Source organism: Carassius carassius, chromosome 26 (assembly GCF_963082965.1).
Source record: "Carassius carassius chromosome 26, fCarCar2.1, whole genome shotgun sequence".
NCBI lineage: Eukaryota > Metazoa > Chordata > Actinopteri > Cypriniformes > Cyprinidae > Carassius > Carassius carassius.
In genome coordinates, this window is record NC_081780.1 from 23,087,809 (window position 1) to 23,159,897 (window position 72,089).

At 37.1% G+C, this 72,089-nt stretch overlaps 2 protein-coding genes and 2 long non-coding RNA genes across 5 annotated transcripts; 3 read left to right on the top strand and 1 right to left on the bottom strand.

The window, feature by feature from the left end:
- The first annotated feature begins 2,639 nt into the window (after positions 1-2,639).
- LOC132106191 (uncharacterized) lies at positions 2,640-8,349 on the top strand. Its single transcript, XR_009424062.1, has 3 exons — positions 2,640-2,777; positions 4,783-4,917; positions 8,238-8,349. It is a non-coding gene; the product is annotated as an uncharacterized LOC132106191 (long non-coding RNA).
- Positions 8,345-10,003, top strand: LOC132106175 (uncharacterized). The gene is made up of 2 exons (XR_009424044.1): positions 8,345-8,918; positions 9,943-10,003. It is a non-coding gene; the product is annotated as an uncharacterized LOC132106175 (long non-coding RNA).
- A 7,657-nt stretch (positions 10,004-17,660) lies between these two features.
- On the top strand, positions 17,661-21,311 carry LOC132106124 (gastrula zinc finger protein XlCGF7.1-like). The gene is made up of 3 exons (XM_059511768.1): positions 17,661-17,702; positions 18,299-18,510; positions 20,367-21,311. Exons 2-3 carry the CDS (start codon positions 18,339-18,341, stop codon positions 21,071-21,073), a joined length of 879 nt encoding a protein of 292 aa, XP_059367751.1. The 5' UTR covers positions 17,661-17,702; positions 18,299-18,338; the 3' UTR covers positions 21,074-21,311.
- An 18,945-nt stretch (positions 21,312-40,256) lies between these two features.
- LOC132106107 (gastrula zinc finger protein XlCGF8.2DB-like) lies at positions 40,257-47,194 on the bottom strand. Of its 2 annotated transcripts, XM_059511743.1 has the most exons (3): positions 47,127-47,194; positions 46,317-46,559; positions 40,257-41,068 (listed from the first exon to the last, which is right to left on the bottom strand). In XM_059511743.1, exons 2-3 carry the CDS (start codon positions 46,486-46,488, stop codon positions 40,278-40,280), a joined length of 963 nt encoding a protein of 320 aa, XP_059367726.1. In that variant the 5' UTR covers positions 46,489-46,559; positions 47,127-47,194; the 3' UTR covers positions 40,257-40,277. The 2 variants fall into 2 exon arrangements, with proteins under 2 accessions (XP_059367726.1, XP_059367727.1); XM_059511744.1 differs by lacking the exon at positions 47,127-47,194 and having other exon boundaries at positions 46,317-46,722.
- Between the last annotated feature and the right edge of the window lie 24,895 nt (positions 47,195-72,089).

A 72,089-nucleotide genomic window follows, 5' to 3' on the forward strand; every position in this document is an offset into this window, starting at 1 on the left:
AAACCTGCTGGTAGAGCCATAGTTTATTGCAGCTGCAATCCTTGTCCCGAAATGTAAAATACCCTAGATATTGGATGAACACATTGTCAAAGTAGGTAAGATTATTTTAGTCTATGTTTTTGGAAACTGTCATCAGTTAAAGATTCAAAGAAACTGAGCCAAATCATTTTTCAAACATATTCAACTCAAATTTTATTTCGACATTGTCAGTTTGTTAGTGTTAATTTCGTCAGACGAGACGAGATGAAATATGTTCGTCAACAACCTTTTTTTTCATGACTAAGACGAGACGATGACAAGACTGCACCACTGTCCAAAAACGCTGACTAAGACTAAATTAACATGCATTATTGTTGACGAAAAAAGACGAGACGAAAATGTTTTGCATAAAATAAAAACCAAGATAAAATTTCTCTTCATTTTCGTCTACAATCGTCTCTGCTTTTTCATCAACTGTTACGCCTTTAAAAATTCAGAACGAGTTTGCGGCTTCGTGCTGTTGCTCAAGTTACAGGTCTCATACTCCTGTTGCTGCCAGCCTGTGGCTGCAACACAAAACTGCTGAACACACAACACCTGAAGCGAACAAGAGTGACGAGCGCCGACGACATGCTATGTCGAAGGAAGAGGCTCGATATTTGTGTGTTATAGTTAGCAGCGGTCTGTTATCAAGAAATAAAATAGTGTGTGCGTAAAAAGAATTTGTCCACACGCCGCTCAAAAAATACAAAATAAAAAAAAATTCCTGAGCGCAAGTCTAGGCAGGCTTTTTGTGTTAAATTATATTTCCTGTTGCTGCGCAGGCTCTTTTATTGTATATGACAGCTTATGTCCCGATGACCGGTCTTTGCATTACGATTAAAAGCAGTATCAATAAAGTAAAAAATTGTGATCAGGTTAATCATTTGTGAATGTGTCTCCTAAATCAGAATTTGAAAACCAGACACATTTAACATTTGCATCCAACAAAAATTATTCAACAAGTGTATTTTGTCAGGTAATTATGACATTCAACCAATGTTTGAGATATGTGAAACACTTTTTTTTACTGAAATGTTTATCAGTAATAATGTGTTATTTAAAAAAAAACACTAAAATTTTTTGACTAAAACTAGACTAAAATTAAAAGACTTTTAGTCGACTAAGATACCTTGAGTTTTCTTTTGACTAAAACTTGACTAAAATGACGAGACTTTTAGTTGACTAAAACTTGACTGACAAAAAAAGATATGTGAATGACTAAATATGACTAAAACTAACAAGGACATTTGGCACAAGACTAAGACTAAATTAAAAATAGGTGACGAAATTAACACTACAGTTTGTTTAGGTTAGTTTTTAGTTTTTGCACCTTGGAAATATGTGGGGCGATGCTGTTCTTTTGATATTTTAATCTGGAGAAATGTGTATGATTAAAGTGATGTTTTGATTCTTAGCTTCTGTAGAAATCTCCATTTCAGGACTGGACTACATCAAGGACCATCTGGAGAAAGAGACTTCAGATCAGTCACCAGTTGATGGTTCCAGTGCTTACTCATGGTCAGGAAGCTTTCAAACAGTTAGTTGGCTACCTTGCCTGCAAAGCTGATGACAAAAAAGTTCTCAAGTCCTTTCCAGCAGACTGTAAGTTGTCTTTGAAGGTCAATACTGCTTTACCTGCTTCTGCAGCTTGTGAACATCTTTTCAGCACAGCAGAGCTTATTTTCGGTCCCAGGAGGGCAAGAATGCACTAAGAAAACCTAGAAAATCACCTCCTCCTCAACCTGAACAAAATAAAAATTGCCACTTTAGTTAGATTATTAGGGCCATACTCTACTAGCACACTCACCAGAAGCAGAATTAATGTGTATATATAATATATGTATATGTATATATATATATATATATATATATATATATATATATATGAATTTACTTAGTATAACCAGATATTCTGTGAAGCAGTATATGAATTAATGCACAAACAATGACAATCACACATTCAAGCATTACTAAACTGATATAACATTATTTCTGACTTTGTGGAGAAATGCATGACTGAAAAAATGTTGTACACATATGCAGCTGTGACTGGCAAGTGTGTTTCTTCTGATACAAAAACAATTTCCTGTTACAGTAAATCGAAAGTGGCAAGTTTATATTTATGCACAGACACATTCAGATACAAGAATAAAATAAAAAAGTAAAAGAAAACTGATGTGAGCCTGTGTTTAATTATTGAACTTAAACTGCTCTGAAATCCTGTTATTTAATTTGATTCTAAAGGAATTTTTTTAGCTTCAAGGTTTTGAGCTCAGGATATTAAGACATTAAGTGTCCGACTAATTAATATAATTCTATTAATAGATTAGTGTGCTATGAATAACATTAGAGTCTTTTCACATAATGATTAAGCAAGAGTCTTGTGACAAAAATGAGAACAGGATATTATAGCCATAATAAATCATAGTATATGGATATTTAAGTACATTTGAATGCAAATACTTTTGTACTTTTACTCAAGTGAAAGTGTAAAGGGAGTACTTTTACTGGAGTAATATTTTACCTAGTGTAACTCGAGTACTTGGTTTGTGTACTTTGTCCATCGCTGATTATTACGGAGAAAGTTAAGCTCGGGGAAATAAACTTGAGTAACGTTGCACAAAAATAATCCAGAAGGTGGAGCAACACTTTTTTGATGCAAGCCGTGGTTAAACCTCGAAGAAGAAGCGTCTGGCGACATGACGTCAAAAGACCGCGCCGCGTTCCTGCATCTGTGGTGATTCGACTGAAGAAAGGTTTGGTGTTTTATGCATTGAAATAGCCTTATTAAAATCCAGGCAGACAGTTCAGTTTTCACAAGAACTGTTAAACGAATGAATCGGTTGAGTATAACACGATAACGCTTTATCCAACGTTAATGAACGTTATTTTGGAAATAAAGCGCATTCACACGCGACTAACAGAAAATATGCGTCTCATTATAATCGCTAATCAGTTTAACATCCACAAGAATTCAGTCATTTGCAAGTAGTGACGAGAAAAAAACGAAATTGTAGAGTTCGAATAAAAACACGAACACACACGGGTGTGATCAGGTTTAAGCCTTCTTTTTAAGAAATCAAAAAACATAGCGCGATGAATAAAGTCTGATGTTGTAGTGAATCACAAACTCGTGTGAAGACGGAGCAGGTTTTATTCTGGGTTAAGAGATCACAAACCCAAACTGTCCCATCAGCTGTGAGCAAAGTGATATATGTGTGTGTATAATTAATATATATATATATATATATATACACACACACACACACAGGTGCTGGTCATTTGATTAGAATATCTTCAAAAAGTTGATTTATTTCACTAATTCCATTCAAATACTGAAACTTGTATATTATATTTATTCATTACACACAGACTGATAGATTTCAAATGTTTATTTCGTTTAATTTTGAAGATTATAACTGACACCTAAGGAAAATCCCAAGTTCACTATCAAACCAGAGGGGGAAAATTATACAAGGTTAAACATCAAAAGCAATTTTTGACTTTTGAATGACTTTTGTTTTTTTTATGCCCATCAAAGAATAAAAATGTAAGAATTATAGTCAACCAGAAAAATGTACTACTGGGTTCTTACCCAAAGATGTACACTTCTGAATAAAAAAAAAATTGCCAAGTAGAATAAAAAGATGAACAATATATTGAACACAAAAGTTAGAGTTATAATAAATCAAAAGTACTGATAGATATTCTAATATTTGTATTATCTGAGAGATAAATATCTCAGAAAGGATTTAACACATTCACAAAAATTATGTACAATGGTCTCCTCTACAACACAGAAAGTATTTTTTTTTCAATATTTTGCATATACTTAAGTACACTATTACAAGGGTAGCATCTGTGTAATATTTGAAATGTGACTTATTTTGTTTGTTTATAAATATTTGTGTGGAAGAGACCAAGCGGCACTTCAGTTAACATTGTACAATGCCGTCCGTTTAAAAGAAGATGCTGGAATAGATTTTCTGTTGATATGATTTCGAACAAAGCGGTTATTGAATTTGTCCTCAACAATCAAAATACTTTCTACTGTGATATAATTTTTTAGGGCTATAAATAGAAACAGGAATATTATATTAATTGCTGATGCTCTCCTCATGCTCCCTGTGATTGGCTGTTTGCTGCATGTGTCACACTTTCAGGTGCGTTCGCTCTGGAGTTCATCTCAAATTCTGGTTCAAACGCTGAGTTGACGGAGGGCGTTTATATCGCGCTTTGTGAGCCCAGTGAACCTGATCTAAATCAGGTTGGCTTTACCTGTTTTTGTCAACTCAAAACTTACTCTGCACCTCATCCAGGTGGATGCTGCACACTGGAAAGTGCTTTGAGTGCCCAGAAAAGCGTTATATAAATGTAAGAAATTCATTATTATTATTATAACATTGAGTTCGTTCACCTTGCTTCGTGCTACAGGCCACAGAATCACAGTTACAGTGTAAACTGATTGGTCATAGCAGGACATGTGGATTAAAAAGATTAATTCCTGTTTGATATAATATTTCTGTTATACATTCATTGTTGGACATTTATTGTTGAATCATTCCTGCATTTGGAAAAATGCACTTTTTGTAAAAAACATTTGTTGTTGTTGTGTGTGTGTGTTTTAAGTGTTTGTATAATTTGTGTTCTTTTGTTCTTTTTTTGCAGTAGGTTTGAGTGTTTATTTATTTTTATTTGGTTAATTAGGTCATTAACTCTCACTCTGACTGGAGAGATTTACTTTGGATTTATTTTTTCCAGACACAGAAATATTCCCAGTGAAGTGACTAAGGAGCACTTGACGCTCTATTATAAAGATGGCGTCAATTAAAGAGGAGAGTGAAGACCTGCAGATCGAAGAAGCATTCAGTGTCAAACAAGAAGAGGAACAGACAGGTTGGTTTTCATTCTCAAAGCTGAACTCAGTCAATTGATCCTTATTAAAATGTCCAGCTCTACTGAACATTTTTATTAGGGCTGTTCGATTCCACAGTTTTTGGAATTGATTCCAATTCCTGATCCTGAATCGATTCCTCACTGTTGCGTTAGATTCTTTCCAAATCATATATATACATTTTTTTTTGGATTAAAGGAACCTAATCTCACCACGATGATTGCAGGAAAGGTCGTATAATGTATCCTTCCTATAATATGAAGCTGAAATGTAAAAAAAAAAAATTCAGATACGAATTTTTTTTCCAGCTTTGCCCGTGAAATTTTGCATATTAACAAACTGTACACTGAAACAAAATGGGCAATACATTAATGACTGATAGAGCTCATGGTTTTTCCGTCAATCAGATGAACTCTCGGCCACTGATCTATGCCCGTGACGTATTATTTGTAATTATCATTGGCTGATAGAAATGTTTTAATAAAAATAGTATTTTAGATGGTAATAAGATCAAGACCTTCAGTGACGTCATGATCTATTCTGTCATTCAGCGCTCAAAATTGTGGACAAGCCAGTTCCACCATAAAATAATCTCTGAATGGTATATATAAAAAATATATATATATATATATGTGTAAATATATAAAAAATTGAAAATCTTGTCTCAGAAGAGCTACACCCGAAAATTCAAATGATCAGTACCGACTTGTTTCTTTGTTTATATTCGTGAATTTAAATGTGTGCAGCCTTTGTCGGATGTAGCCTTCTGTTTGAGAGACTCCCATAGATAAGCTTTCTTGAACTGAAAAAGCCTCTAAATGAGAAGTTGATTCCCCTTGATGGAATCGACTCTCGATTCCCAACGCCTTGGAATCGAGGAATCTATTCATTTTGGAATCGATTCCCAGCCCTGATTTTTATTATGAGTTTCCAAAACAAAGAGCAGGTCATAAGGTATTTTAAAGTGTCCTAATATTGTGTTGAAGTTCCCTACAGCAGGTTTAAATGCATATTTCTGTGGTATCCTTGAACACTGCATCTTCTCAACATGATGTAAACACACTAATAGCGGAAGTGTTTGTGGGCAGGTCATACTCTGTTCATATTTCGCAGGGATTATGCAAATATATTACCCAGTGACAGATAACAGGCAAAAGATTCGAAAATACGATGACTCGTTAAGGCGATTCAGAATCGAATTTTTTTTTTTTATTAACAACATTGCAGATTGTTTTCATTTAAAGATAGCTACATTATAAACTGCAAAAGATATATTTTTCAAAATCCCATATGACCTGCTCTTTAAAGCAAATTTATTTGAAATGGAGTGGGTCATCTCATGTGGACATGTGGATCGGCAATTAGGGCGCAAAACTCACATTGTGATATTTATTTTTTATGCAATATATATTGTGAAATATAAAAAAAACTCACCAAATGACACCAAAGGCTCTTTTTGGGAAAAAAAAAACTAATCAATGATTGGGTTTACTTTGTAGGTGAGTAAATCAGCACAGAAAATAAACAAATTCAAAGCATAGGTGAATATTTATACATATATACAAATGAAATGAACAGTGCTTTATATGTTTCGGGCAAGTCACTTGTTTACCTTCACTTAAGCCATAAGCAGCCGTGTTCACAAGGATGCTTGCTGAGCCATACATTTGGACAATTTTGTTCATGCGTATCATTTCAGGCACAAATAGACGTTAAATGAATGGAGTTCAGTGTGTATCTGCGTGGCTATCACTGTGTCTACACCAGACGCGAGCGGTGCAACAAAACACTATAAGAACCTGTTATAATCAGTGATGCTGTCAACTGATGCCTCGTTCTTTTTATGAATTGAAATGGTTGCGTTCAGTGTAGACAGCCTATGACATGACTACTTGTGCAAATGGGACCATAAAGAGGCACCTGTAGAACATTGGAGCTTTCGCCACCAGGGTAGTTCTCCAAGAACTAATTTTCCTGGTTGCATTCACACCTGCAGTAGGAACTCTGAAGCAGCCAATGGCAGATTCATTTAAGCACAGCAATTACAAACATTTGAATCTGACATTTAAACTAAGTATGGTTGACTTGAAGGGGTTAAATGCCTGGTTTTGCGATATACTATAGTAATTGGTTCTCCCAAGCTTGACTTTTCTCTTGATTTACACTGTGTATCAAATAATTACACTGTGTATCAAATAATTATTCAAGTGACATCAATAGGATTTTGGTACAATAATGAGTCAGATTTTTGTTTGTGGTTTTTCACATAATTTCAGGTAGCTGGTATTAATCTCAGACTAGTTTGGTCAATAGTTTGCCAGGTCTTCTTAGGTAAATGGAAACCCTACTTAAAGAGATTGTTTCCACATTATTAAGCAAGTCCCAGTTCTCATGAAATATGGTGAGGAAGAAAGATCATTCTAAAGATGAAAAGTATAAAACAATGCAATATCTTGCAAAAGGCATCAAAACAAACAATATTTTGCTAAAAAGCAAATCGAGATTTTCACTGTCAAAAAATTTGTGAGTGATTAATAATGTGGAACAATCTCTTTAAGTAGGGTTTTCATTTACCTAAGAAGACCTGGCAAACTATTGACCTAACCAGTCTGAGATTGATACAGTTACCTAAAATAATGTGTAAAACAACACAAAAAATACTCGTTATTGTACCGAAATCCTATTGCTATGTCACTTGCATATGGAACACAGTGGTTGAGAATTGAGAGCCTAGATTTGGGTTCCACAACACAATAGCAGTAATAAAGGCATCTTGAAGTGAATCAATCAATTTTTGTACGAAAAATATACATATTAAGAACTTTATAAACCTTAATCGCTAGCTTCTATTAACTGTTGTATGCGTATACATGGGAGTGGCATTCCAACAGATGATTTAGGCATAGAATACATGAATAGAAATGAACAGAACATGAGTGGCTGTGATGACCGTTTTTTAGTTTGAACAAAATGTAGCTTGTTGCTTTTTTTTCATTACTATTCTTAAAGGGATAGTTCACCCAAAAACCATTTGAACAATGACATTCGATTATCCTCGAAACACAAATTAAGATTTTCTTTAAAAATTTTCTGATCCTCCATAGACAGCAATGTAACTGAAATGTTTTCAGGTCCAAAAAAATAGTAAGGAAATTGTTAAAATGTGACATCAGTGGTTCAATCGTAATTTTACTAGTTATGCAGCAATTAGTTTTGTAGCATGATATTAGTTTTGATATTTTATCTTAGTTTTGATGTCTGTTGCATTAAGCCATTAAACTGCCATTTAACTCGTTTTTGTGTTTTTTTTCCCCCACTTTAGACCTGATGACACTGAAAGTAGAGAATGAAGAACTGAAAGAAATAGAAGAGAAAGGTCAATATGAGAGACATGTTTTCGCGGCTGTAGAAAAATCCACATCGACTGAATCTAACAGTTGTCATCAATGTGGAAAGAGTTTCAAATTTAAAGCAAACCTTAATGAGCACTTGAAAATTCACACTGGAGAGAAGCCTTTCACATGTCAACAGTGTGGAAAGAGTTTCACTAAAAAAGGAAACCTTAAAGAGCACACCAAGATTCACACTGGAGAGAAGCTTTTCACATGCCAGCAGTGTGGAAAGAGTTTTGTTAAAAAAGGAAATCTTAAAGATCACATGTACATTCACACTGTAGTAAAGCCATTTACATGTGACAAGTGTGGAATGGGTTTCAAATTTAAAGAAAGCCTTAATAACCACTTGCGAAAAATACATTCAAGAGAGAATTGTTTTATGTGTAATCAGTGTGGAGAGAGTTTCATTAGTAAAGTAAGCCTCTACAGTCATATAAAACTTCACACTAAAGAGAAGCGGTTTATCTGCCCACTGTGTGGGGATACTTTCTTACAAAATGGAAATCTAAAGTCACACTTGAGAGTTCACTCTCAAGAGAAGACTTTCCCATCAGTGTGGAAATCATTTCAGACGGAAAACAACCATTGAGTCGCACATGAAAAGACCGGTAAGAGTCCTTAAACCTCCAAACTTTGGGGGGATAAACAGAAATGTGTTATTCACTACTGTTAAGTGACTTGACTGGGGATTTTGTTTTCATTCATTGCCTGCAGACATGATTAGTAAACAATGAAATTAATTGGTGATTATTTTCATTATCTAAATTTTTTCCTAAAGGTTTTGTGGAAAAAGATTTTGTGGATTCGTTAGCATTACACAGAGCTCTAATAAGTCTAATAAGTCGCATCTGTCCAAAAATACGTCATGATGAGGAAAAAAACATATATATGGGTCGCACTGGACTATAAGTCGCATTTATTTAGAACCAAGAACCAAGAGAAAACATTACCATCTACAGCCGCAAGAGGGCACTCTATGTTTTCAGTGGTAGACTACAGGAACACTGAGCAGCATAGAGCGCCCTCTCACGGCTGTAGACGGTAATGTTTTCTCTTAGTTCATTTCTCAGTTCATGTCAAATTAATTTTGATAAGTCGCACCTGACTATAAGTTGCAGGACCAGCCAAACTATGAAAAAAAGTGCGACTTATAGTCCGGAAAATACGGTACTAAGAGAAAAGCAGAGGACCAAATACTGAGCCTTGTGGCACTCCATACTTGTCTTTGTTGCGACATTTATTTGTTACAGAATATATTAGTAGTTGGATGGATTTGACCTAATCCATGCTAATACTTATTGAGAATTATATTCAACATAATTCTTAAGTTAATCAAAACAATTTTGTAATCTTTGTTGTCAAATGATCTAATAGCCTTAGAAGATAAATGTACTCCTGATTGGATGCCAAAAGACAGTCGTGCATCAATTCAGTACATGCTCGTGCTTAAATCTTGACTGAAACGGTTGACAAGTTCCAGTGTATAGTGAAGAGGACTCTTTTTCTCATTTTAGACATGAGTGGCAGATTAGGACCGGTCTATAATAACACTGTTTTGTTGCATAGTGTTGGATTTGACGTTTTAACGCTTTTAACTGCTGTTAACATTGTATTTGTCTCTTTTCACTTTAGATCTGATGGTAATAAAAGAGAATAAATAGCTGGAAGAAACGGAAGAGAAAGATCAATATAAGAGACATGATTTCATAGCTGCAGAAAAGTCCATACAGATGAAACGAACAAGACCAAATCTAACAGATACTTCACCTGCCATCAGTGTGGACAGTTTCAATCAAAAACCGTTTAAATGTGATTAGTGTAAGAAAAAAAATATTTTGCCGTCACATTTAAGGCCAATTCACACCACGCCAACAGAGTACAGATGGCACTTCTCAGACAAACCAAGACAAACTAGATGTTCAGTCAGTGAAAATGAGCTCCAGCAGACACTAATAATTTTAACACCAAACGGATAAACCCAAAAACAATTGTCTGTTGGTGCAGTGTGAAGTGGCCTTTACAGATACACCTGAAAATGTATGCAGATATGAAACGACATGCGTGTTCATCCTGTGGAAAATGATTTAAATGGCTCCGCAATTTAAAATGGCACCAGAAAAATGTATTTAAGTAAAATCAAGGCTATGTTCACACCAAAGCTGAATGTGGCCCAAATCTGATTGTCCACCTTCATAACCATTTGCTTTTTTCTTTTACATTTGCATATACATATTTTGACTTGTGAATTTTTCTTTTTTGTCTTGTATATATAAACTTGTGGTTGCACCTGATCTTCTGCTTTGCTGTAGTATTTAGCTGTTGTCAAAATGTTATTTGTCCTTTGACCTTTGAGATTTTTTTAATTTTTTTGCTTGCAACTTTTTACAGTTTTTATATAACTTAAAAAGCATTATTAAACAATTGATTTCTGTCTTTCTGATAAAATGTTTCAGTGTAATTGAAATTTTATAAATAAAAGGACATAAGTAAAATAAATGTTGAACTGCGGTGTAATTTATCTTTAGTGAAATACAAATATGTTGTCAGGTGGAGTTGCAAGACTCATTTAATGCCATTGTCATTATAAAATCAGTTTGTGTCGGTTGTAAAGTCAAGTTATCTTCTTTACAGCATATATTGTTTACACGGGTGCATCTCAATAAATTAGAATGTCATGGAAAAGTTCATTTATTTCAGTAATTCAACTCAAATTGTGAAACTTGTGATTAAATTAAAATTAGATTAGATTAGATTAAATTAATTAAATGCACACAGACTGAAGTAGTCTAAGTCTTTGGTTCTTTTAATAGTGATGATTTTGGCTCACATTTGGCACCTGCCCACCTTGCCAAAAGTTGGTTAAATGGACAAAAAGGCACCAGTGCAATCACTTGCATTTTTATTTCTTAAAGGCACAATATGTAATTTTTCACCGCTAGAGGGCACATACTTAAAATAAAGAAAGACCAAGTAACATAGTTGGATGATGCCGTGACTGAGTGGAATCATCGGAGTTGTAATCTTCATCCACACACCCGATGCAATCCGATATGACTCAAAAGAAAAAAAGAAAATGATTGTATTTGGTGTAATTAAATAAGTTATAGCGGTTTAAGGTTCAAAAAACGTTATTCTCCACATACTGTACATTATTGTTTCTCCTCTATGCCTCACCTTCTGAAATGCCAGTTATCCAGTGCGTTGTGATTGACCAAATACCTCAAACGTGTGACGGAAATGTTACACTCATTAACATATTGTGATGCCTTGTCCGGCTGGAGCGACGAGACATAAACCTATTATAAGTCGTGTCCTCTTTTGGAAGGCCAAACAAAGTAGTTTTGCTTTCTCAACGAAATTGCCTTGAGTGAGCAGAGGCCAGCTTGAGAACATTGGGCATCCATTGGGCTCGCGGCAACCACATGTGAAGACCCCAGGATGGACTCCGCTTTGTCCACGGTGAAAGCCGATCCGGCGTTCCACAGTGCAAAGTTGATGTACAGGTGCATGTCAATAAATTAGAATGACGTGGAAAAGTTCATTTATTGCAGTAACTGAACTCAAATTGTGAAACTTGTGAAAGTCTTTGATTCTTTTAATTGTGATGATTTTGGCTCACATTTAACAAAACCCCACAAATTCTCAACAAATTAGAATACTTCATAAGACCAAAATAATAAATAATTTAGGGAATTGTTGGCCTTCTGGAAAGTATGTTAATTTACTGAACATGTACTCAATACTTGGTAGGGGCTCCTTTTTCTTTACTGCCTCAATTCAGCGTGGCATGGAGGTGATCAGTTTGTGGCACTGCTGAGGTGGTCTGGAAGCCCAGGTTTCTTGGACTGTGGCCTTCAGCTCATCTGCATTTTTTGGTCTCTTGTTTCTCATTTTCCTCTTGACAATTGCCCATAGATTCTCTCTGGGGTTCAGGTCTGGTGAGTTTGCTGGTCAGTCAAGCACACCAACACCATGGTCATTTAACAAACTTTTGGTGCTTTTGGCAGTGTGGGCAGGTGCCAAATCATGCTGGAAAATGAAATCAGCATCTTCAAAAAGCTGGTCAGCAGAAGGAAGCATGAAGTGCTCCAAAATTTCTTGGTAAACGGCTGCAATGACTTTGGTTTTCAAAAAACACAATGGGCCAAACCCAGCAGATGACATTGCACCCCAAATCATCACAGACGGTGGAAACTTAACACTGGACTTCAAGCAACTTGGGCTATGAGCTTCTCCAGCCTTCCTCCAGACTCTAGGACCTTGGTTTCCAAATGAAATACTAAACTTGCTCTCATCTGAAAAAAAGAGGACTTTGGACCACTGGTCAACAATCCAGTTCTTCTTCTCCTTAGCCCAGGTAAAACGTTTTATTCAGAGTTTTTTTTTTTTTTTTGCACTGTTCACAATACCAATACATAACCTTTTTTCTTACTCGGGCACACGCGTAGTGGAAATGGTTCTTGCACTTTGCACAGTCAATCATCCTCCCAAAATCTGGCCTTTGACACCGAGCAGAGTGTAGGTGCTTGCATCAGTGGACCCATGCTGCGCGTTAACAGCTCAGGCAAAATGCTCTGTTTGAAGAACACTTCAACTTTAGGCGGGACTGCTTGCATCATTTCTTCATCTCTGGTGATGCGGTTTATAATGACATCTTGCTTCGTCTAAACCACAAAGTCGCAGTAGTGAATGTTGCATACAAACATGTGGAGCTGAACTAGATGGTAGTTTTTGTGGTTCTTCTTCAGTTGTAGAGTTTTGTCTTAGCAAAACTGTATGTCCTCACTACTCCCCATCACACACTGCTCATTATTTAACTCTTTCCCCAGTCTTTCAAAGGTCTCTTCACTCTTTTCTTGTAGTTTCTTTTGGCAGAGGCATCTCAGATTGGCATCATACAGAGCTACAAGTGGCTCTGGCAGGTCTCTGGTCTCAGATTCTGATGCAGAATCTGTGTCACTAAAGTCCACAGCTGATTTAGGCGCCAGTAGTTTCAGCTCTGTTATGTCTTCATCTGTCAGTTCTGATTACAGAATAAAATAAGTGTTAATTCATTCATTTCAGCAATGGAAGTAAATTAAGCATTGAAAGCAGATGCAAAAACTCTTATCTACAGGTGTTCCAATGTGTAAACTGCTTATAGATAGTTCACCCAAAAATGAAAATTCTGTCATCATTTACTCACTGATGTGTTATTACAAACCTGTACAAATTTCTTTGTTCTTGTTCTGTTCTGGGTTGAGCCACATATTCTTCCCTGAAGTACAACTTTTCTCAGTCTTCCCTAACCTGACCCACAGTTCAACTTTAAACATAAGTGCAGCTGCATGGCTGCAGCATGACCCTAACCTGCACGACATGGTACAATGTATGAAACACATTGGTTTAAATTGTGGCTTAGGCTAGAACAACACTTATTATTAGTTTGCTTAAATTGCTGACATTTACTGAATTGGGTAAATAATAACATTTAAGACTGTAAACATATGATTACATACCCAGCCATACAGGTGCAGTTTGCGGTAAGAATACGGTTGTATGACTTGTTGACGATAACCGAGGCCTTGTATAATTCTTGCCCTGTCTTTGACTAGGCAGAACCTCTGTCTTCAGCACTACGAAGTTTTCGATTTCATAGTCGTGAAAGTTTGTGTCTTGGACATGACCACACAGAACAAAGTTGTATGCATCAAGAGACTTATACACTTTTAGCTTCTGAGTATATACACTTGGGGTGTCAGTCAGGTAATTATATATCTCTGGTCACTGGATGCTTGGCCATTTCGTTTCGTCAGTTAACCACTGACAAGGTGCTATGGCAAATGGATCCGTAAAATGTATCCCACTCATTAACGTCAATTTTTTGAAATAACAGTGCTTATTGCTGGGTGACAAGCTGCTGTGATATGCGGACAACATTTTAAAAAAATAACAACTGCAAAATATTCTATAATGTTTCTAAACCTTAACTACTTTGAACCGCTTCATCGTAGCTGTGTTGGCTGTTCATCAAGGAACTTGATTGGTGGATCCTGAAGCGGATGACTTTAAAAAGGGCAGCGCTACCGACACAGGAGAGCTGTGGCGTGAGGAGCTCCGGATTCCGTCTCCGTCAACAGATATCTTCCTTTGCCTGCATTTGTGGTATAGTAGTGAGCATAGCTGCCTTACAAGCAGTTGACCCGGGTTCGATTCCCGGCCAACACATTCCCTTATGGGGGCAGATGTGGCCTAATGGTTAGAGAGTTGGTGGAGTGAATGAATGGCGCTCTCTGCTACCCTCAATTCCCATGGCTGAAGTACCCTTGAGAAAGGCACTGAACCTCCAGTTGCTCCCCAGGCACTGAATTTACATCTGCCCACTGCTCCGGGTGTGTGTTCACGGTGTGTTCACTTCTCACTGTTGTGTGTGTGCACTTGGATGGGTTAAATGCAGAGCACCAATTCCGAGTATGGGCTACAAATGTCACGAATTTCGCTTTTTTTTCTCACTTTCATCACCAGCAGCTTCATGGTTGCTGTTCATTGTTCTTCCTATGTGATTTATTCTGTTTATACGAAGACAATTCTGGGAGCGTAGGAGGGGTCTGCCATTTATTTTGATCTAATTTTGTGATGTGTATTTTTTTTTAGGGAGTTAGGGCAGTTCATTTACACTTTTCTTTTCTTTGTAGTCAGGTCAATTACATCTTTTATTTTATTAGTAGTTTTGTTTATTTTGGCCTTGGACTTCTCCGAAGCTAATGCTCCTTATATTAATTTCACTTCTCTTTAATAAACTACTTTAAAAGTGATATGTGCCTTTGGTGATCTGTTGGCTGAGGTCGGAATCCTGTTGCCACCACTTGTTCGCCTCACATCCTCACAAGTGGGCCGTAACACTAGTGAACCAAACCGAGAGACCATTTTGAAGTCTCAGGAAACCTTTGCAGGTGTTTTGAGTCGATTAGCTGATTGGCATGTCACCATCTTCTAATTTGTTGAGATAATGAAATGGTGTGTTTTTATTAACTTTGAGTCAAAATCATTTCATTAAAAGAACTAAAGACTTAAACTACTTCAGTCTGTGTGCATTGAATTTATTTAATACACAAGTTTCACAATTTGAAAATGAACTTTTCCTATATATATATATATATATATATATATATATATATATATAGTTTGTTGTAAATATAGCATCCATTCAATCCTGGTACCCATCCTACATTTATACATTTTAGCAGACGCTTTTATCCAAAGCAACTAATAGTACATTCAGGCTACACATTTTATTTTATACCAGTATGTGTGTTACATGGGAATTGAACCTACAATCTTTTGCGCTTGTGGGAAGTCGTGGCCTAATGGTTAGAGAGTCGGACTCCCAATCGAAAGGTTGTGAGTTTGAGTCTCGGGCCGGCAGGAATTGTGGGTGGGGGGAGTGCATGTACAGTTCTCTCTCCACCTTCAATACCATGACTTAGGTGCCCTTGAGCAAGGCATCGAACCCCCAACTGCTCCCCGGGCGCCGCAGCATAAAAATGGCTGCCCACTGCTCTGGGTGTGTGTTCACAGTGTGTGTGTGTGTTCACTGCTCTGTGTGTGTGCATTTCGGATGGGTTAAATGCAGAGCACAAATTCTGAGTATGGGTCACCATACTTGGCTGAATGTCACTTCACTTTTCACTTCACTTTTTTCACTTTCACAATGCTCTACCACTGAGCCATAGAAACACCTCTGCTACATATGTTTCTGATCTGCACAGTTCGATTTACTTCACCTGAATGTTACACATCTCATTGGAGAACCATTTGAGCAGGTCAATTCACTCTCCTTAGGAAAAGTTGTTCACTATACCAGCGGCTCTAAATCCTGGTACTCGCTCTGTATATTTTGCATCTCTCTCTTGTTTAACACACCTGATTTAGATGAAAGAACTGTGATCCAAATGACATGTTCCCTAAATAGTGTTCAATGCTCTGAGCACGGGAAATCAAATGAAGTTTACTTCACTTAAAAACAGATCTGTGCAACACCACTGTCTGTAGTGTATATAAAACAGAGGATCAGAGTGCCGGCAGGAATCTAGGTCCTAACCTGTGACCAGCTTGTGATTTGGCTGATAGCCGCTTCACACTTAGAACAGTCCTCCAGAACAGGCAGAGACAAGACTCCAGGCAAACAGTCTCTCCACACGGGGTAGAGTAGCTCACAGACACAGGGACTAGTTGAGCTCAAAATCCATAAGCCGCTGGCCAGAGATAGCAGGTATCAGAATAAGTGCCTGGGCAAACAGAAAAACGAAAAAAACTAACAACTAACCTTGACAACTAAAACAATTTTTTTTTAATTTGAGGTATTTTGGGGTGTTTCATGAACTTTTCAGACTGTGTAAGATTGAAACACCTGTAAGTAGCGCTCCATGTGAATGTAGTTTTTCAGCAAGCTGATAAAAACAACATCTCAGAACAACAATGGGGGATGACACTCTGAACCATCTAGGAGTTTTGAGCATTGAATCCAGACGGGCTCAATAATTAAATATGGACGAGTTTGCAGCAACCATAAAAATTGTAGAATTGTACTTTTTAAAAATTGACCAGGTACATATTATATACCTGTTAAAAGCCACATTTTACTTAATACACCATAAACTAGTGTTTTTATTGTTTATTTTTCTTTTGTCAGAATTGACAGTTTTTGTTTTTTCAGCAGCTAAAAGTTGTACATAGTTAATATAACTTTATTTTGTGTTTTCTTGCTGTCTGAAATGTAAAATAGATGGTGTTTTTCTTTAAATATCTTGTAGTTTTGCAATGCTGTTTTTTCTAGCAAAGTGTCTCAAATTAAATGTAGTGTGTACTGTAAGTGGTTTCTTTGAAGGTAGAATTCACAGATGTTGGGGACAAAATGTTCTTTGACACATCTAGAAACATTCAACAACAAAAAAATCATAATTATAAATACACAATTAAATAGCAAGATAAGTAATTAATACAAAACATATATAATATACACACAGCGTGCATAATTAAGTTGATATTCTGATCATATATTTTTTTTCCAAGCACATTTTACCAATTCCAAACCACGTCAATCTCAATAAACACTATTGTTATTTTGTATTTAATCATTTATAAGTGATATATAATTGTCCATGAAGGCTGGCAGTGAACTTATTTTCATGTGTGCATAATTAAACTGGTTTTCTTTTACAGATAAAATGATAAAAAAGAAACTATCTATAAACTAAATTGTTTCTGCACTAAAACATGTATTTTAGACAAAAAAAATTACAAACTAAAAATCTAAAAAAAAAATGTATGCAATATGCACTATACCGGACTTTTATTCTGACGGTGTGACGTCATAAGGCTGCGCTGCACTCCGGTGATTCGATTGAAGAAAGGTTCGTGTTTATGTGTCGACAGTTTATATATATAGATACAGAGAATTCAGCCTTTCCCTCCCTCTCTCTTATTACAAGCGATGTAAAATGTTATGATGCTTTATCTAACGCTAAAGCACTGACTAGAGCACATCCACACAAGAGTAACAGAAACGGTGCGTCTCATTTCGTTCCCTATATAGTATATCTGCTTATCATAAACTTGAATCCACGGGCGAGTTGTGATGAGATAAATTGTTTTGCAAAATGATTCAGTGATTCGCACCGCTGGAATCACCGCAAGCTGACGTCACATGCTGATCAAAACAGTGTAAATGCAACGAGCACAACAGACACTTAAAACTAATTACAACTTTTACAAGCTAATCACAGATGTTTTAGCATGTAATCGTTAAATGTGATCTACAAATTATTAAATGCCAAATAATTGTCAATATAAATTGTTTCATTTATTTGTAGTGCTAGTTTTGAGTGTTGTTTGTAATCCGTCCATTAACTATCATGCTGACTGCTGACCTGCACAGATGTAGAGTTTTGTATTTATTTTTCTTTCTGATAATTATTCTCATCTTAAATATGACCATGTCCAAACACAGAAAAACTGGTGAAGCAGCTGAGATCCACGTAACAAGAAAGATGACTTTCATTAAAGTGGAGAGTGAAGACATGAAGATTGAAGAAGTATTTAGCATGAAACAAGAAGATACTGACGACCAAACAAAGATGCCGTTTATTAAAGAGGAGAGTGAAGACATGAAGGTTGATGAAACATTCAGAGTCAAACATGAAGATACTGAGGAACAAACAGGTTGGTTTTCATTCTCAAAGCTGAACTCACTGATTTGAGTCTTATTATAATATCCAATTTTAAAGCGGTTTTATTTGACATGGAGAGGGTCGGCTCACGTGGACAGACATGTTGAGATCACATGACCAGATTAATACTAATGCTGCCTTCAACCTGCGATCATCGATGTTCAAGTTAATGCTGCGGTCTACATTTGCGCATCATTAAAGGGGTCATATGATGTTGCTAAAAAGAACATTATTTTGTGTATTTGGAGTAATGCAATGTTTTTGCGGTTTAAGGTTAAAGTAAACATTATTTCCCACGTACTTTACATTATTGATTCACTTCTATGCCCTGCCTTTTTTTGAACGCGTAAATTTTTAGAAAGTTCATCGTTCTGAAAAGCAAGGTGTACTCTGATTGGACAGTTTCAGTGCGTTGTGTTTGGCCGGATGCCTCAAGCGTGTGACGGCAATGTTACGCCCTTCACCATACTGTAATGCCATCTACTAGCATGTTGAGACTAATCCAATCCAATAAAACCCATTATAAACAAGGCATTTGTTGCATCCGGTGGGCACATAATTACTGAATATAATGACTTATACTGTGTTTTTTTTTACGTGTTGCGTTGCATCTCACCGCTTAAACATAAAACCATGTCTGCATTTGTGATTTGGAGAAATGACAAACAACGAGCGCTACTCTACACTGCTCAAAACTCACGTTTGAGTCATCAGTGGCAAATTCTTGAAATATGTAAAACATACAGGCTGTGAGTCAGAACAGCCAGCAGATCAGGAAATAGTCCTCTATAAAAATGCATTGCATCTAAATAGGGCCTATTGCACCGCTTTAGTTCCAGAACTAAATGTACAGTAGTAAAGTACTGGGACGATTTTGTGCTAATTTGCTAACTATTTCCCAGTACCATTTAAAGGGTTGCATTCGCATCGAACGTGAACTAGGACATGATGTAAGCCGGTCGACAACAATGCTGTATGTGCGCGACGTTCAACAACATTAACAAAAAAGAATAACAACAGGAGGATGGAGGATGCTGTGATCAGACCGGTGTTTTTGTGTCTCGCGGGTTTCACAATAATGGACATGTAATGTCAATGTATACGTAAAACGATTGAAAGAACGGAAAGGAGGACTAAGAATCTCCAATGTCAACTGACAGAGCTGCATTTGCTACAAGTGCCTGCACTTCATCATCCGTCCATCTATTGCTGTTTATCATACTTGTGAAATAAGTTGACACAATCTTTATAGGATGTTTACACTGTTTTAAATCATGGTGGTTGAGGGCGTTTTCAACGCGTCTGGCCAATCAGTGTCTACTTACGTCACGGTTAGTACCAGTTGTGCTGGTTAGACCCTGCTTTGGAGTAGGAGCTAATTTGGTTCTCGAAAAAGGCAGTCAGGTATTAAAATTGCACCTAGTTTGTACGGTGCGAAAGTACCCAAAACTAGGTAGTTCCAAAATGAGTTCCGGTACTATGAAAAGGCATGTGGAGGCATGTTAGAACTAGCCATTTTAGGGGGCTGTGGTTGAACTTTTATAAAGATTTGAGACGTTAGTCTTTGCAACGTTACAGATCTTCTTGTAACATCCCAAAGAGTAAGGAAAAATTTAAATCACAGTATATGTTTAGCTCCAGCCTTGATGAAACTGACATGCTTTTAGCTTTCTAGTGATAAAGAAGACCTTGATAAACTCTATTGGATAATGGCCCTCCAGAGCAGGTTTGCACACCCTTGTTATAGGATCTAGCATACATGTTGTTGGTTTTCATGCATTGTATCTAAATGTTTTGATGTCTTGTGCTATTAAACTGTGGTTTTATCTGTTTTTTTTTTCACCTTAGACCTAATGGCACTGAAAGAGGATAAAGAAGTACTCAATGAAACTGAAAAAGAAGATCAATATGAGAATCTTCAAAAGACAGGAACTAGAAGTTTCGCTCAACAGGACACCCCTAAAGATCAAACTGGGGAGAGATTCTCTCATAAAGTAAGTCTTGAGAGGCACATAAAGATTCACACTGGAGAAAAGCCTTTCATATGCGTTCAGTGTGGAAAATGTTTCACTCTAAAAGAAAACTTCAACAGGCACGTGAGATCTCACAGTGAAGAGAAGCCTTACATATGCCAACAGTGTGGTGTGAGTTTTGCTCAACATGGACACCTTGAAATCCACATGAAGTTTCATACTGGCGAGAGCCCTTTTACTTGCCAACATTGTGGAAAATGTTTCGCTTGTAAATCCATTCTTGAGAGACACTTAATAATTCACACTGGAGAAAAGCGGTTTGCATGCCCTCAGTGCGGAAAATGTTTCAATCAACGAGGAAACCTCAAAGCCCACATTAGAACACACAGTAGAAAGAGTGCCTTCATCTGCCAACAGTGTGGAAAGAGTTTCACTCATATAGGGAGTCTTAACGGGCACATGAGGACTCACACTGGAGAAACACCTTTCTCGTGCCAACAGTGTGGAGACAGTTTTGCTCACAATGGAAACCTTAAACTCCACATGAGAATCCACACTGGAGAAAAGCCTTACAGTGTGTAATAAGTTAAACTCAAAACCTCAACAGACACATGAGAATTCACACTGGAGAGAGCTCGGTTAACTGCGTACAGTGTAGAAATGTTTCAGCACTTCTACATTTAAAACTCCAGCATACATAATGTTATTGACCTGAACTGATTTAAACTAAAGAATGACAATATTGGCTATTTGTAGTGGTTTTACAATATAATCTAAGGCTGCATTTAAACTGCAGGTCTTGATGTCCAAATCCGATTTTATGACTTACATCATCTTTTAAAAGTGACCCGTATCCGATTTTTGCATTTACACTATACACTGCTGAAACTACCAAACGTAGACGTTCTGTCCCGGAAAAGGAAGTAAAACAGCACGAAATACAATGGATGCAGATGCAAATAAAATTATACAGTGTTTTGCTTTGTATTTGTTTTTTAAGCTTTTTATCTTACGTTGGCACTAGGGCTGAAACAATTCCTCGAGTTACTCGATTACAAAAAATGATCGAGGCAAATTCCTCTGCCTCGAAGCCTCTTTTAATTTATTTTAAATCTCATGTTAGGTTCTTTCGCAATGCTTTTTAATGTGACACAACGCGTTTACGTCACCCACAAAGCGGAGAGAGACACAAGCGCGGAGTCTGAAATCGCATACTGCAAGGAGTCAGCAGTGTTTTGATTTGAGGGCGCGGGCAAACGTAAAGAGAACGTTGTGGCGTGTGTCCATTGCAAGATAGAGCTGGCATACCACAACTAGGGCCCTATGATTTCCGCGATGCAGAAAACGCGGAGTGAATCGAGGAATCCAGTCATAAAAACGGATTTTACAGTTTAACGTGGAATGGCATGGGATTTGCCAAATTTTGAATGAATCAATCAAAAATAGGTCATTGCACTTACATCAAATCACGATATGGACTAATATCTGTAAATATTACGCCGGAACAGTCTATTTAAATATCAATCCTGCATGTTCTGCGTGTCTCTGTTAATGAATGGAGCAGAAGTGCGAGTTCCTTTATCACACACACTAAAGCGCGCGTGCTGTCTCACTAAATAAGGACGTGAACACATAAACAACATCTCCAGAACTGCTCTGACAGTCACTTCATGAGCATTTGACCTTGTCAGATCACAAATACACATAACTGTAAAGGTACGTCAACCTGTCAAAATAAAAGTCCGTTTTTTTTAAGGTTTAATTACACTTACAATTAACATTTCTTTCATGTTTTATTTTTAATAGTAAATCCCCTTTGTTTACCAAAAAGTTAAGTTTGCTTAATTTTTTATAATTAAAAGATAAATTAAATGAATGTTTTATGTGTTTAATGTGCATCTCAGAAAATGGTTTATTTTAAACCCCAACTGAATGGCACTTAAATTAACTTAATTCATCTGTCAACTTTGTCATTGTTCACAGTACAAGTACAGACAGAGAAACAATGGGTAATAATTAAATGTTTATTTTTGATGTATGCATTGCATTTTGAAAAATGAAAAAATATTTTTTTTCTAAAAAAGGAAACTTAGTTGTTCATTGTAAGAGACCCAGGAGTCTTATTTTCTCTTGCATAATTAATATTGCACTTTAATTAAGCAAAAACACATGTTATCCGATTACTCGATTAATCGATGGAATTTTTGGTAGAATACTCGATTACTAAAATATTCGATAGCTACAGCCCTAGTTGGCACTGTAGCCACAAGCGCTTAAAACCTTGCCTCTCCATATCTCGTGAAATGTCTTCAAACACAGATTTATTTCTGTAACAATCCTGCATTTTTTTTTAAGTCTCTTCGTCCCAAAGACTTAAAAGGCATGAAACCTCCGCATTGCTCCACTGTGAGTATCCTTCGTCCTCCATCGCGCCTATAATAAGTCATGTGATCTCAGTTGGTGTCCACCTGAGTTGACGTCACTTTTTTGATGACGTACGACTCTCATTTACTGGGGAATATCCGATTTGTCTGCTTACATGGCACACGCAAATGCACGTATCCGATTCATATTTATTGCAAAAATATGAATGAGGCCTGAATCCGATCTGAGAAAAGCAGAATCCATGCGGTTTTTACCCGCTTACACGTTCACCGGTCATATCCAATGTGCCACATGAGAGGAAAAAATCGGAATTGGGTCACTTGAACCATGCAGTGTAAATGGGGCCTAAATGGTCTTCATAGTTTCCATGATTAATTACTGTATTGTTTATCTCTGTGAAGCTGCTTTGATGCAATCCATGTCGTGTAAAGTTCTATTGAATAAAGATGACTTGACATAAGAGTTCTCGCTGGAGTGAATTATTTCACCAACCCTCGTGATCAGGATTAACTCGGTTCTTTTCATTGGAGTTGGAAATACCTGCGCAGTCTACCCATATTTTCTTTTCACTAACAATAAATATGTAAATAAATTCTTGCATCAATCGTGTAACAGTAGGCAAGCGTCACATGCTCTCTATTATGGATTAAAAGAAAGGAATAAAATGTATGTTAATAAGTGTAGAATTGCATTGTCTTCATTCACAAAGGCACAAACTGATTGGCAGCTGCTTTTAGTGGAGCCTTCACCGATTGCCTCTACTGTTTGAAGCATTTGGTACATTCACCTGAGTGATGTCACCTTCCAATACAAACACACACCATAGTATAGTCTCGCTCCTGACAATGATCGACAACTTTATGTGTAGACATAGGAAATACAAAAGCAAATGGAATTGAGTTTTGGCAGATTAAATGCGTGACACAGAGAGAGTGAAAATGCAGATGTGGTTATTAATATTACTATTTAAATATGACAGACATGGGAAATACTGTTGCGTTTTTTTATTTTATTATTTAGCAGTAACTGTGCACAAAAACTAGAAATGGTAATGCAGAATTTCCAATTGCATCTAGATTATTTCACAATTTATGTGTCCACATATGGAAAACGGAATTGAAAATACAATTTTGCAATTCTTTTTGAAAAGTGGCTGGAATACTGTTCCATACCAAAGAATTCAGGCCGTAAAAGCCAGAGGAGTAACAAAGTGTGTTTTAGTGGAAGATTCCATATTTTTTCCTCAACATTTGAATGATTCCATAATTTTTATGAAATTAAAATTATTACTGCTTATAATAATTGTAATAATTATTATTACTAAAACATTTTTCATTAATTAAAAAAGTTAAATAACATTTGTTTGAGGTATGTTTCACATAACCAGAATGTTGAATTGTTAAACAAAAATTGTTTCGTGATATATCGTGACTCGTTTATTTATGGAATAAAAAAAACTGGTAAACAACATATAAGTGTGGTGATTCCATTTTATTTTTTTTTGCCAGGGATTGTAATTGTTAACCTTTTAACAAGTGATATAATAATGTATCATTACTGCTTAGCAAAAAATGTGAAAATTCCGCATTTAAAGCATGCCATAACGTAGGGCTGTGTGATATAGCCAGAAAAACCATGTCTGTATTTTTTCGGCTGAATGGCGATATGTCTTGGTATTATCGTTATTATTATTCATCTTCAACCATGCTCTTGGAGAGCAACCCTCCTGCAGTCTTCAGTTTCCAAACAGACTTTAAACTTCCAGCTTTCAACACACCTGTCTCTCATTATGAAGCAACCCTGAATGCTTTTATAAGCAGGTTGAGCTGTATTTGAGGTTTGAGCTCTTCAGCAGCAGGGTTGAAAACCCTTGGTCTATGCTATATAATATGTGTCAAAAAGGGGGTCAAAGCTGTAACGATGGTTTCCCTACAGAGGTTCAGGCTGTAGGATTGGCAAATGACTAAAGAAACGTTATCAGCTTGATGGTCTATTACCACTGACTGCCACTTATACCAATAATGGAAATAAGTACAGTAAGAATAGCTAAATATGTGGGAGAGTGTTGCTATTGTGTGACTTTATTGTATTGCAACAGGCGGCACTTCAGTGTTATGGTTAAATCAAGACTAGTTAGCACATCATTTGATAATGAACAGTATTTTGTTGTGGTTATGCCTGAATTGGTGAAAAACAGATAAAGAAATGATACAGTTAAATGTACCCTTCTTGTATGTGAAATGCTACCTGAGAGATAGAAAGAAATCAAGGGAGACGGGGAGAGATAGCAGAAACCCAACAATGAAAGAGATCACCAGCTAAGAAAAGAAGACAGCAATTGTCACGATCTTCTTTTATCCATTCCTTGACCGTGTCATTAAACCCATATTTGAGTGTTTCCACTGTCACTTCCAGGGCTCTACTGTGCCTTGTCTGGGCTTCCACAGGGCCAATGGACAGGGATTTTCAGCACACCGAACATCTTGGTCCAAACACGACTAGAAGTCATACACAAAGGTGGTGTTTCAATATTAAAGGCAAAACTGTCTAAATTAACGTATGAGGCCTACGGACCCCTCACGAGTATTAAAGCTGACATCTGCTGATGAAACCAAACGTATTTTTTTTCTTTAGCTGATTGCATTTCTGACTTCTGGGCCTGGTTGCATGAAAGCCCTTATCAGTTCATTCAATAAATATACAATTTATTGTATTATACTAGCTCTTGGTGCATAAAAAAGATCTTTAAAGTTAGCAAAAAAAAAAGACAAGTCTCAAATCAAAAGATATTCTTCATAAAAGTTGTCAACCACACCCTCCTAAAACGCCTCGTTTAAACACGCCCCCACAGTTCTATGTCACAATGTGGAAAGATTTGCATAACGGCGCCCAAATGTTCATGCAAAGAAAGAAGGCATAACTTTAATTCTTGCTGTTGCCGCTGTGTTGTTGTGAAAGTGAAACTAGTGCCAGTTACCCCCGTTGGTGTTGGTCAGAGTTTTTCATTCTTAATCGGCATTTGTTGGGTCGTGGAATGTCAGTGCGGTGTGAGAGGGTTTTCCAACAAACAACATCAAACTCTGATGTAGCCACAAACCGTTGCCATGATGATGCGGCAAGACTGGGCATGCATAGCATTATCCTAAAATGGCAGGTTTCTGGACAAACCAAAAAGAACAGTTACTTGATCTTTGGGAGGAGAGGCCAGAGCTTTAGTGGGTGTGGCCGAGTATACCAACCGCAATGCGAGGGGGAATGCGATCATGTCGATTGCTACAGCACTTGGGATTTCAGGTTAGTTTTTTTTTATGTTTTGCCTTATTTCAATCATAATACAAACTTATTTTCAATTTCTAAAGTATTGTCTTGTATGGTGTATTTTAAGATTAAACTTTGGTGTCTGCAGTCTTGGGTGACGGGATGGGGGGCTTATGATATTAGACTTCGTAGCCTATAATTAAAGATAATGAATTTCAAACCTTAACTAAACACATTTTTATTCAAAGATCAACAGTCTGTCATTACTCTTTAGTCTGCCACAAGAAACAACAACATTAAAATCATGAACTCAAATGTCATTGTACAAAGGAAAAAAAAAAACAATGACTGTTGTAACATTAGCTAACGCTAAGCGAACTGTCAATCACTCCTGTACGCGTGCATCACTGTCCTCCTCGCAGCTGCAGCAACTTGCGCTCTCTTCATCAAGCTTTAAAACAAAAAGGGGACAAAAAGGTCGTATTGTCTTTGAGCATATAGATTAATTAGATAAACGAATATCTATTCGTGCCTGGCCGCCTACGGTATTTTTTTTAGAAATTAGAAAAAAGATGTTGCAGCCAATGAGTAGCCGGCGGGGGCTGGTTGCTCCGCAGACAGTTTTTAATGTTTATCAGACAATAACTACTCAAGATTTTGCTTTAGTATAATTTTCGGGACAATTAGGGCCAGATTCGGGATTCGGGACAACAGTTTAGATTTCGGGACTGTCCCGAATTTTTCGGGACGTCTGGTCACCCTACCAGACACTGCAGGACACCAGCTCTCCAGGATCAAGTCTGGTGACCCCTGATCTAAATGAATTGATACTTTGTGATTTTTCCTGCACTTTCTATACATCATACTGCAAAGAAGTGCACTGTAAGTTTGTTGTAATAGTCATTTTTATAATTTAAAAAACAAATGCCCTGCGCATTGAGGCAAATAAAGAAATTATCCGAAAAGGTTTGTAATTTGTTTGCCCTATATCAAATATTAATGTCCTTTGTCAATCACTGTTTTTAAGCCATGATCTGAACTAGCTACTTGTAGTTGTTTTCAGAGATGTAACACACTTTTTAATGCTGTGTGCAAAAAAAAAAAATGTCTCATGTACAAAACAAATATAATGAAAACAATCACTGGCATTCATTGCACATTATCATCTTTAATTGTTTGTGTTTCACAGAAGCTGAGGTAAAGAAGAAAATGGACAGTATGAGGACACAGTACAGCAGATACCAAAATCACCTCCCTGTGGCAGTGGAGGATATCACACTCCAAGACAGGAATGGTTTTTGAGGAGACTCGGACTAAAAATAAGTTTTTACACATGAAAAAAAAAGACCCTCAAAACCTTGATGTTCAAAATGAGTTATGTACATATTTTATTTTTATTTTAAATTTACAGCAATTTAGCCCATTGCCTTTGACTGCTCACCTCTTAGAAATATGCTCCTATTAACTCCTCTAACTTCCTTTTAAAGTTCTTTAACCCTTTAGAACCTAAGGCTAAAATAGGCCGTTTTCACTCATTTTGGTTTTTTGAGTATAAAACTATAACACAATGTGGTATATTCAAGTGCAAGGTGTCATTTTTTTTCAGAAAATATTTGGCTTTCAGGATATTACAGTTATTGTACATTATAGTGTGTGGTGAGATACCAAATACAATTTAAATAGCAAAAAAAAAAAAAAAAACGAGTAGAGATTTTACTGTTTTATTAAGAAAAATCTGAAAACTCATGAACGAAAGAATCTAATGCCTCAATCTTGTAAAAGGAACTATAATACATATATACAAGTCTTTTTGGGACACTGGATTGCAAAGTGTTCACTCAGGAGCCATTTGTTTTACCCCAGTTCTACAGGCGTTTTTTGGATCCTTCAATTCAGTCTTTTAAATGTGATGCTCTCTGAAGCAGTTTCTGTCTAACTGCAAGCATAGTCCCACATCACATTCCTGACACTTCCATGGGGTGCTCTTTTTGCATCGTATGCAACGATGCCGACCCATGCTGGCCCTTTGTGAAAGGCCCCGAGTGTCACTCACAGGAACAGATAGATGATCGCATCTCTCTCTTGGGCTGCCATCCAGGGGAACACCTGTGAGCTGAGCAGCAAGCAACTCTTGAAAGTTTTGCCGTGTCATGTGTTTGTCATGGTGAATGGCACACAGCTGTTTGTGCAAAATACAGCTGTTGGTCACTGCAATGTCCAGGAAGTGCTGAAAAATGGTCATGTACCACTTCCGTGTTTTACGGTGCATCGAATTTGTTCCTAGCAACTGGTCAGAGGTGTCAACTCCTCCCATGTACTTATTGTACTGCTGAACTGCTATTGGCCTGGGGAACAGGGACCTTCTCTTTTCGCCCATCCTCTGTTGTCATCCATCTTAGCACAGTTTCTCCACTATCCACATGGAGACCTCCCTTGTGTCCATCCACTTCACAAACAAAAGAACATCATCTCTGATCCAACGAATGGAGCCTCTTGGTGATCTTTTGTTCAGAGCATTGTTTTTGGTTGAGGGAACACCAACTCTTCCTTCTCGATAAGTTCCACATGTGCCAAATCCCAGCTGATGCAGATGTCGAAAGAGGAGAGGGCTTGTGTAGAAATTGTCACAGTAAATCACATAGCCTGACCCCAGGTAGTCTCGATTCACCAACGATGTGAAAACATCAAAAGACAGGCCTTTCCCAGATGCAAATTTTGACTTCCCAGTATAAATTTTGAAGTCAGTGGTGTAGCCGTTGACATCAGCTAATATAAAAAGTTTTATGCCCCACTTAGTAGGCTCGGCCTTCATATATTGCTTGAAGGATATCCTGGCTTTGGTTGCAATCATCCTCTCATCAACAGAAATGTGCTGTCTAGGGTGGTAAATAGACATGCACCTGTTCCTCATAATGTCCAATAGTGGTTGCACTCTGTTGAGACAGTCATATTCCTCTGTGCCCCTTTTCTTGTCATTCTCTGCATCTTCCATTGGATCACTGATGTGCAGATTGCAGGAGATTGCTAAGAAACGATCCCTGGACATCACAGTAGCAGGAAAAGGAACATGAAACAAAGTTTTCTTCCTCCAGAAGTCCCTCACTTTTGGCAGATCCATCACACCCATGTAGAGAAGCAGACCTATGTACTTCTTCATTTCTTCAGGGTATACATCAGCCCATGAGAATTTCCTACCCCTCCCCAGATTTCTCACTGCATTCTCGTTTGTGTTTGCACACAAGATGTTTATGACCTCTTCGTCAAAATATTGACTGAAAATATCTAGTGGAGACATTTTTCAAAAATGTGAGTGGAGGCTGCACTCCAGGTATTCTTTTAGGAGTAAACCTTGGAATATTGGGCACTATATCAGGATCTGCCTCAGTGTTCCATCTTCCATCATGTGATACCGGTGAGAGGCTGTGCGATTCCTCACGGCCATGAATGCGACCACAGCTACAGCTGCGACCACGGCTACGGCTGCGACCACGGCTACAGCCCTGGCCACGGCCCATCTGAGGTGGGGTTGTAATCGACATTTGCTTCTTCGTAGGAAACTGTACAAGCCACACATACACACACGCACCTATACACACACACACACACACAGATATGTGCATGTGTGTTCGCACAAACATGAACGCATGCATGCACACGCACACACACATACACGAGCAACCATAAACGCATGTACGCACAGACACAGTGTGTGCGTATAAACGCACATATACGACATAAGTGTGTGAAACAGTGGTATTTCAAACTGAAACACGGAGTCTGTGACTATTTTACTCCCATTTATCATAGATTCATCAAAAAGATTCATAAGCATCACTTACCAATCCACATCTGGGTCAATGCCAGCAGCATACGCCTCCTCAACATCTGAATACACAGACTCTGGGTCCGAAGAGTCATGCTCAGCCTCCACCCAGGTGTCACCAAAGATCAAATCTATCGCCTCCTCCCTTGTAAATCCTTTCTTCGCCATGTTTTTGTCCGTTTTTTTAATGATATTTTGCACTCTTAAACTTTCTAACCTGCTGCGCTCCGTATCTCCTGCTTCAAATCCGCCCTTCCCCCTCTCCCCGAAAGCCACTGTGATTTGCTGCTGGAAAGCATGCAATTACCATAATAAGCCACATATTGTCACAAAGCGCAAATTGTCTACTATCAGGAGCAATTTGATTTTTTTTCATAGTGCAAACGGTTGGTGAGTTATGATAACATGAATATAGCATGGTAAATTGTGTCTGCGCCGACACTTCGGTTTTAAAGGGTTAATGTTTAAAAATGTAGTTTAAATGAATCAAATAAAATATACAGCTCTTATATTTTACATATTTTTGTCTAATCCGTATGTGTTTCACATCCGAAGCCCTTAAGCAAATGGGAAATTTTGCAGTGGTTTGGAAACCTTCGAACCTTTTTTCCAAGTAATCTGCTGTTGTGGGGCACTGGAAAAGAGAATAATATATTTGTAAATAAACCATGAATTAACCAATTGTAAACAATATTTTACAGGACTCTACTACTTCACTTGAGGAGGGGTGAAGACAGAGGTGATGATAAAAGTCCTTACAGAGAAACACCAGAATTTGCAGCCACCCAAGATATAGTATATAGAGCATCAATTAAGATTAAAAAAAAGTGTACAAGCAATAGGGATAACTGCACCCTGGAGAGGATTGTGAAACAAAACCCATTCAAAAATGTGTGGGAGATTCACAAAGAGTGGACTGCAGCTGGAGTCAGTGCTTAAAGAACCACTACGCACAGACGTATGCAAGACATGGGTTTCAGCTGTCACATTCCTTGAGTCAAGCCACTCTTGAACAACAGACAGCGTCAGAAGCGTCTTGCCTGGGCTAAAGACAAAAAGGACTGGACTGCTGCTGAGTGGTCCAAAGTTATGTTCTCCGATGAAAGTAATTTTTGCATTTCCATTGGAAATCAGGGTCCCAGAATCTGTAGGAAGAGAAGAGACGCACACGGTCCACATTGCTTGAGGTCTAGTGTAAAGTTTCCACAATCAGTGATGGTTTGGGGTGCCATGTCATCTGCTGGTGTTGGTCCACTGTGTTTTCTGAGGTCCAAGGTCAACGCAGCCGTATACCAGGAAGTTTTAGAGCACTTCATGCTTCCTGCTGCTGACCAACTTTATGGAGATGCAGATTTCATTTTCCAACAGGACTTGGCACCTGCACACTGTGCCAAAGCTACCAAGTACCTGGTTTAAGGACCATGGTATCCCTGTTCTTAATTGGCCAGCAAACTCGCCTGACCTTAACCCCACAGAAAATCTATGGAGTATTGTGAAGAGGAAGGTGCGATATGCCAGACCCAAGAACGCAGAAGAGCTGAAGGCCACTATCAGAGCAACCTGGGCTCTCATAACACCTGAGCAGTGCCACAGACTGATCGACTCCATGCCACGCCGCATTGCTGCAGTAATTCAGGCAAAAGGAGTCCCAACTAAGTATTGAGTGCTGTACATTTTCATACTTTTCAGTTGGCCAAGATTTCTTTGTATTGGTCTTAAGTAATATAAACATTTTCTGAGATACTAAATTTGGGATTGTCCTTAGTTGTCAGTTATAATCATCAAAATTAAAAGAAATAAACATTTGAAATATATCGGTCATTGTGTACTGAATGAATATAATATACAAGTTTCACTTTTTGAATGGAATTAGTTAAATAAATCAACTTTTTGATGATATTCTAATTATATGACCAGCACCTGTATACAATTTCAAATACATCAGATATTATTGTCCCCTCCCCCTTCTTCAAGCCAATATGCAGCTACATATTTACATCCACTATAGTCAATTAATTACTTAAATACATCTAAATCTTACTTTTTTAAAGTACTGGTTCAGGTCTAATCTCTGTGCATAGTGTACCTTAATAAAAATAAATAAACCACGATTTAATTATAGTAAGACGTTTGTATGTATGATTTATTTATTTATTATTGGTGTAATGATTACCATTTGTACAACCACAGTTTTACTACAAAAACCATGGTTAAACTATGTTTTTTTTTGTACCAAAATCACTTTTTAATTTGTGGTTACAATGGTGGTTTTTTTCCCCCATAAAGGTAGCACTGACCCTATTATTTGAACTAAATAGCACTTTGGCTTTGTTCAGCACCACCTGACCGGACAGTTCCCATTGACAATGCGCATACTTTGCTTAAAGTAAGAAGAACAGAACAGATACCCACATATTCTTTGCAATATAAGGTAATTATAAATCAACACATTAATTAAACCAAAATGGTGAGGAGCGGAATGCATACTTTAAGATGTCTTTCTTTGAAAACCTGATAGATGGCTCTACATGTGTCGGGAATAAATTTGCTTAAAGCTGAGCATCCAATGTGAGAAGCGTTATGCAGGCTACGAAAGGACTACCATGTGAATAAAAGAAATAAAAAGCTTTTAGAACTGCAATATTGAAAATTTAAACCTATATCGTGTATAATTATCAACACTGCTAATTATTTAAAATGATCGAGGTAAAAACATAGGCCATTACCTTTTACCAAGAAGCAAAGTGTTATCATTAGGTGTTCACCAGGTGAAATGGCATCTCGGAAATTTGTGTTTTGCCTTTTAATGATTGGTGTCATCATCTGAAGTAAATGCTGAAACTGATTAGGGGCCATCAGAGTAAAATTGTGAAAACTTTGTAAATCTTGCAACTGTAGGTCTCTGTATAAATATAAGTATGTGCCCCACTTGCCTGTAGCAGCAACCACGTCTTCATCCACAGACTCTTTAATTTTATTCGCCATCTTTTCATGCGAAGAATGACATGCAAAGACATTAATAAGAGTAAAATTTGGATTGTGGATATAGCATCATCCATTTTTTCCCAGTCAGTGAGAGTTGGTCCATGTCTGTTGGTACGGTGTAAACATGACAGTTTTTTTCATAAGATTCTAAATCAAACAGCCAACTTGTTTGTTGGGGTTTGTCAGTGCGGTGTGAATTTGGGCTTAAGAGAGACATACAAAATATGCAGAGCAGGGGGCATGAGGACTGGGATTGGAAACCGCTCTGGTACGCTTGAGGTATTCAGCCAATTACAATGCACTGGATAGCTGGCCAATAAGAGCACACCTCGCTTTTCAGAACAATGAGTTTGTAAACATTGACGCATTTCAAAAAGGCGAAGCATAGAGGAACAACAATAATGTACAGTATATGGAAAATAGTGTTTTTAGAACCTTAAAGGAATAGTTCGCCTAAAAATTATATTCAAGCCATGATTTACTCACCCTCAAGCCATTCGAGATGCATATGTCAATCTTTTTTCAGACGAACACATTTTCAGTTATTTTAGAAAATGTTTTAGATCTTTCAGTGGTTATAATGTGTAGCTATGGGGCTCACCTCTTTGAAGTTCCGAAATGTGCATGCATCCTTCTCAAAAGTAATCCATCCGGCTCCAGGGGGGTAAACGAAGGCCTCTTGATGGTAATCCGTGCGGTTTTGTCGTAAAAATATACATATTTTAAACTTTATAAACGAAAATATCTGGCTTCCGGCCACGGTCGACGCGCGTTCATGGGAGAAGGATGTCGGCGTATGACGTATGGCGTATCGTAGGAAGTGTCGTGACGTAGAACGAACGCGCCAGCGCAACCAGAGAGCAGAGCAAAACAAAACTCCACTCGGGATTTCCGTGAAGAGTTATTTGATTTAGCTATACTTAAGTTTTTTATTAGGCTTAAAATGGTTCGGGCCTGCATCTACCCTGGATGCTTAAACATATGTAAAACTGTAAGGTTACGCGCGCGGGCATCAAAGGAAGATGCACCAGTAGCATTTCACCGATTCCCAGTACATGATTCTGAGCGATTGCAGTTATGGCTGCTCGCTATTGGTTGGGATATAAATACACCAAAGGAAAAACTCTTGCAATATCGGATGTGCAGTGAACATTTCAGTCCAGACGATTACGAGGCAAAGATTGGAAAAACAAAACCACTTCTGAAATCGTCAGCCGTGCCTGTACCTGTGCTGCTTTTCCCGCAAAATCCGGTATGTATTGAGTACTCTGTACTGTAGTGTGTATTATTTTGTGTATTGATTGTGATGCTACATGTAAGGGATAATGTATATGCAGCAGGTTGTTATATAAGTCCATACAGTCTTGTATCACACATTAGGGACTTATTTCACGATTACAATCGTCTGTCTGTACATTACATCATAATAAGTAAGTTAAGGGACATTAAACATTTTATTTCCTAATTTTACCGAATACTAATTAAGTTCTAGTTAACGTTTTAAGATAAGACATGACGTTAAAATATCATGGACACACTTTTCTGTTGTATAAATATTTAATTTTTCTTTTAAAATGTAATCATGTACAATCTATTGTTGTAGGAAGCACAGGGGGATCCTGATGTTTCTACTCAGTCAAGTCTCTGTTACACAGTTACACAAAAGGATCAGGAGACAGTTGTCCTGGGTGCATCAGCATTTTTTGAAGGTGTTCCACAGTCAACTCCAGTCAAACATAGCAGCAAAGAAGAGAATGAAGGAGTTGTGGCAGGACTCAAATTGATGCTTAAAAGTCCAGAATCAATTCCAAGAAGGACAGGTCCATCAACATCTGGGACATACATTGCCTTCCCCCCAATACATTTCTATCGGTCAGTAAGTACTCATATGCGTTTTGCAGGCAATGTTTTGCCCAGTTGTCGTGTTGTTTGGATTATGTTGTCAAACAGTGGTTTACTTAATTACTTTTAGTTAAATTACTTTCACTTTAACCTCTACATGTATGTAAACATGTACTATTGCATTATGAATTGTTTTAGGAAACACCAAGGGATCCTGCTGTACAGGCTCAGCCAAATCTGCTTTGCACATCACCTGAAAAAGATCAGGAGAAAGTTGTCCTGGATATATCAGCACTAGAGGGTGTTCCACAGTCAACTCCAGTTAAACATAGAAGCAAAGAAGAGAATCAAGGAATTATGGCTGGAATCAAGTTCACGCTTATAAGTCCAGAATCATTTGACAGAAGGACAGGTCCATCAACATCTGGGACATACATAGCCTTACCCCCCATAAGTTTATATCAGTCGGTAAGTACTTAGTAAGTGTTTTATCATGCAAACATTTTTTTCAAGTTATGATAGTTATGTCAGTTGTGATATCTAAATATCTAAAAAAAAATTCTAATTATTACTAGAAAAATGTATCTATGTGTAGATTATAATAATGTGTGATTTTACACACTATTTTTATAATTAAAAATTGTGATTACAATTTACTGTCTGTCACATAGGATCAGACATCACAGACTGAACTACAATCTGAAGATTGTGATTTTGATATCAGCATGCTTTCAATGCAATGTCCATCAGACAAGGACTCAAGTTTTGTTCCTGCCAGCTCAACATCATCAACGTCAACTACAACTACAGAGGACGATAGAGAAAATGAGAAGTGGAAGGAAAGAAAATGGATCGTAAATGAATCAAATGTGATGAAGATGTTTAGAAGATGTCAGGATTGTGGAGCACTAATTACTGGAACCGAGAAAAAATCCAATGGGAGCCGTATCGAAGTGCTGTGGGAATGCGAGAACAAACATCAGGGCCGTTGGAGTTCATGTGAAGATGTTCGGGGAATGCCTTTAAACAATCTTCTGGTTTCTGCAAGTGTCCTATTCAGTGGTGCAACTTATGTCAACATTGCTGATTGGGCTGCACTGCTGAACTTACAGGTGCCAAAGAAAACCGCTTTCTATTCAATGCAGTCTTCATACCTCATTCCTGCAGTTGATGCTACTTACAAAGAAAAACAAGCTGGGATTCTGAATGATTTACAGCTTCAAAATGCATTACAGAATGAGGTGCATTTATCTGGGGATGGGAGATCAGACAGGTAAATGAGACACCTTTCTTACAATAATTAAAAGAAATATGAAAAACAAAAAGTTTATTGTTTCATCTTATGTCCTACCTGCTACAGCCCTGGTTTTTCAGCAAAATATAACACATACAGCCTTATGGATGACACAACGGATAAAATTGTACACTTTGAGTTGGTGCAGGTGAGTGTACATGTTGATATATACAGTATAAAATTATGCAAAGTTTTAATTAGTAAACACCACAAATGGTAATATACTTTGTAAAGTAATGTACAAACATACAGAATATTATACTTATTACACCCTAAATGAAAACACTATAAAGAAAGACAAAACCTGTTTATACTTAATATAAAGAATATATTTGTTGTGTCTTAAATTGTTTTAGGTGACAGAAGCATCTAGCTCAGCGGCCATGGAGCCCATTGGGTTTAAAAGAGGCCTAAATCAAATTTTGGAGAAAGGCATCAAAGTAGATGTGTTGACCACTGACAGATCACCATCCATAAGAAAGATCATGCGGGAGGATTATCCATTAATTCACCATGAGTTTGACATTTGGCATGTGGTGAAGGGTAAGAAATTGTGTCAGATAAAATTTAAATCTGTAAATGAACTACACTGTTTTTAATTTTCAAAATTAGTTTGAATGTGAACCTTTACTCAAGGATTACTTTTAGTAATTAAAAAAGTACTTTGTATATATACATTCAATTATATTTTGTGTAATTACCGTATCAATAATGTTTTCTCAGGGTTGCTAAAGAAATTACTGTCCTTGTCAAGATACAAAGACAACAGAGATCTCCAGCCCTGGATCAAGTGCATCTGCAACCATTTGTGGTATTGCTGCTCTAGTTGTGGAGGTGACCCTGAAGTAAGTTTTAATTTGTACACCATATAACATTACAAAGATGATGTAGATTTAATTAAAATTAAATAATGAATTGTTTAACTTATGTTTTGTAGGACTTAATCTGGAAATGGAAGTCAATACTTCATCACATCTCTGGGGAACATAGTTGGACCGAAGATGGCCTAGAACAGAGATGTCTCCATCCTGCCCTCAATCCTGACCAACAGAGACGGAAGAGGTGGATTATGAAAGAGTCTCGTGCATACCATACGCTGGAGAAAATAGTTCTGGACAAAGGTATTTTGAAGGACCTGCAGCAAATGTCCCTGTTTAAGCATACAGGTATGTTACACCAAAATCACATTGTGTGTATATATGGAAAGTGATTATTTAGAACACCAGACTAATTATGTTTCCTTATTTTACAGGCAAGCTTGAAGTTTTCCACTCCATGCTACTTAAGTACTGTCCGAAGAACTTGCACTTTCATTACTCTTCCATGTTTGCACGCACACAGCTTGCAATTATGGATCATAATGAAAATGTACATCGCAAACAGGCCACAACCACCTCTGGTAAGTAAAGAACATTACAACAACAAAAGTTTAAAACAATAGTGAATTCCAAATTATGAAATTTAATGCAAAGTGCTTTTTTTTATGGGTCAGTAGTTTAACATTAGTCTAATAATATATAGTACAGTAACATGTATGTCTTGTTTCTTTCTAGGAGTACAACGCTACAATGTTGTGTTTCCCAAGCACTCCAAGGAGTGGGTAGCTAAGAAACTGTTTGAACCAACCACACAAACATTTAGAGATGAACTGGTTAATGTAGTTCTGGAGTACCGTAGAAACCCAAACATTGTTGTTCCAGACGAGTCATCTCAACTCACTGTTCCCACATTACCAGCAAACATTGCACGAAAGCCAAAACCTGCCAAAGAAGATGCCATTTCAAAGCACCAGTCAAGATTTTCTAAGTAAAGGCTCTACACAATGCTTTACATAGACTCTTGTGCCTTAGTGGGAATTTAATAAAAGTATTATTGGGCACTGTTTATTATCTTTTTTAGTTTAAAGTTATTTTTATCTAACATTTCCTTGTTTTTTTTATTATATGTCATGTTACATTACTGTTGTCTTGAAGAAAAAGCATTGATGTGATAATAGCAACAGTTTAGAAATTAAAATCAGTAACATTTCTTTTTTTTAAAAAGTATGTGTAATATTATTTATTTCTGAACTTCAAAAGCCACACAGAAATTTTTTAAAAATTTGTATTTACAAAAATTGAAACAAATTTTGTTTACCAGTTAAACACAAAATAAACATGGTTGAATCAATGTAGTTGTTGAATTAAACATCACAGGAAACAAAGTATATGAAATATATGTATTTATTCAAAAAAAATAATGTAGTAGGTAGCAGACTTGTACACTACATCATGGCAAAGGCATCATCTGCTTCTCTGAAACCCACATAGGATCCAGACTGGGATGGGTATTTTTCCCTTATGGCTTGAACAACACAGGAGGGAAGAACTTTACGGTTTCCTCTTCCTAGTTTTTCTCCTTTCAGCATCCATTCAAGCACAACTCGGTATGCTACCAGACGAAATTGACTGTAAAATAAATGCAATTTGTGAATAACATAGATCAGCCGCACCTGTAATAACATATTACTTGCACAAAACGAAACTTACTCCACCGTTAGTCTGCCCCCGGTTCCTTCAGGCCTTGGACGACGTCTCCAGTTTATGCGAGGTAAACGGAAGATAACTTCAAGAACACTTTGGCTCAACAAAGGCGGAAAGCCATCATCTTCTGTAACACAATTGGACTCAGTCATCTCAATAGCGGCATCAATGGCTTCCAAAGTTGGCATTCCAGTTTTCCATTCATGGCAGCAAACACTCTCGACCTCTGTTGGCATGGCCTCACATCTCCTGCATGAGCACCACCATGTCTCCCGGACTCTCTGTCTATTTGAGGCTGTTAGTTGTGCCACTGCTGATGCAGCCGCCTCCATATGCCTGAGTTCTTCATCACTGTACTCCGGTTCAAACAGATAGGGCTGAGCCAAAAACTGAATATCCTCTTCTCTAATATCAAAATCCTCCGACATTTTCTTTTAAATACTCTTTTATATAACTCTTCACGGAAATCCCGAGTGGAGTTTTGTTTTGCTCTGCTCTCTGGCTGCGCTGGCGCGTTCGTTCTACGTCACAACGCTTCCTACGATACGCCATACGTCATACGCCGACATCCTTCTCCCGTGAACGCGCGTCGACCGTGGCCGGAAGCCAGATATTTTCGTTTATAAAGTTTAAAATATGTATATTTTTACGACAAAACCGCACGGATTACCATCAAGAGGCCTTCGTTTACCCCCCTGGAGCCGGATGGATTACTTTTGAGAAGGATGCATGCACATTTCGGAACTTCAAAGAGGTGAGCCCCATAGCTACACATTATAACCACTGAAAGATCTAAAACATTTTCTAAAATAACTGAAAATGTGTTCGTCTGAAAAAAGATCGACATATGCATCTCGAATGGCTTGAGGGTGAGTAAATCATGGCTTGAATATCATTTTTAGGCGAACTATTCCTTTAAACCGCATAAACACATTGCATTACACCAAATACACAAAATATTTTTAGCAACATCATATGACGCCATTCATTGCGTTAGTCCCAGATTGGGGAGAATGTAGAATATTTTCATTATTCCAGATTCAATATAATATATAGGACTATAGATCTACATTACTACTTTTGGAGTTTTTATACTGAGAACCAGATTAATGGTTTACGTACATCTTTGCCCTTTAATGTTTTTCTAATTTTCATTTGAACATAAAAATATTTCCATGTTTTCCCTGATCATAAATTCAAAGTTGCCTGGTATTTCCAGGGTTCCACAATAGTAAAACTCTCCAGATATCACAAAGTTAAATTTAAATTAACTTGACTAAATAATAACCTAAAGAACACCTAAAATCAATGTCATTTTGTTCAGTTTTATGAACAATCAGTTTTATGTGTGAACAGCCTTGATTTCACACAGCATTTTTTTTTAACACTCTCTAACTAAGAGAGTCTGACAAACAGAGTCTTTCATATGTGTATCTATGTGAAAAGGAAAAAGCATTACACTTGTTTTGTACAGCTAAAAATAGCCATTCCCATAAAAATTTCAAATGGTTAAAGTGGATAAGTGCATCTAATTTTACACTGAAAGGCATGTAAAAGGTTTCTCTCCAGTGTGAACTCAAGGTTTCCTTCCATAATGTTCACATGAAAGGTTTCTCCCCAATGTGAAATGTTTACATGTTTCTTAAGGTGTTTCTTGTCTGTGAAACACCTTTCACACTAATCACATATAAAACTGTTCTCTCTTGAATGAATCCCCATGTGATAATTAAGGCTTTCTTTATATCTGAAACCCATTCCACACTGATCACATGTGAATGGCTTCACTCCAGTGTGAATACTCATGTGGGAATGAAGTTGCTTTTTCTGTATGAAATTCTTTCCACACTCAATGCATTCAAATAGATTCTCTCCAGTGTGAATTTTCATATGAGTCTGAAGGTTTCCTTTTAATCCGAAACTCTTCCCACACTGTTGGCAGGTAAAAGGCTTTTCTCCAGTGTGAACTTTCATGTGGGCATTAAGGAGTTTTTTCAGTGTAAAGCTCTTTCCACATTGACAACATTCGAATGGCTTCTCTTCACTGTGAGTTCTCATGTGAATTTTAAGACCTCCATTTCGTATGAAACTCTTTCCACACAGTTCGCAGGTGTAAGGTCTCTCACCAATGTGAATTCTCATGTGGGCATTGAGATTTTTTTTCTGTGTAAAACACTTTCCACACTGAGAGCATGTTATTGGCTCCTTTTCATTGTAATTTTCCATATGGACATTAAGGCTTTCTATTTGATTGAAAATTTGTCTACCCTGTTGGCAGGTGAAAGAGCTCTCTCCAGTATGGGAATTAAGGTTGGTAGTTGGTAGTTTTTGAGCTTCTTTTCGTGAGGTAGTCTTTTCAGTCTGCAAGGAATTTATCAGTTTTTCTTCAGTCTTGAAGTCATGTTTCTCATTTTGATCTTTCTCTTCTGTTTCATTCAGTTCTTCACATTCTTCCTTCAGTGCCATCATGTCTTGAGGTGAAATAAGAGTAATACAAGTTAAAACCAGATTAACAGCACAAAGCAACAGACATCAAAACATTTAGACTAGTGCTGACAATCAATTAAAATTGATTGATTGATTGATTGATTGATTGATTTGTTTATTTACGTGTCAAGCACCAAGGTGCCCAGCCCTCATGGGCTTATTAGACACTACAGTAATAATTTAATAATTATCTCCAGATAGCCACGTGACGTAACATAGAACCTAACATAACATAACTAAATCCATAAAAATAAGTACACATACAAATAAAAATGACTTTTCATATGGGATACAGAATACTTTGCCGCAGATACCAGGCCTTTTCTATAAATTTCGCCAAAGCAAAAACATTTTTCAAACAGCCAGCACAAAATCTCCCCTTCATATTTCCAGAAAATATCAGGATTTTTTAACTGAATTGATTCAAAAAGAGAGTCCCTTATGTCACAATATAAAGGACAATAAAAAACAAAATGAAATTCATCTTCCACAACCTGGAGATCACAAAATTCACACAAACGTAAATGTTCAGGTGTACCTTTAAAAATTGCTATGCAGTGATGAAACTATGTTTTAAAACAATTCTCATAGGTTTCACATGATATTCTTGGCTCAGAAAATATGTAAATATGCATGAATCCTCTTTAAAGGAATCATATGACGACATTTAAAATTTCCCTTTCCCTTTGGAGTGTAACAAGCTCTTGGTGCATGAAGAAGATCTGTAAAGTTGCAAAGACTAAAATCTCAAATCCAAAGAGATATTCTTTATCAAAGTCAAGACTCTGTCACGCCCCCTAAAACACCTCGTTTAAACACGCCCCCATATCTATGTCATTGTGGAAATATTTGCGCAATGCCACCCAAATGTTCACGCAAAGAAAGAAGGTGTGGTTTCAGTAACTGCAGTAGTGTTGAAGCAGCCATTTCAGGGAGATGCTGTGTGTATCTAAGCGAAAGCACTTTATTTGGCCTTCCAACAGTAAATGCATTTAGGAATCTTTAAGATTACTTACAACAGAACAGTAATGCATTTTATGGACAACCGTTTCGTGAACCTAGAAGAGGAGGTAATTCTGACTTTGCTACGACAATCTGGCGTTTCTGAATCAGCTACTGTAAGTATGTTTTGTTATTTAAGTATTTGCTATTGAATGTTTAAATGCAGAGTTCTGCATGTCACGTCATGTGTGTGAGACAGAGAGAAAGGATCACACAGTGGAGTCAGCTGTCTTAACCGTCCATGGCTTGTGTACAGCAAACACATACAAGCTTCATCACTGTGTCTGTCACACCACTGTTCCTCTTTTGGGCTTGAACTGATTGTAAAACTAAAGACATTATTAATCATCTTTACATTTATTTTGAAAGATTAAGCTCACGATTGAAAGGGGTGTTACATTTCTGACAGGTACTTGCGGTTTTTGGCCAATCACAATGCACTGGGTTAGTTAGCCAATCAGAGCAGACTTCGCTTGTCAGAAGGATGGACTTTGAGAGAGGCAGGGCATAGAGGACCAACAATAATGTACAGTATTTGAAAAACAATGCATTTTTTGAACATTAAAGTATGTCAGCATATTGTTACACCAAATACACAAAATAATAATCTTTAAAAAAGCATTATATGCCCCATTAAGACCTGTTGCACATGATGTGGATCTGAAATGCATCCAATTTTCTTCCAGATCTTTTTTGTCATTTATATATTTTTCACTCATTTAAGACACAGGGCCACTACTCAAGCGCTACTTCAGAGACAGTGTGGCAGTACCTAATTAACTTCTCTTTTGCATCTTATCATCCTTCATAGCATGTTCATATAGTCTACTGAAACGCTATCCAAAGGATTCCAGGAAAAACATGGATCCTGCATTAACTGCATTAAATATTTTAACACATAAACTGGGAAGAAAATGTAATCAGACAATTAATGCATTAATTTTGACAGCACTTATTTAGAAATGAAAAGCATCAAATACAAACACATATGCTATAGATCCTGTACCTACTAAACTATTGAAAGAGGTGTAACCTGTAATCTCAGAACTTCGTCAATATTTTTAACTACAGCTGCAGTCAAAATTATTCAATTATTTTGATCGCTCTGCTGTTTTAGTCCTTTTGGATTTGACTGCGGCCTTTTATATGGTCAACCACTCTATTTATCACTAATTTATCTAGACTTGAACAGTGTGTTGGAATTAAGGGCATAGTCATTAAATGGTTTCAGTCATATTTGACATTAGTTTTTCTGTTCACCTTGGTGAATTTTCATCATCTGCTGCCCCTCTTTTTTGTGGCATCCCCCAAGGGTCAGTATTGGGCCCTATGTTGTTTTACATTTTTAGAAAGCACAATATCTCCTTCCACTGTTATGCGCATGATGTACAAATTTATTTGCCTGTCAAAACAAATGACAAAACTTCATTTCTGACATTACTTAATTGCCTGAGAGCTTTAAAAATATGCTGGATCAGAACTTTGTTTGTCTTAATGAAAATTAAGATTAATAAGATTGTTGTGTTTGGTCATCCCGAGGATTTAAGTGCTTGTGTAGATGCACTTGGTAATTTAGGTTTGTATGTTCGTCCATTTACCAAGAATCTCAGTTAGATTTTTGACAGTGCTTTTAAATTTGAAAAACAGGTTAGTTCTGTTGTAAAGACCAGTTACTTTCAACTGAGACTGTTAGCTAAAGTCCAGCCCTACCTGCCATGTGAGGAGTTGAAAATGTATGCTTTTATAACATCTAGACTAGACTACTGTAACTCTTTGTGTTGGTTTGGATTATTCACTCTTCAACGCTTACCCCTCTTTTACACCGCAAGTATTCACACGAGTATTCACACTGGAAGCGTATAAGTACAGCATCACAGCAGGGGCTGCAAAGCGTGTTCGGCAGACAGTATAACCATTTCAGACAATGGGTATAATTCTTTCAACATTTGTTTTTATAACAATACACCATACTTTCACCCAAAACGATTAATTAAAAAGTTTAAATGGGTAAATACATATTTGTTATACTTAATTTTCTTTTCTGGCATAATTGTTAAAACACTAGACATTGGCATTGTTGTTAAAACTCTTGACATGCTTATTCTGTGCATTTTGAGCACATTTGTGTTAAGTCACATTAATTTTGTCCATCAAAAGTGTGCTTTCACTTTAATTGAGCGTGAGCAGCACAGCAAAAATAGACCGGACGCCGAAACCCCCGCTCCACTGCTGTTCACGCGACGCTCCTGCTTGACACTCACGTGCAGCTCCTGGTCCCGGTGTGAATGCACTCATTGATTAACATGGACTCCGGAAAAAATATGCGCTGCTCACGCTTGCGGTGTGAAAGAGGGGTTACAGTTAGTCCAAAATGCAGCAGCTCAGCTTCTAACTGGGACTTAAACGTATGAGTAAATTACCCCGGTCAAAAATGACAGGGTCATTTTTGTTTTGCCTTTTATATGGCTCGAAAGCACAGACTCTTCCATGAAAAATAAAACTGACTTTACAGGAGGCTACAAAAGCAGTTTAGTTCTGTGTTTTAAACATAATTTGTATTTGTTGTTTTCAAGCCATTGAAGCCTGAAGCTGCAACCTCCCGGCATTATTGTATCTCCTGCTCTGTTCCATCAGAGAACGCCCAACAATCACAACTGATGTGGTCCAGAAAAGTCTTGATGGTTGACAGTGTTAATCATGTTTCTGAGGCATTTGCATCTGTCAAAATTAGACGTGTTAACCCCCTTTTGGAGTGACTTTCTTCTTGCAACTTCTGCACACAAGGTGACCATCCTCGATTAAATTGCCCTCACGACTCTTGTAAAAATATGTCTTGCCAAAATATGACCAGACCTCCAATTTGGTCCTCTTAGATGGCTTAAATATTCTCCTGAGTGCTGTCACTGCCTTCTACCATATCGTCTCGTGTAAAAAACAACATTGCATGCTGCTCCTGCGTCAGATCAGATTTACCAGAAGATTTCAAAATCACAATAATCAAACACGGATTTAATGATAATTAAACTTGAAGTAATAATACTAACAGTCACAACATTTTATTGTGATTTATCATACATAACCATTGCATCCCCAACCATTTTATTGTGATTTATCATACATAACCATTGCATCCCCAATTATAAAACCAATGCAACTGCATTTTCAAGCAGTTTCTAGCAATTTATCCCAAATTTTTCAAACCTTGCAAACACTTCATTAAAATTCAAGCACCCACATGATTCTTTGACTGATCCCTGAGCCAAGCTAAAATGTGTTTTGAAGGTACTTTAGGATGATTGTCCTGCAGGAAAGTCCATTGATCATCAAGCTTCAGTTTCTGCAACAAAGGGATCACAATCTTCGCCAAAATGGCCTGAAACCTCAAAGAACCCCCATATAACATGACAGGTCTGTCTGCCCCAAAATGTGCAGAATGCAGAAATGTTAATTCAATTGTTTATAATCTCGAGATATATAATCTCAAGGATCATCGGTCTGAAAAGCAGAGTGTGCTCTGATTGGCCAGCTATTCAGTGTGTTGTGATTGGCTGAATGACTAAAGCGTGTGACGGCGATGTTATGCCCCTCACCATACTGTTATGGCATGTGCCATTCAGAACACCGGCGTGACAAGACAAAAACAATAAAACCCATTACAAACGAGGCAGTTGTTGCATCCAGTGGAGACATAATTACTGATAATTACTTATAATGACCTAACACTGTATTTTTACTTGTTGCATCACACAGTGTAATCATAAAACTATGTCTGCATACAGGGAAGTTCAACTTTAAAAAAAAAAAACACGTCTGGAGACTTTGTCATTTTATATACATCCCAATGCATCTCATGTTTTTAAATAAAAAAGTGCTCCACACATGTTGTTTTCGTTCAAATCAAATCAAATCACAAACAACGTAGAAAACACGTGGCGTAGCTGGAAAAGAACAGCATACCCGGTTTGCATTTGGTGGTTACTCTCCAAAATGGCGCTAGGGGGATGCGGAGGAGACAAATTGTTAAATAAAAATATATATTTTTCTTTTGCATACAATAAGTATTCTCGTAACCTCGTTACCTTTCTTTTATCCGCCCAGCTCTCCCAGCTGCCACAAACAGAACTGGTTTGTTTAGGCCATTTCTGTATTATTTTTATATATACTTCTGTAGATCTGGACACTTTAATAAGGATCAAATGAGTGAGTTCAGCTTTGAGAATGAAAACCAACCTGTTTGTTCCTCAGTATCTTCTTTTTTGACTCTGAATGTTTCCTCAATCTTCATGTCTTCTTTCTCCCCTTTATTAAACACAGTCTTTGTTTGTTCCTCAGTATCTTCTCTTTTGACTCTGAATTCTTCATCAATCTTCAAGTCTTCACTCTCCTCTTTAATAAACTCCATCCTTATAATAGTGTGCCACGTCAAAACTCATTCACTTCAGCACGAGCTTTTCTGTGTTTGGACACCTTTTCCTGTTTAAGATCAGAATAATTAATAAGAAGAAAAATAAATCTTAACTGAATCTCTGGTTGTGTCTCAATCAGGTCCCTAGTTCAGTAGTCAGCACACTGGTGAGGGAGTCAATCGAGTGATAGTCAACGGCCTTAAATCACCAGAGAAGACAAACAAGAAACAAAACTAGCATTCATATTAATTGTATTTAAATAATGGTATTTTCTGATTTGTAGATGATATTTAATAGATTCCACTCTCATGAAAACATTTGCATTGGTTTGTAATGTTTTTTGTTCGTTGCTATTTTGAGCAGCAGGTGTCGCGTGCGCGCGATGATTCGAGTGATTCAATACAGTGAATCATTTCAAGAAGCAAATGACTCCGAGTTGACTCGAAGTTTGATGAACTGTTTCATAATAGAGGGTGCCAAATAAGACCGTTCCTGATACTCATACAAAATATATTTTATTAATGACAGTAGATAAAGCAGTGCTGCATTCTGCAATGATTTATTTCACAGCTTTATACAGTTGTAAAAACGAGTTGTCTTTATTTAAACACTTTCAACGATTAAAAGCACATACCTCTCTTCAGTCGAGTAACCGACGCTGGAGCATGGTGCAGGCTTATGACGTCATATCGCTAGTCAAAATAAAAGTCTTTCCCGCTGAAATCATAGATTTTTAAATCCAAAAAGAAATAGGTGAATTGAAGGATGAATTTCAGAGCTATTAAAAACCACAAAATACAGTTGAGATTAGTTTTATATTTAGTCTTATATCTGAATATAAACCAATGTGAAGTGATTTCATGATTAACCATGAACATTTGTGATATTCTCAATCAAGCATAAAATTTCAGCATCTTGGTGTTCAAATTATAGAATTAGAACGAATCTGGAGATCGAAATTAAATTTGTGGTTGCAGAGTGATTAAACCGCTTTATTTATTAACTGAAACTTAAATATTATGTCAAAGTATTCATCTTATTCCATCTCAGTTTCTCCCTGGGAATAAAGGCAATAAATCAATTTTCATCATTATTTGGTTAAAGGGGATTTAATTAAAGTGCCACGACGGTAAAGGATTACATTGATGGTTGGTTTGAAAGCTGATTTGTCTGAAAAACATTTTTTTATTAAAACTGTTAAAATAATTTCTTCTAAATGTGAATGAAATGTGATTTACATTCCCCAGGTTATCTGTATTAACATTGTCTGTCTAATTTCTGCTGAAATTTAATTATAATATAAACAAATTCTTAGATTTAAATTAGTGGAAGTATCGATTTACCAACATCATCCTCTCCATATCAGCCATCTAACAGATAGAATAAACTGAAAACTAACAGATTTGTCTTCTGTAAAGATTGGATGAAAGCATAATATGGCATGTGTTTGATCATATTGATTTCAGTGGCAATGCTTTTTTATAGGAGCAATTTTGCTTTAAAATATGGTTTCTTTTATTGGCAAAAATATGACAACATCAGTTGTTACTCCTCATTTGTCCTTATTAAGCGTGCACAGTTCAGTGAATAAATAAAAGATGCAATAACCAGTTTATTAAAAATGTTAACTTTAGATGTACGTCTATCAGAAAAAATAAACAAAAACAATTTAATTAGTTATTTCCATGAAATTTCTGATGATTTTAGTGAAAGGTTTGGAAATAACATGGTTATGTATTTGAAATACAAAAGATGAGTTACTGTATTTCATTACAGTTACATTTGACAGTTTTCTGTCAAATGTAATTTATTTGCTCTCAAAACAATTAACACAGCCTCTAAACATGGTTATCCCAACCAAACAGTTCAACTTCACTGCTAAATTGAGCACTGCATTTGTTTTTCTTGTAATGCATTTATTAAGTAAATACTAACATCAAAACTATAGGTGTGTAACGTATTGATTATAAAACCTATTTAGCTATAGATGCACAAGTAATAGGGCTGTCAACTTTAGTTGTTTAGTCGACACCTGAAAATAGTCTCAGCTAGGTAACTTCCAATAAGCCTATTTTCAGGCATTGCATAATACCACTGCACCTGCTAGACCCTAGATCTAACGATTATTATTATTTTATTAATCTAATCTAGTGTTCTTTTTTTGGTTAGCTAATGAATCCATTTGAAACTTTACAAAAAATAAGTACAACTTCTAATCTAATATTTCAACTTTTATTACATTAAAAAAAAAATCAATGTGGTTGAAGTTTTTACAGTATTCAAAAATAAAGTGCCAAAAAATAAAATGTAAACAACACTGTATTGCTTCAGGCATGAATAATGCCTTATAAATTCAAAAGCATTCAAAATGCCATATAAATTCGACAAAAGCACTGCTTAACACTGTGCAAAAATACATTAAACACATATACAAAAATAAAGTGCCAAAAAATAAAATGTAAACAACACTTGATGGCATCAGGCATGAATAATGCCTTATAAATTCTGCCTAACACTTTGCAAAAGATACATTCTGAAGGCATTATGTGGTTTAAAGTAGTAACACACCACAAAAATACTGGTCATCAACACTATGTAAAACATACCTGAAAGGTAACATAGTTTTAAAGGAGCCAAGTCCAACAAAAGCACTGCTCAACACTGTGCAAAAAAAAAAAAAAAAACGGGCAATACAGTGCAATGATTACCTGGAGCCATCTTGTAGTTTAAAGAAGTCCAACATAAATAAAGCCCAACATAAACAGTGCAAAAGGTTGGGGGCCCGTGTTACTAATAATATAGCATTGCAATGGAGGAAGGTTAGCATATCGACATGCTCTGAAGTTAGGCTGGCTCTTTTTTTAGTGACAATGTTGCCAGCAACTGAGAAAAGCCTTTCAGATGGGGTTGATGTTGCAGGCATAGACAAGTAACTCTTTGCCAGCATGGCCAAGATGGGAAACCTCACTTCATTTGCCTTCCACCATTTCAGTTGATTTTCTTCCTTTGGAATAGCATGCTCACTAAAGTACATCTGTATTTCATTTCTCACAACTTCACTGTGAGTTTCTTCATCTTGGATGTGACCAGTGTCATCCTCACCATTACTGTGGTCATCTGAATCTGAACAGAGCAAAGTGTCCAACAGATACACTTGCCTCTTCTCTGAAAATTTCATGTCTGCACTGGCTGACTGAACCTGTTCCTCACATTGATGTTGATGTGTTTGCAAGATTGAACCTTGAGGTGAACTTTTAAACTGTCCTCTACTGGCAGGAATTTTAGTTTGCGGAATCTGGGGTCCAGGGCTGCAGCAATAAGACATATATTTTCTCCATCATCTCTGAATTTAGTTTCCCACTACCATCTTAATCATGCTCAGGGGTACCCATTTGTTGCTGCTTTGCTTTAAGCTTTGTGGTGGCCAGCTCACTTTTTTTTAAATGTTCCACAAGGCACTTTGCATTTGGTATTGAGTTCCGCACGCTAGCCACTGAGAGCGGCTGGGACCAACGAGCCTTGAAAGCAACGTTTCATCATGCCCTGTCCCCTGAACTCAAGGATGAACTGGCCTTCCGGGATCCGGCTCCCGACCTAGAGTCCCTTATTGACATTGCTATCATGGTGGACAACCTCATTCGAGAGCGCAAACGGGAACGCTGTGGGGAGGTCCGGCTGCCCAAGCCCCAAGCTTCTAGCAGTACCCTTGACCCACCTCCACTCCCCAGGAATTTCGAGGAACCCATGCAGCTGGGAGGGACCAGACTGTCACAAGCCGAGAGGAAATGACACATGTGGGAGAAGTGCTGTCTGTACTGTGGTAAGCCAGACCACTTCAGGTCAAACTGCCCTGAGCTGACGGGAAAAGACAACTCTCGTCCGAGAAGAGGGGGGCTGGGACGAGAGTAATCACATTCCCCCAACCAACAGCTTCTGGGGTTTCACTCAATGTGCCACTGAATTGGGGCAACCAACATCATAAGCTTCGGGCCTTCCTAGATTCTGGGGCTGCTGGAAATTTTATGGATTATACTTTAGCCAGACACCTAAGAATTCAGCCCACCTCTGTTCAAGAACCCCTGACCATAACTGCATTGGACGGGAGACCTCTGGGCTCTGGTCAGGTGAGTCAGTGCACTACACCCCTCCATCTCCAAATCGGTTGTCATAAGGAGAGGATACAGTTTTTCTTGATTCATTCACCAGAGTTCCCCTTAATCCGTGGTTTCCCATGGTTATCCCTCCATAATCCACATATAGATTGGACAGCCAGGGAAGTGATTGATTGGGGTACTAATTGTGGTATTTCATGTCTCTCTCTCCGTTTTTTTTTCCAAGTTGCTGGCGGAGTCTGACTCCCCAACCACTTCCAAGCTCCTGCCCATCCCTCTCAAGCCACCAGCCCAATCCACAGAGGTGTTAACTATCCCCAAGCTAAGACCTGTATCCTCCGGCATCCCAGTGATTCCTCGTGAGCTGTCTTGAGTCCCCTCAGAATACGCAGACCTCTGTAAAGTTTTCAGCAAGACCCGCGCCGCTTCTCTGTCACCCCACAGACCGTATGACTGTGCAATAGATCTGCTACCAGGTGCCTGCCCTCCTCGAGGGAGACTTTGTTCCCTCTCTGCCCCAGAAAGAGCTGCCATGGAGGAATATATCAGTGACACTCTTAACAATGGATTTATCTATCCATCTACATCACCGGCAGGGGCTGGATTTTTTCCTTTGTGGGGTAGAAAGATGGTGGTCTTCGGCCGTGCATTGACTTCCGGGGCCTTAATCGCATCACAGTAAGGAACCATTATCCACTGCCATAAACCCTCTGGAGTCTAAGGGTATTTTTGGGGCCTGGAGAAGTTTTGTCATGCCCTGACATTTGTGCTTTTTTCAGTTTCTTATAAATATCTAAATGGTTAAAGTCTAATCTCACTGTAATCAGCACAAACTTGGTTATAATAATATGTGAGCAGCATGTATGTACATGATTGTGTTTTTGAGAAAAAAAATGTTATGCGTGGTTAGTGAAAAACAAAAAATGTTAAAACACTTGAATAAGGCAAAAAAACACAAAGAACAATGGTTCCTGGGATTTTTGAGAACTGGAGCTTGTAGCCTAGAATTTTTCTTTCTAAATTATGTGAAAATCATCTTGTTTACTCACTTACAGAAAACAATATATTGATTTAAATTTTCTAAGACACCTTTTGTTGGTAAAAGTCATATGCGAGTAGGCGTCAACTATCATGAATATCGTGATTTACACCTGAGAAGACAAAGGCCTGTATAATGAGCTGCATAATGAGCCTTTCAGTCATCTGTGCCACTGAGAGGGAAGAGTTACAAGAAAGAATGCGAGGTCAAAATAAATCTATATCATTTTATGTTTGTAGTTTATTTAGAATATATTTAATTATCCCACAACATAATTTAATATCCACTTGGGGGAGAAGTTTAACAGTTTATTAGGAACAATCAAAGCTGACTTTCAAACTAATTTTTTGCACCATTACTCCAGTCACACAATCCTTCAGAAATCCTTTTAACAATCTTATTTTCTACCAAAAAAAAAACATTGTTATTATCATTATTATTATTATTAATGTTGAAAAGAGCTGAGAATATTTTTCAGGTTTTTTAGGGGGGATAAATTAAAAGAACACCATTTTTTGTTACATTTGTTACGGTTACATTTATTTTGTTACATTTATATTATTTACATCAAGCTTTTGAATGGTATAGTATTGTATATTGTTATTGAAACTTCATAATATTTCACTTGATTATACATTTGTGACCAATCACAGAAAGTAGGGACACAAGTCGGTTCTGGGGCATTTTAAGTTACTCACAGATTCTGAAAGTGTAGTCTCCATGCTTTCCAACGATGTTTAATGGACATGGACATCTGATAATATTTGAAGAAGTTGTGGCCATTTGAAGGTAGGCACTCAAAAAAGCTCAAAAGGCAGAAAATGACCTTTAAAGATTGTGCAGTTCTCACCTGTTCTCACTGCTGGGAGTGAAACTAGGGCTCATTTGCATCTCATTAAGATAAGCCATACCCCCTGTAAAGCTCCCCCCTAAAGCTGCATGGTTGCATAGCAACGACAGACGCAACGGGAAAAATCGGACCGCATACTATTAATAATAAAGGAGAATGCTAACAGGCAGGTTTACGTGGGCTAAGTCATTCACACCAGTCAATTCAAGCAATTGAAGCATTATTCAAATTAATAGCAGATGCTAACATTACCATCTAAAAGGCCATTATAGTAATGGCGGTTTTTGGCAAGTGATACGATGCTAACGATTACAATTAAAATGACAGTCCTGAGCTAGCTAATAACAATAGGTAGATATGGGAAGGTCTAAACATGGACTAAACATGAGATAACATGTACGTGTTCTTAGAATGAACACAAAACGACAAACTTTGATGTTTATGGAAACTCACCCCATAAGAAACAGAAAAGTATTCTTGCAGATCTCGATGCCTCCAATGAAATAAGTCGTTCGGGCACACTTTCTCTTTGTCGGGGTCTTCTTTGTGAATGTAACCATCTCCGAAGTTTGCACTGTGCGTCTGTTTGCCTCTAAATGTCCAATAATTCGCATGTCCTGCCACTCTTTTTCCGCAGCTAAAGAATCCAGCCGAATGTTGTACATAATGTCTGGAGAAAGCTTCTGGCTACAAGACTGTCTCCCATGCAGAGAGCTCTCTTTTCTCCTCGTGTAGCATTTACAGTCAAAGTTACGGATTTTCCCCATTTCTCTGTCTTTATCCCCATCAAATGTTACTATCGATATAGCCTCTGATATCTTACGGTCCAACTCGTCTGACGCCAGTCCAATACATTCTTCCTCGTCTTCATCTTCGCACAGTTGTAGATTATGGATATTATACAGTCTTATTATGCCGCTTTCATCGTCACTCAGATCGTCTTCAGAATCAGTGAGCGCTTGTTCATAAGCATCCGGCTTGTCGAAGAAGTACTTCAAAACATTTTCGGAGTAACGGCCACGGTTCAGCTCGTCTGCGATCATCTTCTCGGCATCCATCTTCATTGAATTTTGATATCAGCTAGAGCCGGCCATAGCGCTGCATAATAAGTAGCCACGCTTCCCTCGGAGGGCGGGGGCAATAACAAAAGAAACAAAAGCCGGCTTATCCAGTATGGAAATACACACAGACAATGACACGCCCCTACTGTGTGCTAGAATCTCCCAAAAACAAGCCGATTTCAACCTCAAAATGTACGCTTTTAAATATACCAACACTGCTATCTCAGACATGGAGAGGCTTCTTCGTGATCTCTACTAACAGATTCTGCAAAAAAAACGAAAATCACCAATTTTGAAAAAAAAAAACCGCTTCTTTCTCATTTTGCTCGAAAGTTGTGCTGCCGACTTGTGTCACTGGTTTCCGTGAGGGGTCACATTTGGTCAGGATTTATAGTTTGGAAAAAGTCTAACTAGTAAAATGTTTATACGTTATGTGAAAACTAGTACAAGTATATAAATAAATAAAAAGAGACTTACTCATGTTTATGATCTCTGCTGAATGAAATGCTTTATTCTTTTTTTTCTGAGGAAATCCATTTCTCAAATCCTTAACCACATCACATCTTTTTGGGGTGAATTATGTCTTATTCCTCTCATCGCGAAGCAAACAGTAAAATAAAAACTTGAAGAACAGTCTCGCTGCTTTTTCTTCTGTTATGGGCCTATTCAAGCCGCGTGCTTCAGTTTGAATCTGAATAGCGCGTTCAGCGCGGGGGGCGTGGTCACATTAGATATAATGAAGGGAGACATGAAAAACGGACATCACATTGTTTTCATATGGATTACTTTATCACAGAATATCTGTTTTCGGCAGCACTTGTTTAGTTTAAAAGTAGACATGTCAAGCTTTCTATAGATATCTCTCTCATGTCCCTTCATTGAGTATTCACGGAGTTACAGTTCATTTTAATGACGTGTTTGTAAATGAAGATCAGCGCAGACAAAGGCTGCAGACAGCACACCTTGTTTGTTATCTTTATTTTATAAGTTCACAAAGTTTTGTTGTTATTATGTCTGTATCCAAAAAAAGTAGACCCTTTACAGATTCGATTTATGAATTGCTCTTATCAGTACGATTAAAACTGAAAGTGTAATTTAAGTTCTTTTCTGGGTTATCAGGAGAAAATGACTCATAACGCGTATCCGCGTTAATCGACTCCAGAGGGTTAATGACCACGGCCTTCGAACTCCTTCAAGGGGCAACTATTTTCACTAAATTGGATCTTCGGAATGCCTACCACCTTGTAAGGATACGAGAAGGAGATGAATGGAAGACTGCTTTTAACAAACCTAAAGGACACTATGAGTATCAGGTAATGCCCTTTGGACTAGTCAATGCTTCAGCAGTTTTTCAGGCACTTATTAATGATGTGCTACGGGATATGCTTGACAAGTTTGTGTTTGTATATCTTGATGATATTCTCATCTTCTCTCGTTCATATCACGAACATGTTCATCATGTCCGTACTGTCCTGTCCTGACTGCTGAAGAATGGACTCTTTTTTAAATTGAAGAAGAGTGAATTTCATGACCCCACTGTATCTTTCCTTGGTTTTATAGTCTCTAGTGGCAAGGTCCAGATGGATCCCAGCAAGATCCAGGCAGTTCTTAATTGGCCCCAACCATGCTCCGTCAAGGAGGTCCAACGCTTTTTGGGATTTACCAATTTTTACCGGAGGTTTATTAGGAACTTTAGTGCTATAGCCGAACCCCTGACCGCTCTTACCAAGAAGACATCAAGCCCTTTTAAGTGGACTGAGAGGGCAGATCAGGCATTCAACCAACTCAAGCAGCTCTTCACGTCCGCACCCATTCTGACTCTCCCAGATCCCGAGTTGCCATTTGTTGTCGAGGTGGATGCTTCGGATGTTTGTGGTAGGAGCTGTTCTGTCACAGAGGGCTAGAAATGACTACAAACTTCACCCTTGTGCTTACTTTTCATGACGACTCTCCCCAGCCGAGAAGAATTATGACATTGGTAGCCGGGAACTGTTGGCAGTAAAGTTGGCACTTGAGGAGTGGAGACAGTGGCTGGAGGGGGCCAAACAGCCATTCCTTATATGGACAGACCACAGAAACCTCACCTACATCAGTGAGGCCAAGAGATTAACTTCACGTCAGGCTTGTTGGGCCCTCTTCTTTTATCGTTTTATTTTACCCTCTCATATCACCCAGGTTCTAAGAACTCAAAGCCTGATGCCCTCTCAAGACAATTCGATCCACCAGAAGTGGAGGGCGAACCTGAGCCTATCCTACCCAGCTCTAGAGTGGTGGCATCTATTCAGTGGGGAATTGAGACAGCAGTTAAGAGGGCCCTACAGTAACATCCTGACCCAGGTAATGGCCCACTGGGTTGCCTTTTTTTAACCTGATACTGTGCGTTCTGATGTGTTACAGTGGGGCCATGCTTCTCTTTCTTCGGGCCATCCTGGGAGCACAAGGACATTGAAACTCATCCCGAGAAGGTTTTGGTGGCCCAACATGCAACGAGACGTTTGGGCTTTTGTTGCTGCATGTGTGCCCAGAACAAAGAACCAAGAAGCCGCCCTAATGGCCTGTTGCACCCACTACCCATCCCTAGACGCCCCTGGTCCCACATATCTTTGGACTTTGTAACTGGTCTACCCAAGTCTCAAGGTACCTCTGTACCATTCTGGTGGTGGTAGACCGATTTTCTAAAGCCTGTCACCTAATACCATTACCCAGGATTCCCACAGCGGGCCAGACTGCGGAATTGTTGATGCAACATGTTTTCTGAATCCATGGCTTTCCCCAAGATATGGTGTCCGACCAGGGATCACAATTCACCTCCCGATTCTGGAAGTCTTTCGGTAACCTCATTTGGGCATCCATTAGCCTGTCCTCTGGATTTCACCACCAATCAAATGGACAGACTGAGAGGGTCAACCAGGAGATCGAGAAGACTCTCAGATGCCTGGTGTCTAACAATCAGACTGCCTGGAGCTCTCAGTTGATCTGGGCTGAGTTTGCACACAACACTTTACACCACTCTTCCTTAGGAATGTCCCCTTTTGAATGTCAGTTTGGTATACCGTGAGCCGACTGTTGGACTCTTGCCAGGTCCGTGGGAAAACCCAGTATCTTGTGGACTGGGAGGGGTATGGCCCAGAGGAGCGGTCCTGGGTGCCAGCCTGAGATATCCTCGATCCAGATCTCATCAGGGAGTTCCACCGTCGTGGTCAACACAGCTAAGGGAACGTCAGGAGCCGTTCGTGGACGAGGGGCTCCTGTAAGACTCCAGCCTCTAGTTGCTGCTCATGTAATGACTCTCCCAGCCATTAGTCGGCGCTGTCACTCGATCCACTAGGTGGCCCAGCCGTGGTAGAACTCTCTGGGTCACCACTAATTAGGGCTTGATTTCTACCACCTGCTAGTCATTATCTTGTTGGTCTTCTGCCTATTTAAGTGTGCCTCTTCCTTAGACTTGTGTTCAGTCTTGAGCTAACCTATCGTGTGTAATCCTTGCCTAGGAAGTCAAGTTTGTTAAGCTTCTGGTTTTGTTACTGTTCATCTTTTGTATTTTCACTGAGGAAGCCCGGCTTCTTTTATGTTGTACTTTGGGAACTTGGAACCTTCAGTAAAACCCTTTTGTTCGATTGACAAAGCCTTCTTGTTATTCTTCTGCTCTTGGGTCCAACGGATATCTACCATCCACCATAGCCCAGCGGTAAAGAGGTAGTTCAGTTGACTAAAAGACCTGAGTTTGATTCCAGCCTCAGACACCCATTACACTTTTCCTGAGGAAAAAAACAAACAGACACAATAATTAACATTAGGATAAAATTTTAAACATTAAATCTATTAATGTTAACAATATATAAACTGTACTGTATTTCAAAGAGGTAAATCTGCATATTTTTAAATTGACTGAATGTTAATTATTACAATGTTTTATATGATTAAAATATTAATTGTATTTCATAAAGTGTATTTAATTTGTAATTGTATTATCAAATACAGTAAGCATTTTAAACTTTTTAACTGATGAGATAATTTTTTATTAATCACGTACTTATGATCATGTTTTATTTAACGGGCCTGTGCCAAAAGTAAACAAAAATGCACTAGTAGCCTATTTATCTATATGTTCACGTACACTTCTATATTACAGAGTACTGTTAATGTAAATCTAGTAGTTAATTTTAAGTCTGTGTGTGCATACAACTGCAACAATTACACCCAAAACTAATTTTAATAATAAATACTTACACAGATGCATAGTCCTTTTGAAGTCGGAGAGCATTTTGTTTTGAGGTGCTCGTGCATCGCAGTTGTGCTGCCGTGGTACACCATTTCGGGCCTCTGTTTAAAGTATTCCCATACTTTTGATAATCGCGGTCTAGCTTTTTGTGATACACTGGAACTTTCTCCATTCCCAGGAGCAGAAGCCGCCATTACGCAAGATGAATGTAAACGGTGTAACGCGTCGACGGAAAAATTTAGAAACTCTTTGTTCATTTTTGAGCAAGATGCTAAGTGTCTAATCAGATTCAGTGATCTGTGCTAAGTTAAGTTAGAAGTGCTACTGCCAGACCCAGAGATAGGCTGAATGGATTCAAAAACGGTAAAACTTAACTGTTTAACTCTAGGGGAGTTGCAGCTTATTTTCAAAAAAAAAAGAGGAGTGTTCCTTTAACAAAGAGACATGCAAAATATGCAGAGCAAGGGGGTGCGAGGACCGGAATTGAGAACCGCTGGTATTGTTATCATAATCAGTAATTATGTCCCCACTGGCTGCAACAAATTCCTTGTTTATAATGGGTTTTAATGTTTTTGTCTCTGCGCTCTGGGACAAACGGCATCACAGTATGGTGAGGGGCATAACATTTCCTTAACACGCTTGAGATATTCAGCGAATCACAACAAACTGGATAGCTGGCTAATCAGCATACACCTCACTTTTCAAACCGATAAGAATTGTAAAAATCAATGCGTTTCAGAAGGTGGGGCATAGAGGAGAAACAATAATGTACATTGTGTAAAATAATTTCTATTTTTTGTACTTAAACTGCATAAACCCATTTCATTATCCAAATACACAAAATAATGTTCTTTTTAGCAACTTCATATGAACCCTTTAATAAATTAATATTTCACACTGTGAAACAGTGTTTTATGTTATTTTAGAATTTATTTTCGTTATTTTTGGGCCTATGTTACAAACAGCAGATAGTTTAGGACAGATTTACTGCAGAACCTCAAGTGAAATCTTTGTTTTTCATTTAAAAATTTAAGAGAGGAGCACTTTATTGCTGCCACAGTTCAGTATTTTGAAGAACATATTTCAGTAGTTCTCCACTCATTATGTTGAGGTTCTGAGATTTCATCTTCAGCAGCAACATCAAATTAACACAGATGCTGATAATAATTTGTCTGAACCACATAAACGGCAATGTTTTTGATGAACTCCTTCACCAGATCAGCAGTGAAAGGATGCTTGAGCGCTATTGTGAAGATGAATTTGAATACATTGGACCTGTACAAATTCAAACAGCAACATGGTGTGCATTTCCAGTACATTGCTTTCAAGGTTCTTCTGAGTAAGATTGCTCAAAATGATGATGTGTGGGCAATGCTTAACCAAGAGAAAACACCAGAAGATCAGGATGTAATATGGAAGAATACACCGATGGAGACCAGCTCAAAAGCTGGTTTTTTTTTTTTTTATCCAATCTATAACTACATTTCTACATCGATTTATGTGAGATTGTTAACACTTCAGAAAAAGTGTTAACTTCTAAAAAGGGAAAACAAACTTCATTAAGAAATAAAATACAAATAAACTACAAGCCCCTACATGTAGGTGGCTTGATAGAAGGAACATCCGTGCCCAAAGCCATCACTAATCGTCATTTACCTACCTTTTTATTTCTTTCAGTATTTCATTGTGAAATTTTAATTTTATGTTTTCAGATCAGCTGCGGTTGCAGTAGAAGACTAACTGAAATCAGATCGGAGAGACGAGCAAAGGAGAGATGCTTGTTTTAATCACAAATCAGTGAATTTCAAAGGTTTGATTCTGCTGACATTTCCTATGCTAATTTACGATTGAGCACTTCCGTTGCTGTAAAGTGGTGACAGACAAGAGGATAAAATCAGACGCTAATGTCATGCATGATGAGGTTTTAGTCCAAGCTTTGAAAGGTAAACTGAGAACAATTAAAGAAATTCCAATGCATATCTATGCAAATTATAATACCATTCAAACCCACTGATTAATTATTTTTCCTTTCACAGACCCTGTGTTGAAGCAGATTTCAATTACCAGAGTCTCTGAATTTCATGCATTTAAATGAGGAAAATGTAACAAGTTGAACTCAAAGAAAAGTGATCCTCAACTTGATGAAGCTGTTGGCATTTCAGATTTTCTGTTTATTTGTTTGCTTCAGCCATTTGTAGGCTTGAGTTAGTAAAAAATGCACTTTATTTACTTCTGTGCTTTGTTTTTCAGTAATGACTGTGTATGTGTGCAGAAAATTGCATTATGTATTGTTACTTGATGCAATATTAATTGTGTACTTTTCAGTTTAATAGGTGTAACAATTTTCTACAAACTGATTCCAGTGTTTGATAATTTTAAGTATACTGTTATATCATTTAATTGATCTTTATATTAATTAATGATTAATTTACTTTATTATTATTTTGGTCAAGGGTTTATATGCTGCTGTACTTTTTAATGTAAACAAGATTTATTGTTGTAAAGTACATTAAAGTTGTCAAGATTTGATAGTGTATTTTGAAAGTTTATTATACCATATTAGAATGCTAAAAAAAAAGCTTTATAACTAACAGTGTACAGGTAATGCATTTCTTGTTACTGAAGCATATTAAAGTGAAGCTTCAAATAAACTAGTGCTGTAAAATAATCACTATTAATTATCAAAAATAAAAATAAATATGTATAAATACACATAAGTACAGTATATATTTGGAAAATATTTACATGCATTTATATTAATATAATTTATATTACATATAAATACATTTAATATATAAACATAATGGTGAATCCAGTGGAGAGAAATCCCCTCACAACTAACTACTAACTTCGGATCTGATCTGCCTCCATTTTGTTAGCAACACCCCAACTATCAACGATCCAATTGATTCCCGAAGGACGAAAGCACATCTAGTACTTATGCAAACGTTGATCACACTACAAACAATACAAAACTAAAATGCTATAAGTTAGCAAATCAAAAAAGATTAATTAATTCTTCACCTGGGTCTTCAGTCTGTGATTAGCTCACCTCATCTCTTGTTTGACAAGTCTTCGGGTTCAAGTCATTCCTTAATCATGTGACAGACCCATACGCTGAACCATGCAGTCCGAGCCAGAAAGAGAATTGATTAGTTCATCTCATGAGTCTTTCCAAAGTCCTTTAAGGCGAGTTGTGCCACTCGGCCGCCATCTTGGCAATGCCTCCGGGCAGCTATTTCAGAATAACAAGACTAGCTCCTATCTAAATGAATGGGCAGAAAGTCAGAACTGCACTTTCACTGGTCACCGGGACATAAAAACAGCATGTATAGAAACAGCAGTGAAATATGATAAAAATCGCTGAAAAATGTTGATGACTTTGTCCCCAAAATAAGGTTTAAAACGCCTTTTTCCCCACAGGTTATACCTTTACTACGTATGCACAAGGGTTCCTCAACTGTGCGCATACGTCAGTGGAACCAGACGATAGGCTTAAATGTTTTCCGGCTTGACTGTTAAAAGCAGATGATTGGCTTTCCAGCGGGAGGGGTGGGACATGTGCACACAACCGCCATCTTTGCCGTTACGGGTTTTCCTTATATAGTTGTATTGAGGATTGAGGAAGTGGCATGTCTCTTATAAACTGTGGTCTTTCGGGTTGAGTCGTTTCTTTAATCACGTGACAGACCCATGCAATATTTCTGTCACTGTGTTTTTGTTACTGTTTCTTCAGGATCTGTGGTGTGTTATTATTTTATAAATTGTTAAAAATAAAATATTAAATAATTTGTCTTTGACTTTTCAGTAAAATAACAAAATATTAAATAATAATCAGTAATAATCTAAAAAAATAAAATAATAATCAGTAAATAAACACTATGCTATATAATAATATAATAATCCAAGCATACAATACAAAGTATTTATAGCCTAGTTTGTTCATTTTTAATCCAATTTTGAGTTTGCTGGTATAATAATTGCTTTTCCTAGGCAAACTTGACATATTGGTCTAATATGTGCAAAAAGATTGCTCAAAAATGACATAATGACATAAATTAAAAGCAAATAACATTTTGAATCCTAAATAAGTAACACTACAGTTCTATAGTCTAATCTGAAGGGTGAACTCAAAAGACGTAAATCATACAACAAGGTCATTTTTGAAGATTAGAATCCACTGTAAAAAAAAAAATATATATATATATATATATATAAATATATATATATATCTTCTTTATCAAAGTGATTTCACCATCATATGTACAAAATGTAAAGCATAACCAATAATTGTAATAAAAGATAATTATCAGTACTATACACCCATTTAAGGAAGGTTGTAAATTAACTAATTACTCTAGCCAATGTTGTCACATCACGTGACAAAAGAATGAACAACCTGAAGACCCCAAAGCTGAACTAATCAATTTTCTTTCTGGCTCAGACTGCATTGGTTTAACATATGGGTCTGTCACGTGATCAGAGGTGGGTAGAGTACCCAAAAACTGTATTCAAGGAAAAGTAAAAGTACTTATAGAAATATTTACTCAAGTAAAAGTTAAAGTACTAGTCTGAATAGTTAAAATAGTTAAAAAAAAATATCGGATAAAAAAAAATCTACTCAAGTAGTTCGTTACTAGTTACTTTGGGTCATATATACTAAGCCTATTTTTATTTAGATATATAGATCAAATGTATGTAATGTATGTGTGTGTGTGTGTGTATAAATATATATATTTCATCAGTAGGGCTGGGTATCGATTCAGATGTTCCAGATCGAATCGATTTCGCTTCACAAGCTCTCAAATCGATTCGGTTTCGATTCTCGATTCAATTTTAGATTTCGATTCTCGATTTGATTTTCTATTAGAGCTGCAATCGGGCCTTAAAAGTTAAGCCCGACAGGACCCGAGCCCGACAAGTACATTTTTATTGACAGCTTTTAAAAAAGCCCGAACCCATTTACAAGCCGACATTATTCAAATGTATGCATGCACAGCTCTTTTGCCTTTTGTCAGGAATGAGTCATTTATACATGATTTAACATAATTTATACATGACTAACGTAATAGCCCACTTGGAAGTTTGAACAAAAAAATAAATTAAGTCCGCTGTAACATCGTAATATCTCAGCACTCTATAAATAGCATAGGCTCATTTAGCATATAAATAGGCCAACGCACCAATAAAAACAAGTCTTTCTTAAAAAATAGAATTAAGATAAAATCTAAATTAAGATGGGTATTTGGCAATAACGAAATTAATTAAGATAAAGGCTCTGCCGGATTTGCTTTGCCATAGCAGCTGACATAATAAAATAATAATGCCAACATTAGCTTATATAGCCTACTCTGTCTACATTATGCTTTTAAGACTCAATTAATATTTAGTTATTATTTGAAAAACATTTACTCACTAAGATTAGGTAAGGCTTAAGTGTTTTTGTGGAGGGGAATGATTGAATCCACTGTAGATGTCTTCAGCGCGTTCCTGCGCTCACTGATGGTGCGTCCAGCAATATAACCCTCTGGCTCATTATTCGAGGATTCCCATTATAAACTAGGTCAAAACTTTTCCAAACCTCAGACTTTGCTTTAGTTGCTGGTGCTACCAAAACGTAATCGTCAGAGGCAAGCCTCCGTTTCAACTACTCAACATACATTTTCGCATCTTTCTGGCGCTAATCGAAACACATTACATGACCGCTCGGTTACCGCACAAGCCCGAGCCCGTGTAAAATGATATAAATGAAGCCTGAATCGAAATGAAGTCCGATCAGGTCCCGTCGGGTTCGGGCAAAGATCTTAAGTTCTGTTTTCTATACTCAATTCTCGATTCAAGTCAATGAATATAGATTTAATACAAATATTATATGTATAAAAAAAAACAGTGAACAGTCCACAACACTATCGTCGTTGTCTTGCTTACAAAATCTAAAATGCTTCCATACCTCTGGCATCAATGTCGACAAAGCCCCTGAAACCCTTTAAGCCAGTGGTTCTCAATCTTTTTTTCCAGCGGGCCGCATTATGGTCCAAGTACAAGTCTCGCGGGCCGCACGCACATTACGTCACCAATACAAACCAACCTGATTTATAATATTATAGCCTAAATATTATCATATCTAATCGATTAGATTCATTGAAATAAATAAATAATTCTACTACACCTGACAATTTTGTGAAATTCGGCTCGATGTAGTAACAGCACAATGAATTTGTGATTGAAAAGCCTGTGTTATACTTTCCGCATGAGCAATCCGGAGGCAGACACGGCAGCGCAGACGCAGACTTCTTCCATTTATACTTCCCGAAAGCGCACGCTGATGGTCCGCTCTGCAACAAACATGTGAACAAATAATTGCCCAGAATCATTGCATGTCATAGCTGTCTTTATATTCTTTATTGACGGATTGCACAGGTTCGAGTAGCAATGAGCTTCTTCTTTATCAAAGTGATTTCACCATCATATGTACAAAATGTAAAGCATAACCAATAATTGTAATAAAAGATAATTATAAGTACTATACACCCATTTAAGGAAGGTTATAAATTAACTAATTACTCTAGCCAATGTTGTCACATCACGTGACAAAAGAACGAACAACCTGACGACCAGAAAGATGAACTAATCAATTCTCTTTCTGGCTCAGTACCCAAAAACTGTATTCAAAAAAAAGTAAAAGTACTTATAGAAATATTTACTCAAGTAAAAGTTATAGTACTAGTCTGAATAGTTACTTGAGTAAGAGTAAAAAAATATCGGATAAAAAAATCTACTCAAGCAGTTCGTTACTAGTTACTTTGGGTCATATATACTGAGCCTATTTTTATTTAGATATATAGATAAAATGTATGTAATGTATGTGTGTATAAATATATATATATTTCATCAGCCTTTACTCCAGTCTTCAATGTCACATAATCCTTCAGAAATCATTCCAATATGTTGATTTACTATCAATGATGTTCTTTTTATCATAATCCTAAACAAAATGTCACAGGTTCCAAAAAAATATTAAGCAGCAAAACAGTTTTCAGCACTGGTATTAAATCAATATATTAGAATTATATTTTGAAGGATCATAACTCTGAAAACTGGAGTAACAGCTGATGAAAATTCGGATTTGCATCACGAAATAAATTATATTTTAAAGTATGTATTATGTATGTATAAATAACCTCTGACACAGAGAAGAGAGAAAAGTCCTCACATGACCGTCAAGTTACAGAACATCTGTCTGTTTACTTAACAGATTTAGGTGTCATGCCATAACATTTTTAATACGACTGACTTTATATTAAATATGAATTTAACATTGAAAGTCAATGTGATATAAAAACAGCTACTAATCTTTCATTGTTCAGAAAGAGAGCAAATAACATTTACATTATCAAAAATCATTTTCAGTGACAGTCTAGAGTTCAGTCACTATCAAAAACTCCCATTAAAATCACTGAAACTGTTAACACTGTGAAATCAATATCTATCCTATTTACAGATTCATACACACATCTGCACTTTGTTGTTTCTGACGAGAGAATTTGCCAGAAACAGGTATTCAGTCAGTAAGCGAGTGAAGGAAGCACCGGCATTTTAGCGATGACTCATCTGAACACCTCTGATTGGCCATTGCATTCATAAGCTCAACAGAATCGTGTGTGATTGGTTATAATGTGCAGCGCTGTAAAAACGCGCCTGTCTCTGGCTCAGCGCCAGCCAGCGAACACAGATCTGAATTTAGCAGCTGATGATATGACTCACTGAACGTTCTCACGCCGGTGTGATTGTATTAATATTAATTGGCTATTTTTTGTCTTTTGGAAGCTGCATTCAACTTGGTTCCCTTCTGTTAGGCTATAAGTCACATGTACAACAAACTAATGTCACAGTGGTATCGTGTACTGTAATCGAATGTAGCCCAAGTTATTACCTGTTGAACAGTAGACAGCAAACGCGGTGTTCATCTAATAAAGATCTTCATTGTTAGCAAATAGCCTTTGCAGATTTGCTTTCAATTCACTGCAGTTCCATAGCCACGTTTTCAACGCTGCTGATGTTAAACGTTACAACTCCGCCAACTACGCTTGGCGTCTCTGCTGCGTCCCAGAAGCGTGGCGGCTGCCTCGCGTTTTCTGTGTCTTCAGGCTGGCTACACACTGGATGCGTGGGCGCAAGCGTCTCAGCCGCGTGGCGTGTCCGTTTTTAATTCGGCTCCCATGTTAACAGGTTAGAGCTTGCAGACTGCCTGCGTGAGAAAACACATGCATGCTAGAAATAGAACCAACGTCTATTTTTCACGCGACACGCGTGTGTTGGAAGCGTTTCCAGACAAAATATAATAGGAAAATATGTTTATATGTCATTTTGTACACAAATACATATTAATTCATGACATTTTGATGTTTGAAAGTCTATAGGTTGACATAAATTCAGATATAAATGTAATTTTAAAAAATAAATAAATATCGATTTTTTTTAAATATTGCATCTGTCAAACAGTATATTTTGCCGTCAAAACTGTTGACGGTGTCCTTTATCAGTAGGCGTAGTTGTAGGTGTGAGAAGCGTGCCTGAAGCTGCTGCTGCTGTAGGTGACATAGAGGGAGACCGCTGACAGACCAGGCTCTTGTCTTCATGACAACAATATCAACTTTTTTTTTTACACACCTATTATGCACGTATATATGCACCTATATGTTCACCTATAAAAGTAAAATTTAAATCCATAGCTGCTAGGCAACATAAATAAAAGTCCAAAATATAGAAATGTATATTATGTATTTACAAGAACAATCAAAAAGTACAAGAACAAAAATAAGACAAAAAAACTGAACAGAAAAAAAAAATATCTTTATTATTCTTTGAAGGTCTGTCATGACGCGCCTCATCATCCTCCTCCTCCTCCGCCGCCTCCTCCTCCTCTTCCTTCCTGCACTATACAATGACGTTTGATAGGGTGTGCGAGATTTTTTTTTGGTGCACAAATTTTTTAGAGGATAGGCATTTTCGTCCACACAGATCTGGCATTTTGGAAGAGTGAAACCGATGTTTTGAAACCGGGTCCCAGAGTGGATATATTTGAAAACGACGCCTTTGCGTTTCGTCTTGATGGCAAATCCGTACATTTTCTGAAAATATGGAGTCATCAGCCCACGTCTCGCCCCTAGTCAAACACCACTACATCACGTAACAGCAACAAAAACATGAATAAACACTGAATGCTAACATTAACACGGATTAATAAATGTATTGTTCCATGATCATTTGTGTACCACGCGCAGCAAATCCATGTCTTCTTCTCTGTTTTAAGTGTATCTCTGTGGCAGAATTACAGCGCCACATGCTGGTCTGGCATGTATACTACATCGGTTTCGTGTGGACGCGGATATTTCTTGAGACAAGGGAAAAAAAGATCGGGGGTCCGTCTCCGTGTGGAGGGGGCCGAAGAAGTAACGGGTACTTACGGTTATGGATAGAAATGTAGCAGATTAAAGAGTAATGTACTTGAGTAAAGTCATGAGTACTCCCCAAAAATGATACTCGAGTAAAGTACAGATCCCTCAAAATTGTACTTAAGTACTGTACTCAAGTAAATGTACTCCGTTACTGTCCGGCTCTGTATATCATGTTAATATATTGCCATAGTTAAATTCCATAACATGCCAATTACATGTGATACCAATTTCACATGTTCGCACATACATAAGTTCTTGCTATCCTGGTTTGCTCACAGTCTTAAACTAGTAGTGGGTGATGGAGTGAAAGAGGTAAAGAGCATTTCTTAAGCAATCTCCAAAGTGTCAAAGCTTACAGCTCTACTGCATAGCAGCACAATTTACGAAGACAAGTTTGAGGCAGTCTTTGGTAATGGCAAAATCATTCCAGTGGCTAATGTAACATGGTGGAATTCCACCTTCAAGCAAATACAGGCGTCACAGAGCTAGATCATACCACCTTTAGAGAGATGTGCTGGATGATTCTATAATTGGAAATACATTTGGCATTTGGGAAAGTTAAGGAGGGTAAAACTTCTCACTAACAGAAATTATTTCCAGTATCTTATTTTAAAAATATATTTAATTTTAATATTTCAGTTCTTGCTAAGCAGAAGTTAGTTATTTTTTTACTTTTAATAAAAAAATAAATTAGATGTCTTTATGATAAACTTAGGGCAAATTGGATTTCATAATTTTATCAAACCACTTTTTCCTCTAAAGCTAGAGGTGTGGCTATATTTTTTTGGAAATCAATTCCTTTTCGATTACACTTTGTGGTGTCTGACAATATTTGAAGATATATTATTGTATCCGGATTAAATTAATAATTTCCCAATTACATAAATTAATGTGTATGAGCCAAATATGGATGATCCTGTTTTTTTTAGGAAATTATTCAGGCTCATTCCAGATACTAACTCAACCACTTTGATAATTGCTGGAAACTTTAATTGCTATTTGGATATTCATCTCGATCGTTACTCCTCACATGTTCCTCCTTCTATTCAGTCTGTAGGAGTTTTAAATAAAAATTGAAAATTTTAAATTGAAAAAAATCCATGAATCTTGTGGATATATGGAGATTACTTAACTCGACTGCTCATGATTAATCTTTTTTTTTCTCGTGTTCATAAATCCTATACATATATTGATTACTTTATTATTGATCCTAAACTCATTGAGGGGGTGATTCAGTCTAAATATCATAATATTCTCATTTCTGATCATAGTCCTATTTCTATGGGTTTTAAAATTTCGGTACAAAAGGTGCAGTATTGTTGGTGCTTCAATCCTCAATGATTAATCGATAAACAGTTTCAGTCCTATCTGTCTGAGTGTTGCATATGAATCTTCATTAAGGAGGGAGAAGCGTAGGCGTTTGAGAAAGAATCCATAATTCTGTCTTTAGAACAAACTTTTCATTCTTCTAAAGCTCAGAGTGACCTTAACGCTATTCTTAAGAAGAAATATGAATAAAACTCTATTTTGAGCAATCAGGTTTCTAATTCATTAACACTTAAACAGAAACAGTTTGAATTGGGAGACGAAGGGGTGTGTAGGCTAGTAGAGCCATCTACAAATAAAATTTCAAACTGGTTACAGGCCAATAAGACTTCTCAATTGCGATCAAAAAGTGTTTTCCAAAATTATGTGGCCTCGCTAATTCATACAGATCAAATTAGCTTTGTCCAAGGAAGGTTTTCTTTTTTTAATTCATGTTGCCTGCTAAATATTTTGTATAGTAATCAGAGTAAGAATTCTAAGGCAGCTGTTCTTTCGTTGGACGCTGAAAATTCCTTTGACCGTATTGAATGAGGTTATATGTTTTCAGTCCTGGATCGGTTTCACATTGGTAAGAGTTTTTTTTTTTTATACAAATGCTGTATTCTTCCACCAAATACATAAATAAGTTAAAAATGTCTTTAGATAAATTTGGGTCAATGCCATTAAAATGGTCTCTCTGCTACGCTTTATCTATCTAAGAACTTACCTACAGTAGGTGGCCAGCCTATCTGGGCCTTACCGCCGCGAGTACCGCCGCGGCACTGTAATTCAGTCGCGTGTTGAAATCATTCGCGAAACTACCGCCAGGTGGCGCAAAGGGGCGGATTACGAAATGAATGTAATTATAAAATGAGATAGCAGTAAGTAAAACAACAATAACATTATGATATAACATTGAAACATTAAAAAAAAAAAGAACATACATTTTTTTACAATTTGTTAATTTTAAAAATTTAGGATAGTCTTAGTCTACAGTAAATAAATAAAAGGCCTATGTATATATATATATATGTATATATATATATATATATATATATATATATATATATATATATATATATATATATATATATATATATACATATATATATATATATAAGCTAAATGTTTTAATTTCATTTTCATTTCGGTTCATTCTTGGTTTAAAAAAATCTTCAGGTTCCATATGCAGAGCAAAATGGGAACAGTCCAGCATTTAGCAATAATTAGTATTAACTCTGTTATTATTCTTGATTTTTTAAACTACCAACACTTTGCATTTTTTAATTATGCCTTATGTGTGACCAAAAATTAAGTATTATTTGTTTCAGCTGTTTGATCGCTGGTGTCTCGCGCACATATTCACTGGAAACAGCGGCCGTTCACCAGACATTTGGTGTGAGCACTTTGACATTGTTAATTATGATTTTTTTTCCATCGATACTGAAACGCACACAGCCTATTTACCTCATGAATAATAGTTAAGCTTCAAATGGGCAACATCACGATTATGGAAACGTTTGGATTTCTCCCGATTGAGAGCCCAAGCTTACCTTATGCTTAGCTTTAAATTATTTATTTTAATTTTTTTTATTATTACTAAGGCTATATTATTATATACTGCAATTATATTTATCCATTAGAATTATATATTTTTAATTATTGTTTTGTTCTGATAAATTTGTTACATTTAAAGGATTTTTTGTAAAATATTTTCTTATAGCTTATTTTTTTCCTCTCACAAACTCAGATTTATTTTTTAGCGTGTTTAAAAAAAACATGCAGCAAACGAAAATAGGTGATTAATCCGTTAAAATGAAACGTATACATGACTCATATATTTTTTTCCTCTGACAAACTTAATTTATTTTTTTGCGTGTTTAAAAAATAAAAAAATAAAGAAAACATTCAGCAAATGAAAATAGGCGATTAATCCGTTAAAATTTGTTACTCTTGGTTAACAGTAAATATAATTATTTTACTTCAGAACAGAGCCAGCGACTAATCTAGGCTAACCAGGTTTTTTATTTTTTTTGCATCTGAAAATGACTTTGTTCATTACATTCACTTCACTTGCTCTGGCGCATATCAGCCTCCCGCGATGCTCAGCTGTGGAGGATTTAAAAATGTTTGATATAAAGCAGTGGTTCTCAACCCGCGGCCCGTCACGAATTCAAATGTGGCCCGCACCACATGCTGAATTAAAAAAAAAAAAAAAAAACTTTATCAGTTTGTAAAATTTTATTTTTTACATCAATTAAAAAAAAATGCTACTAATGAAATATACGCTATATCCTAATGTTTTTATTTTAATTTTTTTTTTTCATATATTATTTTCAGACATGAGCAGACCTACTGCCATAAGCATTTAACGAACACATACAAGCGCGCACTTTGGCTGAATTCAATTCAAATAGTCATCAACAGCCATTAGGTAAATTGCCTTTAAGGTAAAATTGCGCATCAGAATGGACACATTTGTTTTTTAAGGGAGAAAAAAAAGAAAAAAAAAATGCCAGCGAATGAACATGTACAAACTGTGAATAGTCGCAGTATCAGTATTGAGGGAGAAGTGCTGGATTTTCTTTTTTTTGTCAATGTTGCGCGTCAGGTCATGCAAGCCTGCATCTTAAAGCCTCTGTCAAACTTTCTGTGTCCGCGAGTCCGCTATGGACCGCTAGGTAGGCATGACGTAAAAATCGTCATTGGAGAGTGTGTGCCGAGGCTCTGAGCAGACGACCGCGCGGACAGGTGCGCGTGGTCAGTAGGCTTCAAAAGCAAAATTGCACATGTGCAGGCAGAGTGAAGTAGCTCGTTGCTACTCGAACCTGTGCAATCCATCAGTAAAAGAATATAAAGACAGTCAGATGTGCAATAATTCTGGGCAATTGCAGAGCGGACCATCAGCCTGCGCATTCAGAAGTATAAATTGAAGAAGTCTGCGTCCACGCTGGCCGTGTCTGCGTCCGGATTGCTAATGCGTAAAGTATAACACAGGCATTACAATCGCAACTTCTTTGTGCTGTTACTCCTTTCAAGCTGAATCTCACAAAATTGGTCAGCTCCCAACAGCATCAGGTGTTTTATTTATGGGGAGTAGAATTGTTTATTTCAATGAATATAATAGATTATATATCATAATAGTTAGGCTATAATATTATAAATCAGGTTGGTTTGTATTGCTGACGTAATATGTAAATTATATGCGACTTACACTTAGACCATAAGCTGGAAAAAAAGGTTGAGAACCACTAGGTTGCTGTCCGATTTTATACAGGAATTGTTCATTTTAATGATCAATAATATCATAATAATTTCGAACTTTTTTTTACTTATAAACTCCTTGAGAATTTAAAGTTAGTTTAATAGTAGCCTATTTAAATTCAAGTTTAAAAAAAGGTTTTAATTGCTTAAATTATTTTTAATAATTAATAATATGTTATCATGTTTATTCTTGTAAAAAATACGTGTTTATTCTTTAAGAAAACAAGGGAAAAAATAATGGACAATCCGAATATTTGTTTTGCTTTACCTATTTTTGTAGGCTACA

What these genes read in the sequence shown, in the direction of transcription:
- LOC132106107 (XM_059511743.1), bottom strand. Translation starts at nt 46,488, where the DNA reads ATGGAGTTTATTAAAGAGGAGAGTGAAGACTTGAAGATTGATGAAGAA. An exon ending in AGATACTGAGGAACAAACAG is followed by an intron (nt 41,069 to 46,316) that starts GTTGGTTTTCAT and finishes TTTCACCTCAAG; the next exon opens with ACATGATGGCACTGAAGGAA.
- LOC132106124 (XM_059511768.1), top strand. Translation starts at nt 18,339, where the DNA reads ATGACTTTCATTAAAGTGGAGAGTGAAGACATGAAGATTGAAGAAGTA. An exon ending in AGATACTGAGGAACAAACAG is followed by an intron (nt 18,511 to 20,366) that starts GTTGGTTTTCAT and finishes TTTTCACCTTAG; the next exon opens with ACCTAATGGCACTGAAAGAG.